The 72,089-nt window shown below is 47.0% G+C and overlaps 1 protein-coding gene across 1 annotated transcript; it reads right to left on the minus strand.

The window, feature by feature from the left end:
• Positions 1-13,382: 13,382 nt before the first annotated feature.
• On the minus strand, positions 13,383-47,016 carry LOC144175933 (uncharacterized). Its single transcript, XM_077705006.1, has 3 exons — positions 46,830-47,016; positions 30,266-30,391; positions 13,383-13,622 (listed from the first exon to the last, which is right to left on the minus strand). Exons 1-3 carry the CDS (start codon positions 46,971-46,973, stop codon positions 13,416-13,418), a joined length of 477 nt encoding a protein of 158 aa, XP_077561132.1. The 5' UTR covers positions 46,974-47,016; the 3' UTR covers positions 13,383-13,415.
• Positions 47,017-72,089: the final 25,073 nt, after the last annotated feature.

A 72,089-nucleotide genomic window follows, 5' to 3' on the forward strand; every position in this document is an offset into this window, starting at 1 on the left:
AGGCTAAAGGTGGTGTGAAGGCAGCTTTCGCAAAAGCACGGCGACATGCAGCGCAAATAAATGCGTGAGCAGCACAAAATGAACTTCTCTGTTTTTATTTTGCTAAAAGGCCTACATGCTTGCCAAACTTGTAAACCAGTTCCACACCTCACAGCATGTGTCCTAAGTCAATCTCGTCATCGGACCTATAGCTTCACCAACAAACTGCATTCAGACCAACAGACTGCCATCAGACCAACAGACTGCCATCAGACCAACAGACTTCCAACAGACCAACAGACTGCCATCAGACCAACAGACTGCGATGAGACCAACAGACTGCCATCAGACCGGCAGACTGTTATCAGACCGACAGACTGCCAACAGACCAACAGACCGATATACCGAATTTCCGGATTGTCTGTCGGTCCAACAGCCTGAATGTCTGTTGGGATTTCTCTTGGGGTACTTGCGCAAAGGCACAAATTGCTTCTACCACTTCTGGTTACGAGAAAGACAGACCGGCTTGCACGTGGCACCACAGCTCGTGAACGTATCCTAATAGATTTCGAGTGCAAGAAGGATTGGCGTGCGACCGAGGTTGGGCAATGCAGCGTTGCGGTCGAGACGCAGGCCATGACTGCGGGCTTCTTGCAGCCAGGAGACACTCGCACCACAGCCACCATCCCACACGGAAATAGGCAAGGCCTGTGGCTGTTTTCTGCGACCAACACTCTCCGTCCGCAACGACGTTCGTGCCAAATCAAATCTTCACGAGGTGAAGTCGATAGCTCATTTTTAATTTATTAGGGGTTCTCAACTCGGCGGGTTGGGATTTTGCTGTTATCAAGAACAGCGTTGAAGGAGTGCCACTAAAAGCTCTCAATGGGCGTGCAAAAGTATCTCAATAGCTGTCCGTGTGACGCAAAACCGGTCAGTGCCGCCATACCACAAAAAATATAGTTTATCCCACAACCACACAAACCCTCCGCAGGTAGCATTTCGCCCAGTACTCCCTGACGTCCGGCGGGGTAACGCTTTGAACAAGGGACTTATCCGCCTCCTCCTAGCGAGATCTACAGGCAAGGCAATGTCATCTACCGACGGACAAAGAAAACTACACTTACGTGGCGCAATACCACCCCCATTTAGGCGACTGCATATGTAAAACCTTGTAAATTCCGCCTTGAGGTGTGCCCTCCGTACTACGTGGTACAGGAACCCTTTTCCTAAGTTTCATCCCTTGTTTGTTCTCTTTGCTCCGCTTTCTAGTATGGCTTTCTATGGGGTGCGGACGTCCCTTTTAACGTTTGCGGGACACTGGAGGTGGTTGCAGCGTTCGTTCTTTTGGGTGCGTCCGGCAGGATACTAAACGCGGGCGGGAGACCTTGCAGTCCGCGGTTGGCTCTACGTAGACTGGCTTGGTGGTTTCCAGAGGTTGTTGGGAGCATAAAGGGTGCATACCGAGCACCTCTACCAGATGTCACGAAGACAAAGATGAGGCAGTTGGCTTGAAGGAAAAACAAGTTTATTGGAGCGTACTTGTTCTCCCCTAACAACTCAAAGAATACACAGGGGGCGAAGCAGCAGTAAAAAGTGGCGTCTGCAGGTGAGTGTCGGAGAACCTGGTGCAACAGCCACTTCCTGCACGCATCAGCAGGGATGCCCGCTGCCTGCTTCTCCGCATGCGGCTCGACTGCTACAATGTGGCGGCGTGCCAGCACTGACACGGGCGCAAGGACTCTTCCACATATGTGGACTGCCCGGAACCAGAGACAGTGGAGCACCTACTCTGCTTCTGCTCCCGCCACGCGGGCCTGAGATCAGAGATCCACCGAGCGCTACAGTGTCGAGGCCTTCCTAGCGCTGGCATGGAGGACCTTATTTTTCCAAAGGGGCCTGCGGCAATCCAACGGGAAGTCTTCGCCCATATGCTCCATTACCTGGAGACGACCGCCCTAACGCAGCAGCTGCAGCCCGCAGTGCACTACACGAACTGATGTGCCCGGACTGACAGCTTTCTAGGACTTACTCTTTCTAGAACTGACGTGTGACATAAAGAATAGAACATGCGCTTAACTTGGCCCGCGAATAACAAACACATAGCCAGGTGCAACCGGTGGGGACAAACAAAACATAAACATGATCAACATAAATATGATCAACATAAATATGATCATAAATTTGATCAAACTCTTCCTGAGCTCATCGCATCAACGCGCGCGGCCGATGCGACTCCGCTTTCGACAAATGTTTCTCGAATTCCGTGATGTGGCCCAACTGCCTCGCAGCATGCTTCCGACATGCGCCAGGCTCAGAAAGAAGACCGAGCAAACGCGACGTTTTAACAGTAGGCCCAAACATCATCCGCGTGCACGGATCTAACCTCTTGACCCAGAGCCATGACCACTTTGTGTTTACAAGCTCAAGCCCGGCTCACTAGCACTTTAATTGCGACAGCCTACTCACTATAGGCAGTATCGGGCATCGCCCTATTCAATTTCCGAGTACCTGGACTGTAAAGAACGTCTAGAACCTCCTGCAGAATCTCCATCCCACAATTTTCCACAAAACACCTACTGCAACACCCTCCCCAAAACCTAAGAGGAATTATTTGGGCTGAAGCCCGTGCCGCTGTTCCCGGCAACGAAGACATGTGCCCACCAGCATGCCCAAGAGCCGACGTTCGGGGCTGCGTGGCTGCCACTCCTGACCGCCTGGCGTACCCCCCCCCCTACCCCTATCTACTGGATCGCTTGAAACAACATTCGTATTATTCTGGGTCACTGATATACTGGCTTCCCTGTTCGGCAAACTTAACGTCGAATGAAGAGCTTCCATGCGCTTCCGCTCCTTTCGAATCAGAGCATGAAGTGTGCGTTAACCACGAGAAAGGGTTATTTACTGGGTGCAGGCTCTTTATGAAAAACCACCTTCAGTGTAGTGTACTTATCCACTCATCGGGAGAGGCGCCTCATTCTAAGTGACATGATGATCGCCGGCCATTCATGGAGGATTCTTGCTTATGCACGATCCCGGCCTCGTGAAGGAGAAGAATACTTTATACCATTACAGAATAACTTGTGCACTGAAAGCAACCTAATGTTCTTATGGGACATTAACTGTATGTTTACCCGTGTAACGGGTCAGGTGACCACCAATGATCTTACTTTGATACAATAACACTGTCTAACTTTGTTCGTTACATTCAATATTGAGACATTGAAGAAAATGTCTAACCACAAAATAGTTAAGACCTTTGTAGGAGGTCTCAAGTTCACTGCTGCTTTTCCTTTCACGCAAGAATAGATCGTATTTATGTTGCTTTATGTACGTTAGTGTGTGTCCAAAGCTATTCTGTGCATCTGGTATTTTGCAGTGATAATTGTCCTGTATGTGACTTGCATATAGCCAACAGTATTGTATTCACAGCCTGCACTGAGTATGGTGGAAGTCTAATAATAATTTACTATCCCGAGAGCCTTATTGAAATTCCGTGCCAGAAATTATGCAACATGCAAGAAGCCGTTATGATGTGCTCATACTCTCACTGTGGGACGAGGTGAAAGTCGCTGCCAGACCCACTGTAGTCGCTCAGAGGCTAAGCCGTTGTGGTGCTGAGCACGAGGACGCGGGTTCTATTCCCGGCCCTGGCGGCCAGGAATGGAACCCGCGGCGAAAAGCAATGCCGGCCGCAGCATTGCTGATGCCGGCAAAAAGCAAAAACGCCCCTGTGTGCGACAGCTTGCCGCACTTTAAAGATGCTCAAGTGCTCAAATTTACTCCGGAGGTCCTTCGTGCGGCGCACCTCATCGCCTGTGTTGTGCCTGGGCATTACACCCTTCAACGGATCAATCAAATAAGGCTGGCAGTGGCCATGAACGGGCTACAGTTACGGCGTTTAGAACGAAAAGGCACACATCACTTAAAAATAGTTGAAAGAACTTCATGAACTTAAAATCCAGTATTCTGGTCAACATATCTGTGGCATCCGGAACTTGAAGGTGCAGTTGCAGGCGTTTGATGCTCGCAAATACGTCGAGATCACAGCGCTTTGTTAAAGGGCAAGCGTGTCGTCGATGTCTAGGCAGCTGTCAGCGTTGTCATGCCCTGTCTAAAGAAGCACTTGTAGTTCCATACAAAGGCAAAAAACTGATGACTCTAATGTGATAATGATGGCCTTTGTGGAACAGTATAGAACCCAAAAGCACGCTCCAAAAAAAATCCTTGAGTGAGGAGCCTATTCACAAATGCATTTATTTGCTGCCGAAATAAAAACCAGGAAAGGTGTGCTTTCGATTAGGAATGAGGTTGGCACGTGAGGACTGCCATCTAGCATTCAGTCATTGATTAAAGCAAAAGCCCAGGACCTCATGGTCTCAGTGCACTAAGCATTAAATATGAGACAAAATAACAAAATAATTCTACAAAGCGCGCTGAAAATCGTCGATATAAACAGTTAATGCAATCATACGTGGAAGATAATTACACTGCAGTATTGATGGAAAATAAAATCAATCGCGCAAGGCGTCACCTTTAAAGGAAAGTTATTAATTTGCTTTAAGCTAGCAGTCCCACTTTGCGATATGTAGAATGGCGCTTGGACATACTTGTCCCCTTCTACTCCAGTTTTCGAATGATAGATATTACGAAAAAAGTTCAACCTGTGGTTTCGTCTGTGATCTTTCACGTCCTGCCATTTCAGTTTACTTTTACTTTCTCTCATGCTAAGTTGAGCGTGCCAATTACCTAATACGAAACGCACTGACACATTCTGTATGCTTTCCAGCGTATCAACCAGCTCTTTCGTGTAGGGATCCACGAAAACACATGCGTACTCCAAGATTGGACGCACATGAGTGAAATACGGTTGTTCTTTTCAGTTAGATGGAGGTTCAGTGAAATTTCTCTCAGAAAGCCAAAAACATATGCAGCCGTAACTTTTATGGTGTGAACCTGCCTATTTAACCTCTAACTACTCCCTAAATAAACTCCTAGGTATTTATATATCTCGGCCGTTGTCACAGCAGCATAATTTACGGTATACGTATTCAATTGGAATGAAGGTTGTCTTGTAAAGGTGCCGTTAGCGCACTGTTTAACATCCAAAAACTGTTCTGAATCAGCACACCAGGATGTTATTAAATTCGAATAAAGCTGCAGGTATACGGAATCACGTTCATTCGCTATAGTCCGGTAAACTACACAGTACTTTTGAACAAAGCTATAGGGCCAATAGTAATAACAATGCAAAAACCTATTCATTCAGTTCATAGGATGAAATGTACTATGCAGAAGGTGACATGGAACACCATCATTTGCTTTTTTGCAGTCCAAGAATATACAGTCAACCACTTTAAGCTTATCTATTGCAAGAGCCAAATCGTGCGTGAACTCAACAATGTGCGCTGAGCAAGAAAATCCTGACAAAATCCGTGTTTGCTAGGATGCTGACAAATATGTTTAACCAAATGAGTCATATCCCAAGAGTAGCTAAGCTCACCTTCAAACATCGGAACTAAATTAACAGCTAGGCTTCGTCAGTGACAAGGCTCTGTTGTTATCGCAAATTTAAAATAATTTTTTTCTAAATAGGCAGTCGTAAAATCCCATGAAGTAGCATAGAGCAGGGCATAAAGTTGATCCTACCAATGCACGAGCGAGTCTCTTCTACGTTTATCACCAACAACATAGTGCAACATTGCTTGTCGCAGTTTAATTGTAATCAGAATAACTTGCGCTTTTACTCGCACTTGCCTTTCTTTGGCGGGGAGTCCTTTACATGGTGGCGGTTTAGCTCCTGCGTGGTAGCCGCTTGCTCCACGCCCTTGAAGGCCAGTTATTCTGGTGAACCATCTCCACCTCGGATTGGACATCTCTGCCGGGTCGATGTCTCCAATGCTCTCCATTTACTGAGGGGTCGAATAGCCTCGAGCTGATGCGTCGACGAAGCCGGCGGACGAGGCGTGGTAGCGGCGATGACTGGCGAGGCTTAGCTCACCCGTCGGTGTGGCACAGTCTTCTTGTGGCAATAAATGACATTTCGATGGCCTAAAAGGTTCCCTGCTAAGTGAGTCCTTGCACCTTGCCCGTTCACCGAGAACACTCATTACTGTTTGACAAACGACGTTCGTTCATTTAAAACGTAGAAACACGGAGCGGATGAAAAACGCGTCCCCGTCGTTCGGCTCCCTAACGGCTTTTTCTCCCCGCAGGAAAAAATCGGTCGGTCTCCTTCCAAACACGTCTGTGCATGAATTCTCGGCGCACAGGCGCGTGCCGTTGTTCGGCTGTATGCCGTTTGCCGAAACAATGACGTATAACCAGATACCTTATGTAGGCCGGTCTCCTCTTGAACACCGGTTGCCAAATATTCTGTGGCCATTGGCTTGCCGTAATTCGGCCGAGGACAGCTAACCGAATGAAAAACGTATATTCTGGGGCCGTACGTCGGCCGGTATCCTTCATAACACTGGTTGCCCGAAGAAAACGAATATATACCGCCGGACGCGCGGTTCACCGTTGAAACAACGAATGCACGGCAGCCGCGCTCCGGCCGGTCTCGTTTCGAACACCAACTGCCGCAAGAATACGCATATTCTGTGGCCGGTAGCTTGCCGTGCTTCGGCCGATTACCGCTTCCCGAAGAAAATACGGATGCCCTAAGGCCGTACTTCGGCCGTTCTCCTTCTAAACATCGGCAGCCGTAAAAGAACGGAATATCTGGCAGCCGGTTAGCTGCCGTTGTGCGGCCGTACACGGGCGGACGGAAAAATACCGAAGCACTGGTTGCCGAATGTTGGCCGTTCAACGCATGATCAGTGGCTGCCAAAACCTGGATGCTGGCCGGACATGCCAGAAAGCGGCCATAGACGGGCCGGTCTTGGGGCACACTTTCTGTGCCGCCTGGGATGTCAGTTGTTCTGTCAAAAATGGCATCTTGTACCGCCATTACCGGAATGCAAAAGGTCCAGATTGTAGTGCCGGCTAAGTATTGGCATGACATTGTTGATCTTTGTCACGAAAGTGGTTGGTCGGGGCATTTAGGAGCTCGGAAGACCAAAGATAGGCTCCTAACGGAGTTCATTGGCCAGGATGCTTCCAAGAAGTTAAGGACCACGTAAGAGCGTGTGACACCTGTCAGAGAATGGGAAAACCGCACGAGAAGGGAAAGGCACCACTTAAGCTTGTTCCGCTCATTTCGGAGCCCTTTCGCCAGTTGGTAATAGACGTTGTTGGACCACTATCAGCGACAAAGTCAGGCTACCGGTATTTGCTTACCGCCGTTTGTCCAGCCACCAAATTTCCAGAGGCGATCCCAATGAAGGAGCAAAGCTCAGTAGAAGTAGCAAATGCACTACTGTCTATTTTTTCGAAAGTGGGCTTTCCTCAGGAGATACAGTGCGACCAGGGTTCAGTCTTTACCAGCGTTCTGACTACGGGCTTCCTCGAGAAGTGTGGGATGAAAATAATCCACAGCTCAGTTTACCACCCGCAGTCCAACAGTGTAGAGCGGTGTCATTCCGCGATGAAGCGAATCCGGCGAGCCCTTATCTATGAAAAGAAGTGTCAGTGGGATGCCTGTCGCCCAGCAATGCTGTTTGCGCTGAGATCGGTCACTCATGAAGCGACGGGTTTCAGCCCCGCGGAGCTGGTTTACGGAAGGACGCTCAGGTCTCCACTGCGACTCTTGCGCGAAACCTGGGAGTCGAAAGGTAGCGACCCTACCGTGGTCGAGTACATTCTCTAATTCTTGGAAAGGTTGCGTTGCGCTTGCGACATTGCTGAGGCGAACATGAGAGAAGCGCAAAGTAGAGCCAAGAGCTACTGCGATCGAAACGCGAAACTGAGAGCTTATCAGAAAGGGGATCAGGTGATGGTCTTGCGCCCCTCGCGAGCAAATAGGCTGGTTAGGGCCCTTTCGGGTTTTGAAAAAGCTCTCGGACACAAATTATGCCCTGGAACGAAAAGGAAGGCGCCGAGAAGTTGTCACGTATCACCACAATCTAATGAAGCGCTATTTGGTAGATGTGCAGAAGGTGAACTTGGCTCTTAATAGCCCGGAGGAGCTAACGCGTGAAATTCCAGGCTTGGTTGAGGTTGGAAGATCAATGGAGGTTACCGACGTCATGAAAGCCGCGGCACCTACTGAGGGCTTAACTGAGACGCAGCTAGTCGACTTACGTAACTTGTTGTCAGAACACATCACAGTTTTCTCGGAAAGGCCAAGGCGAACTACGGTTATCACTCATGACATTGAACTAACTTCTGACACCATCGTAAAGTCCAGGCCCTACAGGTTAGCCCCGCGGCAGCAGGAGATCTTGAAAAAAAGAAGTGGATCGAATGCTGGAGCTTAAGCTTATTGAACCATGCGAAAGCACCTGCACGTCCCCCATAATACTAGTAGAGGTTCCTTGCAAGGATCCACGACCTTGCGTGGATTACCGCAAACTTAACGCGATAACGAAGGACCAGACCTATCCTATACCCAACGTGGAGGAGCTGGTCGAAAAAGTGAGTGCCGCAAAATACGTCTCCACTTTGGACTTATTAAGAGGCTATTGGCAAGTTCCAATGTCGGAACGCGCTAGTGAGTATGCAGCCTTTGTGGCACCGACGGGCACATTCAGGCCCCTAGTTTTGAGTTTTGGTCTTAAGAACGCCCCATTTTGCTTTTCAAGGCTAATGAACCGAGTTCTGCAGGGGGCTGAAGGGTACGCTGTTCCCTACTTAGACGACATTGCTTTTTACTCCAATACATGGGAAGATCACCTATACCACCTTAGCGATGTCGTTAGTCGTTTGACGCACGCTGGACTGACAGCGAAGCCGGCTAAGTGCCAGCTAGCTCGCGCCGAAGTACGGTACCTAGGGCACGTGGTAGGGCTGGGCAGGAGGCGACCTGACGAGTTGAAATTAGAGGCGGTTAGCGAATTCCCGCAGCCAGAAACCAAGACTGCTATCCGCTCCTTTTTGGGACTGACGGGGTATTATCAGCGCTACATTCCTCAGTACTCGGAAGTAGCCACTCCGTTAACGGATGCACTGCGCAAGAAGGCCCCAGAAAAGGTAGTTTGGAGCCCGAAAATGGAGGGCGCCTTCCAAGGACTCAAAGCGGCTCTTGTTAGCTCACCCGTACTGCATGCACCGAACTATAATCGTCCCTTTATTGGGAGCAACAGAGGCTTGGGAGTAATACTCTGCCAGGAGGATGAGAACGGGAACGAGCACCCTGTGCTGTACGCCAGCAGGAAACTCTCGGTTAGCGGGGAGGCCTACAGTGCGTCAGAAAACGAATGTGCCTGCATTGTGTGGGCCACCCAAAAATTAGCCTACTACCTTTACGGAAATTCTTTTCTCTTCGTCACTGACCACTGCCCGCTGACATGGCTATCGCAAATGTCGGGAAAGAATCCGCGACTACTACGCTGGAGCCTTGCGCTTCAGGAACTTAACTGTGAAGTATAAGAAGGGTTCTGCCAACACCAATGTTAACACATTAAGCAGAGCCTTCTAGCTTTTCTTTAGCTTTCTTTTGTTTTCAGTTGAGGAATGTTTTCAGTAATGGTTTTGAGTAGTGTTTTGAGTAACTCAGTCTAAGCTTTTAGCTGTGAGCAAGAGTATTAGTGTGGTTGCCACATGAAAAAACTTGAAAAGCGTAGGTGCATTGTAGCACTTTTGAAAGAGCAGCCTGGTTGCCGAAAACTCATTACCGGCGCTTGCTGGTTCGGGAGGTTGGTCTTTGTGGTTTCAATGGTGCTGAAAGAATGCTGCTACTGTGATCTCTCCCGTCGAGCAGCTGATACTACACGACCTCCGAGATCTTCCCGTCGGCGGAGGAGCTGTTATGACTCACTGGCGCCATGTTTGCGCGGGTCAGTCGCCCGCCGGTCGACCACCCCTCCGCTTGTCGACGGAAACGAAAGGAGACCGGCCAGATGCGGCGGCGGCCACTGATTGACAGCGGCTTTTGAGCGGTGTTGGGTGTTGTTGCCCTAAAGGGATTAAGGAGCCGCCGCTCTTCCCCCTGCCTAAGCAACTGAACGCGTGTGCGCGTGAAAGCCCAGACGGCGACGACCGGACAATGGGACCCCAGTGGCGGCGGGAGCACCGCGAAGAAGGCAGTGGCAATGGTCAAGCCATTAACTCTTCTCGGAGTCATTCCACGAACCTTGTTAATCTGTGCTGTTAGGCTCCCTGGGAACGCAGCGCGCGTCGGACACCAAAAGGATACGCGGCGCCCGCGTGTCTTCCGTTCTTCCCCTCTACTACAGGCTTCTGACGAGTGGCAAGGGTGTGTGTGTGTGCGTGGCGCTGTGCATCGGCTGACATACCTGAAAGGCGTGTCCCTACCCGTGGGCGGTGCTTCACAGCAAGGAACTTACACATCACCATTGGTCCGCATTGTTTTGTACGGGGCTCCCTAACCTAGAGAACTAGGGATCGGGGGTAAACAAAAAGGGCGTGCTGCGGCCCGCCAAGATCTGTCTTCATCTCGACAACTCACTGTAAAAATGTAAATAAACCCCTTGAGTTTGCTCTAGGCTCTCCCCTAGTCCTGGCTCGACGGAACGACGACGACCGGCCCCGCTACCAGCAGACTGCGGTCGCTACAAATCGCAACAACCCGCTACAACAGGCAGCTCTTTTTGCGGGAAATAGGGCCAGTCTGCCTGTGAAACCGATTCACGCGGAAGAGGAAAAATACATCTGAAGACATCTATGCTTATGCTTTCAAATGTACAACGTGATTCTGTTCCTTGTACATCGTGGGGGCGTTGTGGAAGTGAGTTTACGTTACCTGCATTTATTTTTATATTTCCCTGCAATGAAAGTGAGCCAAGAGAGTGGTGCGGCCGCAAAATGTTTTTAGTTACCGCGAAGTGGGACAGACGGAGGCTATCATCTACGCTTGTGGGGCAGAGGTGAAGCTATTATGACTACTACGACGACGACCACGTGGCGGGGCATGTACACGCAGTACTCGTGGCGCGAACGCGGGCTACGGGAATTCCCTTAGTGTAATTGCGGTGAAGGTAAAGAAGCGGCAAGCCAGACAGGGGATGACGTGGGCCAATAGAAAGTAACCACAAGCAAGGAGCTGGAGAGGCGTGGATAAAACGAAGGAACGCTACGGGGAAGTGGCCAGCGCAGGTTCGAGGATTATGACTTCCACGTGGAAGACTTGAAGTTCGCCAGGTTTTCGGGACCCGAGTTCGAAAGGGGTCTGCCTTGCGCCTTGGCATCCTGGGAACGAGGCACGGCGCCTGAATCGTGGAGGCGCGCAACATTGGTGCGCTCCTCTCTTTTGTGCCTGCGAGAGAGTTTGCTATCTGCATCGGCTCATGCATAGCACCCAATTTCAGTGATTTGTATTAGCTAAACTGAATACGAACATAGCAAACTCTTTCGCATGCGCGAAAATAAAGTTATTCAGGCATGTCGATGATTACCTGTTCCTCCTAGAGTCCTCCACTTCAACCTGATTCAACCTGATTCAACCTGATGCCAACCAAATTCTAGCTGTGGTGAAGACAAAAATAGCACCCCTCGAAATTACGTTTGAGCTACCTGTCGAGAATAAAATCCGCTCCCTTGACCAATGTTTTTCTTTTCACGACAATCACATTTGCTGGAGGTATGCACCTAGAGCCAAGTAGGCTTTGCTTCCCTATCATTCTGCCCATTCAAAACTTGGCAAAAGAGGTATCGTCAACCTGTGCTTTGCCAATGCCTTGAAGAAGCCTTGCGAGCACGTAATGGGCCTCAGCTTCGCAAATCCTACGGTCCGCCTGGCGGAAGCAGGGTACCCATCTCACGTTATTGTATCATTGCTGAGTGCATACTCAGGAAGTCACGCAGGTAAGAACGTGATGATGCGCAAACGCCAACGGAGAAAAGGAAGGTGGCGGTGAACCCGTACCTGCATCGCTTGTCCCGTAATCTCAAGAAAATAGCCTCTCGCTCCAACATAAAAGTAGTTTTATCTGCTCCCGAGAAGCTAGAAAATCTGAGGTGGTTGTCAAAGCCTAAAAGCTCGGCAAAGCCCTCATGGAAGACAAAGCACAAGAATTAATTTGTTGAGTGCACTGAGCGTATCGTGTACCAGATTCCGCTACGGTGCGGCAAGGTGTATGTGGGCCAATAGGGAAGATGCCTGAATGAACACGTAAAGGAGCATAGCTACAATTGCTACAATGTTCGCGATCAGAATACGGGCTTTCTGAATTTGCACTTCAAAAAGTGTGGCTGTTCTCTTCCACTCTTTGAGAAGTGTGTTGTTGTGGCCAAGCAGAACACCCCCTTACACAGGAAATTTTGGAAGCGAAAACCATCGCTGCTTGGGGATGATCGTTGCGTTTCAAAGCCGTCGGTAGCTCTAGGACAGAAGTGTTAGATTTTTTAAGGTCAAACCCGTGAATTGTTGTCCGGAGCGTGGGTCTCTTGCGGATGCGTGAATTGCTTGCTACTGTGAATTTGGCTACTTCCTATTTGAAAGAGGTTTTTTTAGTCGTTCTTTTTTTATCGGTGTACTTGTATTGTGATACTTTTGCCATTTTTTGGCAATGTAAACATCTGCGCACTTCTATGTTTTTCTTGTTGTTGTTGTGATATTGACTACATCCTGGTTGGTTGAAATGAGGCATGCTGGCTGAGAAGAGCACTATATAAGTAGTGGTTGTGTTTTTGTGACATAAAAGTTGGAAGTTAGCGCTCTGTGTGTCGTCTTCTGTGTTCCTGTCTGCGTCGTTGCTGCGCTTCGACACGTCACTATTCTGGGCTAGTGGCGTCGGGGCGAAACGTTCTCCCTATTAAATAAGATAATTGCTGTGGCAAGAGAAAGAATGGAATATCCGCTTCACTCAGGACACAGACTACACAGCCGGGTGCAGCCGGGCAAATAAAGCAAAAACTCAAATAAACAAATTCAATGCATGATCCGTGTGAGTGCTATGCTCACGTGAAATGTTTATGCGATACTTTGCATGCTAGTAACGTATGGTGATTACAAGCAGAATAAGTTTCCATTTTCTGGTCTAAGCCCCAAAACAAGACTCAAAATCCTATGTAATTACTGTGAGCCAAAAAGCGCTTACCTGTCATCGTACTTTAAGCGCCCTGTATAAGGCTGCTAAAAGTTATCCCGTATATATGAGGGCGTGTTTTGGACAGTGGTCGCAAACACATTAATGACGCCGCATTTGGGGTGTGCAAAACGGAAACCCTCAACGCATTGCTGGTAGATCAGTAAATTTTTAAGGCGAACATTTAACTTGATGTTTTATTTAGTCACCCAAAACGACCATTCCGGGGGTGATTTATTGGAGAAATAAATGAGAAGATACACAACGTTTTTGAAGTATTTTTCGAAAAACGTGATATTTAGAACGTTGCCAAGGTGGAGATGTTCTGAAGAAGCCAGCGCCGTACTGTCACCTGAGTCTCAGGCAGCCTGCTTCCTTGGAGGCGTCTTTAAATTCGTCCCGAAAATAGTTTAAGAGTTTTTTCATTGTTCCCATGCGTTCACCACCATGCTTGATCACGTGGGGTTGACATCTTGTGGTCTCGTTGTCGTAGTTTACGTCGAATACGGCGAGCCCAAATTCGACATTTGTCAAGCTCTTTTTGGCCTCACACACCTGAAAAAAAGAGGTGAGAAAACATGCAATTCAGTCTAAATGCCAAGAAGCCGATCCGTATAAAATGACTAAAGCCTAAAGCCTAAAGCTGTTTAACAAAAGTCCAAACTCGACAGTTGTCGGCGGCGGCATCAAATTGGCATGTGAGACAAAAAATATGGCAAAACGCTTAGTGTGCTGCCTTTATTGCATGGTGGGCTACTTGGCTGCAAAGTTTGGAAGCTCGGCAACTGGAGGACGTTCGCAGGGTCTAGTGCTCTAAAGGGCATATTGCCACATTATATTTCGGCTGTTTAACCGGTCGAATCTACTGCTGAGACAGGAGGTGCGGTGTAGTGTAGGCCTACGGAATAAGTTTGACAACCTGAGGATGCTTAAAGTGCAGCGAACTCCTGAAACGGGGGAAGTTTCACGTTTGGTCTGTCTCTGAACAGCAGCTGCCGCGGCCGTGATAAAACCCTTCGCGGTCAGCACCACAAAGGGCCGCAGTGGTTGCAGCAGAGCGAGTTGGTGGATTGAACAGCGCTAACATTGGACACCATAAAGACGAACAGACTGGGCATCTATTAAGCCGTTTGAGCAAAAAAACTGAGTGCTCGCTGGAACGACCTATTGTGTAGTGCCCTTAAACCTTTTACCCTCATTCAGCAAATTGCAGCCTGGAAAAAAAGAATCGCCCGTATTCTTCTCCTCCGTCCATTCCTATTGAACAAACGTGCAACGCAATGCAGACGATGAGTTGCGAGTAGTGCAGGGCTCCAGAATAATTTTGAGCGGCTGCGGATCTTTAAAATGCGTCAAAATCTCGTGCAAACGGCTGTGTTTACTTTTTCCCTCCGTCAGAAAAGTGGCCGCCGTTGCTGGGAATGGAACCCACGACCTCGTGCTCAGCATCAAAACGCCTTATCCGCTTAGCCAGCGCGGAGGGTATAAACGTGCACTAATATGGGAGCAAGCGTGCATGGCTGCTACCGATAACGCAAATATTTGCTGCTTATAAAGTTGTCTCGGTTTTAAAACATTCATTTTTCCTTCCTTTCAAGTCGTAGCGTAGCTGAATTCTAGAGGTGTTTTGACTAGACCACTGCACAGAAAGGAACACCCTGCCCTAACTTTTGCACCTCCAAAACATGTGTGTTTTGCCTTTAGCCAATCAAGGCTCGCTGGAGACAAACACTTTGAAACAAACATAAAATGTATAAAACAGAAAGTTCGCCAGAGTCAACCCTGGCACCGTGTGCTTGCAGCGCTGGTAAGACTGCAAACTGAGAACCACAGGTTTCTGGCTTCGCCTAACGTGGAAACTTGTTCTCGAAACTCGCTGACGGTCCACCTGAGATATCATCCAAGCTCTCTTCATGACCCCGCAGGCTCAACGCCGGGTCCGAGAGCAGTTCGGCAACGGCTGCCCGAATTGTGCTCAGAGTTCGCACGCACCGTTGCCCTCCTAGTATATCGCTATCGCGCTAGGGGCTCCGTGATGCTCGGTAGCGCGACCTGATGTCCTCGGCCTATCCTCCAAAAATCCCGAAACGGCGCATGCACCTACATTGCTCTTCGCTTGCTGCACGGAGAAGAACATTCATCCCCACCCACCTGGTGCCACCTATCACGTTGCAACCCTTCATTCCTTTGTTTATAACCACGAGGTTAAAGCGGCAGCAGCAGGGCAACCATATCATTGGGTAAATATTGCTCCCTTGTGCGCTGCGGATTAATTTTACCGCTTGTCGGAATCCTGGTCAGCGCTTTTGCGCCAGCCCACCGAACGTCACACAGAATGTTTTGGCGCGGCTTGCGTACCAGATCCGTCATCAGCAGCAACTCAGATAAGCACGAGACACAATACTAAGTCGAGGGCCTCCAGGGGCCGTAGTCGAAAATTCGTGAATTGTCCCCAAATTCACTGGGTGTTTTGCGAGGGGTCAAACCTAGGCAATCATTGACGTCTACCCGTATATGTGTGATGACATGCACTGTTTTTGGCGCTCAGCGTACGAAGATCACCACCAAGCTATCAGATAGTTAGGATAAAAGATGTATAAATACTTGTTGCGTATTCTGAAAAAAATATACGACAGCTCAAAAGGGCAAAAGCAACACGTTTGTTCAGTTGAAATTTGTCGTCAATACCGCGAGGCTCTCAAGTAACGTTTATCTGTTTCTTTATGTATAAAATGATGATTTATTAACAGCAGGCCTTTTTCGGGCTGAGGTTGGTATGGTGTTGTTAGGAACAAAATGCAACAAAATCCTACGGGTCGAGGCGCCCCACACTCCCTTGGAGCATCTTGCCAGGCGGAGCCAAGCCTCGCCCAGCTATGGCGTCTTCGAGCGCACCAACCCCACTACACCTCCAAGAACACTGCCCAACATTCATGGCGTGATCTCTCGCTTGCTCCTCCCTCCGCCAGTTCACTTGCATTTACAACTCAAATGGAAAGAACTGAGAAGCTCACGCTACAGACGCCGAGTTCGCGATACCGGTTGCCCCCAGTTCTAGAGCGAGCTAACGCGGTCCACATTGCGAGAGATGCGAAAACCTGGGGGTAAGGTGTTCCGGGCCTGCCAGTCAAGCAGAACTTTCAGCGGCGCATTCGGCATATATGAGGTGCAACAGCTGAGCCTCCGATGAAGGGAGAGCCGAGGTGAGAGAAAAAGTGTGCCCCTCCCGATGACGAGGAAGGCCGGCTAGAAAGCCCCCGCGCCGCTACTCTACAGAACGAATACGAGGAGCTCAGTGGAATTCCGAATATGCGCTGGTGAAGGGGCGGCGAAACTTCAGCAAGCTGCGACGATGCCGAGTGAGGAGGTCGCGTACATTACACACACTTTAATGACGGAGTGGAATTTCTCTGCGGAGGCTGACGAAGGCACCATTCAAAAATATAACCACGCCGAAAACTTGTCCGAGTGTAGAAGTTTAACGACTCTTAAACTTAGCCAAAGCAAGAATAGGCTGGCTGGCGCCGCCAGCTCAGCTGTTTCTCGAGCCTTGCACCACTTGTTCAAGCCACGCGAGCATTTACCGCATTTTATTTATATTTATTCATTTATTTCTAACACCCCTAAAAGCCCTCTCCCAGTAGGCTAATACTTTGCTTAGATAAAGTAAGATTTATAATACGGATAACCGATACAGATACAACACGAAAAAGCCCTAAATATATAAAACAAAACAACAGCCGTAATATTTTTCCCGTGTACTTGTATACGCACTTGAAATATACAAGGTGAATGATTATTCCCCAAAACCCAAAAAAGATAGTAACCGGGTTGCACAAAGTAATCACGCAGCTCCTGCTTATAATGCAACTGCACTCAGCAGAAACCTTTGAACAATTGGCAGAGTAAACACAGCCAAAGTTAGCAACAGGAAACAAAAAAACATGCATCTTACAGGGAAGTGAAACTTCAGTTTGTGTCCACATTTGTATAATAAAAGGAAAACAAAACATGCAGACGTGGCGTCAACAGCTTCCGCGCCCTCTCATGTACATTCAGTAACGTATGAAACTCATTTATATCGATGATTGCTGAGATATAAACAGCGCAGTGCTTATACAACCCGTCAGTTCCCGGCGTAGGAAAAATACAATGAAAATGGCGAGTGCTATAATGAGCGCGTGCCGCACGCCGACCACCCAGCATTCCCGCAATGCGCCGTGGCTTTGCGAAAAAAATGGCTACAGCGCTGTCGTCAAGCGCTACCGCGAATGTAAAAAGTCCAGCGTTAATGTTGAATATGAAAAGAAACCGTGCTCGAAAGAAGTCACCACGGCGGCAGCATTACCTAGACGTCATTATGGATAATTCGAGACATGGCTACGAGTGTGCGAATCCTTGCAGATCTTGTCACCGCAGAGTTACGGAGACGGATGACGGAGAGCTGGTCTGCAATGCTGAGGATGACGGTGCATGCACCACTCGCCGCGAAGATGACGGCCCCTTCGATGCATATTACAACAATTACGCAGCGAAACTATGCAAATGCACAATGAACTCAAACTTGTTAGTCGAGAATTCTCATTTACAACAGCTCCGCAATTCTCGTCTTCCGAGGGAGTGAAAGCTTCCGTGAATTATTTTGATGGCAGGTTATTCCATTTGGTTATTGTGCATGGTATGAATGACATAGCCGGAGCGTCACGGGAAGAATTTGATGATAAAAAAAACGATGATGGTGCGGAAATACGGCAGGCGTGGCCTGAAGAAGAACCTGCCAAGGTATGCGTAATGATCGATGCTGACAAATAAAAACTGGCACAGGCCTAGGATGTTTAAAATCCCAAGTATGTTTGGCTCCCGTACGCATGCCTTGTTCACAATAATCCTTCCGTCACAAGCTTCCGTCACCAGCTTCTCGTGCAACCTTGATTTCATGAATGATAGACTGTGAAGTACGATTTACGGGAGGTTTATCGACGAAATGATAGCTCTTGCAGATTCGCACGATTATTCAACAAAGTAACACTGGTGTTACGTGCGTAATCGAAAACAAATGGATCGCATAGCACGGTTTTTCATTGCTTCGATTTTTCTAAACAAGTGCATTTGATTCCGATCTATATGTATTACGCGTAATCTATTGTCTTAACAAAACTTGTTGCTGAGCTAGTTGGTACATAGTTCAAACAAAGTTAAAAACGTGGCGCAAACTAGATGGGACAAGAGAGACAAGAAACACAGATACAGGCGCCTGTACCTGTGTTTCTTGTCTCTCTTGTCCCGTCTAGTTTGCGCCACGTTTTTCACTTTGTTTGAAATCTATTGTCGAAATAACTGGAGGGAGAAAATCATTTTTATTTAGGGTGATAGGTGATGTTTTAGTAACTACAGTGATCGACTGTCTGACAAGGGAGTTACGTCAGTAGGGCAATTACATGACAGGCCACACTGAACCAAGATATTTTTATAGTCGTAAGTTCTCATTGATTATTTAGCAAGCAAGACGCTGGAAAGCGAGAAGGCTTTTCAGTAAAAGATATTGCCTTAGTTTTGGAAGTATTTAGGGTGAATAGCCAAGATCAGCACCACGAATTCAAGGAGTTAAGATCTCAATGCACAGATTGACGATCATTACAAGAAATAGTGCGGTAAGCAACACAATCAACAGTGAACAGCCTAATTATACATTCGACTGAACAGGGTAAGACCAATAAGACGATGGATTTCTGTTCCCGAGAGGTAGTAGAAGCTTTATAGCGGCGAACTGGCCGTACTGCTAAGAACAGAGCCTGCACGCTGAGTCCGAGCAAACCCTTCGTCGTCTTCCATCCGTGAGGCTACGGTGATCATACATCTTGTGATGACGATGAGGATAAACAGAGCTAAGCTGCGATGTAGTTAATAGCGGGAGCTGATGGTGCAGTGACAAACGACGGTGTTTTTAGTAAGCTTGAAAGAAAACTTGCGTCATTAACCCCTGTGCGCGAACGCATCGTCTCGATTCGTTTGAACATCGAAAATATTTGCTGTACTGCATCTGCAATGTGATGGACACAACCTAGCCTTGAAAATAATTTTTTAAATGCACAACATATACTACTTCCGCGCGCAGAGTTCGGCGTGACGATCGATGCACTTTGCCCGGAAGGACCCCTTAAATAGGGTATCCAGAACGACGCTGTATTGTGTACGGCTCTAACTCCAACCGAATTTCTCTCGGAAATACTTTCTCTCTTTTCCTCTCAGCTCTTTCGGCCTCTTCTCGTGCTGCCTGTTTTGCTCTCTTAACATTCTAGTTTTCTTGTTTTTTTTTTCTGAGCGACCCAGTTTCGCAGCTCGGCTTCTGTCATGCCCAACTGGCAGCCCAACGCTACAATATTCTCTAAACCCATGATTGCGAATTCACCGCAACCTAGACACAATATCCTCAACTACAGCTAGGTATTCAGCAAACGTTAACGAGACCACCAACGCACAAATGCAGTATCAATCTATGCCGCAAAAGAACCAGGCTCTTTCTCTTCCTTAAAGCTCATATCAGAGGTCCTATCGCGGACGCCAGAGATTGTCACCGTTTCCCTAATTGGGGGCACTGTTAGAAGTTATGGGGGGTCGATTCAAGAGAGCCAACAACCCCACCGAATCTACAGGGAACAGGTGACGAAGGGGGTGGCCGTCCGATGTGCGGCTTTAGGCCGCCAGAGCGGCAAGAATGAGTCAGACCCTTGAACGAATCAACAAAAGAAAGACCTATATTTGGACAAGCGAAACACTGTACAAGCACGAGGACATGTAAAGTTAACGAGAGACAACATAGATCGAATACAAAATGATACAATCAGGAGCGTCAACAAATAGATAGTACGAAGTTGAGTAGTTAACAAACAAACAAAAAAACGAACAGTTGGATGCATATGAGAGACAGAGCCCCACAATATTCACCGACCGGGCCGGACGACGCGCCGCTGTCGGATGTGATTCGGCTACATGTGAAGCGTGGCTTCGTCGTTTTCCAGGCCGCCCGAAACGATAACGGTGATTCGAGGCCCGGGAGTACGCTGGAGTCCTCCAGGGCGCGGGTCGCCGATGGTGGTGTGGTGCACAAACTGGCAGAAGCTGTCCTGACAGCACGACGTCCAAACGTAGCTAATTTGCTTTGGCGCGGATGCTCTTTTTACAACTGCGCTGGCGCGGAGAGAGAGGGCACAAAACACAATGCGCTAGCCGCCGTTCAGCAGACAACTTCCCTCTTTCTCTCTTCTGAAATCATCGGCGCGCCTTAGCACTTCCAAAGCCACGCTCGCCCCCTCGAAAAAACTCGAAGCTTTGGTGAAAGCTGAACGGCAGAGCTTTTATTTAGGTATTTTCTTGGCTGCGTTACCGCCGCTTCGTTTGAGGGAGTTCCAGTCTTTTCTCGGGGCGAATAGAACCAAACTGAATGAATCGTACGATTGTAACAAGAATTAGGCGCTGTACATTATTATAAAATGCTATACGGTACTTTTGGACATTGTTCGCTCAATTTTTTGACACAGTGTCATCACATGTTTATTTTTGTAAGTGTATCTGCGAAATGTTATGTTTTTCAAAGATTCGTGTAAAGCCATACTTTGTTTTGCTGTACCATTGTATCGGTCTCGTAGTTTGGACTTTTGTGCGGCAAACGGAGGTTAAATGCGTGCGTTGCGTCGATTACCTCGTACGGCAGTTGAAGCGAAGTGGCTTTGACAAATGTTCCTGTGCAAAAAGGGGAACGCCTATGAGTTTCTGTTAGCTTCTTCGCTCGTTTGCGTCATCTGCCTCATAGAGCTCCTATGGCACAGTCATGATTATTTTGCTCTGCTGTGTTTGTTTTAACAACTCCCTAAATTGAGGTCTGATTTTGAACTTCTGCCACAATATGAGCGCTTTGAATCTTTTCGAGGGCTGTAATATTTTGAGGGGTCAGTACCTGTTTTGTTATCATGTTCTGGAATCCCGAGGGGTGTTCAGAAGGCGCTTTCCGCATCGAGTGTGGTTCGACAATGGTTGTCCGGCCGAGTTCGTCATTTCTGTAGGAGCTTTGTGTTCGTGCCTTCTGCGGTTCACGGCAGAGACCAGAGAAAGAAAGCAGCACCTCGGAGAAATCCGCCTCCAGACCTGGATAGACCTGCTGACTGCCCGCATCATTCAAGCAGAGCCGCGATGGGCCGCTCTTCATTCTGATGCATTGCCTGGCGGTGGGGTGCGGTTGCGATGCTGTTACGCAACCCACCTTCTGCGTTTAGGTGAACCACCAAAAACCTGCTGTCGGTCTTCCCTAATCGACTTTCCACGGCACGGCGTGCCCACAGTAGCGAACTATGCTGCTACTTGACAATAGCCCTTTCAGCAACCTCGTGGCCCATCAAACGCCAACCTGACAGCGGCGGTGCAGACAATAGCATTGCTTCGCGCCCCGCAGTGCACGTTTCGGTGGCGTCCCTGCACATCATTGTCATGCACTTTTTCTGACATGTTTGGCGTCGCTGGAGACGTCTTTAAAGAGCCACTCCTTGAATATTACGACAGAGGAATGGTGGTACAACATCGCCATGACAAAAGTGCTTCGACTCAGGGCGGATTGCCACGGCGGAAGCAACCTAACGCTCACCTGAGCAGGAGGGGAGCGGGTCTCTCGTGTGTGTGTGTGTGTGTGTGTGTGTGTGTGTGTGTGTGTGTGTGTGTGTGTGTGTGTGTGTGTGTGTGTGTGTGTGTGTGTGTGTGTGTGTGTGTGTGTGTGTGTGTGTGTGTGTGTGTGTGTGTGTGTGTGTGTGTGTGTGTGTGTGTGTGTGTGTGTGCGTGCGTGTTTGCACGACGTGGCGCTACTATCAGTGCCATAAATTTTGTGATTGGTGCGTCCTGACGTCACCCGAGAAAAAGGGTGAAGGGGAACGAACCCAACGCACCTATTTAATCTCTCGCGCGCAGCAGCGCACTGCCTTCTCTCTAATACCAAGATCTAAAAACTTGTTGATAAAGTTTTCTTCACCTTCAACTTCGTTATCATGACTGCCCCAGCAAAACACTAACCACAGTCCACTTCGAACACGCTACCCTGGTTCGCAAGAGCCTTCTTCTACTTGCTGTCATTAGGTCAATACAGCGGTGTAACGGCTATCCTTCCTTCAGCTGCAGCAATGAACGCATTCGACAGCCACTTTTAAAAATGGCTGATGATTGCGACAGTCCCTAATGCAAAATTCTCGGTTAAAGTTCCGACCTGCTGTGTCTGAGTTAGTGATCGCGTGATAAGTGATGACGACGCCGACGCTCACCCGCAGCCGCTGAGCCGGCCGGCCGCGTGTATCGACGCGGACGCTGCCGAGACGGTCTCGAGCGGATGCATCAACCCCTAGATTAGGGTACTTTGCAAGCGCTGCAAGGAAACCGCCGACAACCGAACCAAGCCGCCCTCCGGCGTCCGCCCATACTCGCCGCCTGCAAGACCGACAACCAAACCCGCCGTCCGAGAACCACCCGTCCGCCTACATCCCAACAAACTTCACGATTGTCTACCGCCCGCGTGAAGGCCTCCACATAGCCACACTCACCACCCAAACCCTTGCGTCGGCCCTCGCAAGAAAATGTGGCCTCTCTCTCACGGATTTTTGAGGCAAGTGACTATACTCCTGCAACACACGCCCCATGTTATAGTTGCCAGCACCGCTGACGCGGAGCTCGCGATCAGCCTCAGCGAAATTGAAACCCTTCAGTACGCCAACCGTCAGCTAGAATTCTGTACTTACATGAAGGCACCTCCCGACACCAGTCGCGGAGTTGTACATGGACTAGACCCTGCCATGACAAGCACTAACCTCATGAAATACCTGCAATCAAAGGGCCCGACAGTTCTGCACGCTCGCTTCATGGGGCACACCAGGTCCACCCTGCTCATCTTCCAAACGAAGTACGTGCCTTTCTACGGGAAGGTGGGCAGCGTAATGCACCGTTGCCGCACATTCCGACGAACTGTTCCAGTGTGCCATGTGTGTAGTGACGTAGGGCCCCGGACGGACGTTTCCCAACCCCAGAACGTTCAAAGTGCGTACACTGTGATGCCGTTGACCCACCCACAGACCACTCGTGTGCACCGAAATGTCAGCTCTGTTTTCTCCCACATGCCACGGCGAGCAAGGCTGGCCCGCGCCGCCATCTCGGACAACCACCTACCCGCAAGACCAACACGCGTACATCCCAATAGGTAACCTGGTACGCTGTTGCCGCGCGCTCCCCTGCTGCTCAACCCTACACTACCACCACCAAACCTACCGATCATTTGCCCCCTTACCATCGACCACGCCTCTACTACCTCCCCAACTAACCCAAACGCACAAACCCCTCGACCTAAATATAAAGATGTCCACTGTCAAGGAGCAGGTTGCAATTCTCCTCTCCCGTGTGGGAGCACTTGAATTTGAACGCACCCAACCACCCCCTCTCCTCCCTCACCCACTGCAGAAGGAGGTTACAAACGTCCAAATTGATGCAATTGTCGACGCACGCTTGAACACAATCACTGACTGCCGTTTTCAGAGTGTTCTCATCCCGCAAGTAGAACAGCAGCAAGAGCAACTCACGGCTAACCTCACCACATCCATAACCGGCGCCATGGGCCTTCTCCGTTTCCTAAAAGAACGCATCGGACATATAGAGAGTATAATGCAGTCAGATATTCCACCATTATTAAAAGAACAACGAACTCAAGATGGCCAAAAGACCCCCTGCCCGCCCACCCTTGACGGTATACCAGTGGAACGGCCGCTCCTTCAGAAACAAACAGACCGCCCTCGACTCTTTATCTCGCCTCACATCCAGCCGTGAGTGCAATGTAAGAAGCCGACCCCCCCACCCTTCGAAAATTCGATACATATACCAATCCCCCCAACACCCATACGGCTATATTGGTATACCAAACTCTTACCGCCAAAGTGATACCCTCCACGCTTCATATCGACCACGTGCTCATTGAACTCATTCCCCAGCAACCCCCACCACCCCCAACATCCAGATACTAAACGTCTATATCCCCCCAAAGCAACACCCCATCGACATTTATGCTTTCCTGAACGTCACAAGCAACCATGCCAAAACAGACACATGCGTCGTAATAGGCGACTTCAACGCCACCCGAATCGCATAGGGGTACCTACAAGCCGCACGGAAAGGCAGGGCACTGCTCAACGCCATTCAGCACCACCAGTTAACATTACAGAAAGACCTTACTCAACCCACCTGCATCGGCACCAGCGTCACCCGAGACACAATTCCCGGCCTCACCTTTACTCGCAACGTCGCAAATCAAACCTGGCTACGAAGTTAGACACCGTGGGTAGCGACCACCTAATCATAAAAATTTCCATACCCTCTCCCCATCACAAACACGGCACAGGTGTGGCCAAGCTAACAGATTGGGAGGCCTTCCGCGTGGGCCAACTCTCACACACCACTCCAGCATAAGACCTGGACCACTGGACACAAGGCATAATCGACACCCGGGCTCCACACACCAGAACCACCCAACAGAGGATCTCCCAGCCGCTGACAGCCATGTCAACCACATCTTGGAAGCACGACGAAGCCTCCTGAATAGCTGAATCGCTGGCGCCGCAATCGACACAACCGCAGCCTAAAACGCTGCATCGCTCGATTAACAGAATCGGCGCTGCAATATGCCAGTGAACTTCAACAGCAGAACTGGCGCTCATTCTGTGATCAACCAGCGGATGCTCTAACGGCTAAGCGGGTTTGGAACATTCTCTGTAAACTCATGGGCACATCCCCCTCCAAAACGGCCACCAACCAAGACATCGCACGTCTGATACACAACCAAAGCAAACCCTCAGCGCAGCTTCTCACCACGCTCTGCCAACGACTCTTCCCAACACTCGTCAAGCCACCCCATTACCCGATTACCAAGGGGCCCAAAACCCGAACCTCGACGCACCTTTTACCAGCACGGGACTCCTTCAGGCCCTCGCTGAACGCACCCGCAATACCGCACCCGGACATGACCAAGTCACCTAAAAACTTCAGCGAAATCTCGACGACGAACATCTCGAAGCCCTCTTCAAATACTACAACGACAATTGGAACCGCGGCACGTTGCCACCACAATGGCGCCATACAGATATCAGCCTTCTCCCAAACCCCAACAAGCCCATCCACTTAGACAATCTTCCGCCCATCGCCCTGACATCAAGTATTGGCAAGCTACTGGAATGCCTGGTCACCCATCGGCTCACAGACCACCTCGAAAGCACTGCCCAGCTCCCCCACACAATATTCGGGTTCCGCGCCAACCTCTCCGCCTAGGACATACACCTCCAAATTAAAGAAGTCTTCGACCAACTGAGCAAGACCCACCCAAGCTCCATTGTAGCTCTAGACATAAAGTGGGCCTTTGATAATCTAACTGACTCAGCGATTTTCTCAGCTCCAACACACTGGATGCGGCGCCGCAACATACAACTATGCGCGAGCGTTCCTTTCGAACCGCACTGCTACTTTGAGCATCGGCCCCCACAGGAGTGACTGCCTTCACAGGTCAGCGCAGGGCACACCACAAGGCTCTGTGATATCGCCTCTACTCTTTAATATTGCCCTGGCAGGTCTCCAACTAGTGCTATCCTTCATACCAGATGTCTCTCATGCAGTTTATGCAGATGACTTTACTCTGGATTTGCAAAAGCTCTCCTGGCTACCGCAAGACCGGCTTCAAGAGGCCACGCACTACTTACGAAACTGTGGGCTTTGCTTTTCCACCAGGAAATGCGCTCTTCTAATACTGCGTGACAGAACTCGCGGGCGCCGCCCACAGCCCAGCCCCTACCCGACGGTTACCATCGACGCCCAGCCCATACCAACGGTCAGAACTCTAGGGATCATCAGCGTGCAATACCATCACACTGGCTCGGGGGCAGCGTTTCTCCCGAAAATCCGCACAACAGTATCCCAACTGACTTACCTTACCTAACGGGTATGCTCCCGTCGAAACGGACTCCGAGAGGTAGACACCTGCCGGATCGTGCAATCCATGATCACGACCCGCATTGCCTATGCCGCCTCATACCTCGCTCTAAAATCTTAAGAAATCGCCAAATTCGACACACTAATGCGAAAGTCATATAAGGCATCCCTTGGGCTTCCCAACTTTACTTCTACGGAACGCCTCCTTCGGCTGGACATCTCTAATACCATTCCAGAGCTTATTAAAGCGCACCTTACAAGACAACGCCAGCGGCTACGAGCTAACCCCAGTGGCCGCCACCTCCCAACCCGCCTCGCCTGCCCCTCCAACCCCACTCCCGAAACCTTCTGCACCACCCCACAACCCACGCTGCCATCCAAGTGCTCCCAATACCAAAGCACATGCACCTCCTCGACAACAAGGGGCGCCGGTCACACCGCACAGGACTACTACTTAAACGTTATTGCACAGACCCCACCACCTACTGCACAGACGCCGCCCCGTATAGCACACACCCTGCACACGCCATCGATATCATACACTCAACAAGCAACACCACCACTACAGCCACCATACGCACATCTATTGACACTGCAGAGGAGGCGGCCATTCCATTCACCATTGCACACACGCCTGCCACGCACATCACCATCCTGACTGATTCCCAATCCGCCTGGTGTCGCTACGCCATGGGTCGCATCACCAACATCTCCCTTTCCATCCTCACCCAGCGACCCACACTACCGGAAATCCGTCTCGTATGAATCCCAGGGCATTCGTCTCTTCCCGGGATTGAGGTGGCTCACGCTACTGCCCGCGCCGTAATTCACCGAGCATTGCCGGAAGGAATGAACCACCCACCACCCCCAGACCCTCCTATCCTCCAGCCTTTACCCCCCCCCCCCACGTACGCCGATATACTCTCCCGCTACCGTTCGTCCAGCCGCTAGTACCCACCACCCCACCCCTTCCTGGCGGCGCCTACAGACCAACACTTTCCTTAACCACCAACATCTACACCACATATCTCCTACCCCCTACTGCCTAAACTGCACACACTGCAACTCTCCATTGACAACACTCCACTTGGTGCGGCAGTGCCCTACTATCTCTTAACCCCACCCCATACAAGCTACGAGCAGTGGGAGAGCGTGGTGTGCAGCGGCCAGCTCAAGTTGCACTGGTTGAACGGGCTAGGTCAGCGGCCGTGGCACATGGCCTACCGGACCAGGATGGCTGACCTACCCCGTCTCTTTTACCACCCTCTTTACCCTCATCCAATTTTCAGAAATCAATGTTTACTCTATCACTCTCTCTCACTGCTTAGACGCCCGCACCGCGGTAGTCAGTCCGCCCTTTCACCACATCTCCTCAGGTTTACGAATGCACGGTGGCTTTGGAACTTTTCATAGTGCTGGCATTGCGAGACTACCGAGTATCATTATTATATTCTTGCTTTTATACAAAAATCATCATAGTATATAAATAATATAAAGAATATAATAAATATTTTTGTTATATAGGTAGTATTTCCTAAGCAAGAGCCAACATTTTGCTTTATTCTCATTTTTCCGCTATCCTAACTTTGTGCTTGGCAAAATTTCACATTTTCGTTTTGCACTTCGAGGTACTAACAAACCAGTGCGCACTTTCTTCTAATATGTAACCTGTTTTTCCACCTGGGTAGAATTGAGATTTAAAACTGGATCGTTAATTCAATTTGTGTCTCCCATTTCCATGTCGAGTTTTTTAATAACTGCCCCTATTTTGTTCCTTTGTTGAGTCTCATGCTACCTTGTATCAACAATCGACCTGTGTTGCTACACCACACTTTGTAGCTGCTTTTGCAGCGTTCATTTTTGCGCAGGACATGGGGATTTAAAACGTGCTGATACTTTTCTTGTTTGGCGTGCATCGAGTCGTGTCTCCCTTTTAAACATATAATGTGCACACGAGGTGTCATTCCAGGGGTATCTAAAAGCGATTGTTTAATTTTTAATATTTGCGTACGTCCTGCGCAAGATGGGCTGCCTTACATCATGTTGTGCAGGCGCCACACGTTGGAGCGCAGCTCTGTCAAGTTGTCTTTTGGGAAATCATTTTCAGCTGCCTACCGGCATCGCTTATGTAGATGGTGAAATAAATTTCGTTCTTCATTGTTCAAGCAAATACCATATATTTTAGGCAACCGATTGTCATGGACATTCATCACAATAAAATAATGATGGCTATATGTATTAGTTTACGAAGAAGCAATCCACCATCTGGCGAAACGCTCGAAATGCACATGCAAGCACTTCCTCGCGTGATACAATCGACGTCACGATTAAATCCTTTACTATTAAACTATTTTCTCTCCTTTAGAGAGGGAGGGAATTTTTCAAAGCAGAAATGTTACCGCAACCGCCTATATGACGAAAAGAAACAAGGTGAATGTGGGAAGAAATCAGGATTAGCCAGGCAGAGTAACGATATCTTTTAGCAATGGCAAAATGACTCCGCCTTGTCAAGCCTCTCCGAGGTAATTGGAGTGCTCCAGACAGGTTTTTTTGTTTTCTAGAGCCATAAGTTTTTCAATCCGAGAAATATCAGGAAATGGGGATATGCCCCTTTTTTTTGGCCGCATGGAGGATCTATCTCCTATTGCGGAGCCACTGCGCACGAACGCGCGAATTTTCGTGGTTTCCTCTCGTCTGGGTTGCCGCCGAGTTCGGAGGCGGGGACAATGCCTTGTCAAATTTCCTGGATGGCATTCCGTGGTTCCTGTGGAAGCTTCAGGTCATAGCACGGCTAATTACCGGCACTAAGAAACGATCGAAAATTTGCCAACAGCGCACCAAAAGAGCGACGTTCTCCCGCGAAGGAACCTCCGCGCTGCTACTGCTTACCGCTCCCGGTTATGCGCAAAGGCATAGCGGCAAGTCACGTGGTACATCACCGCGTGAATAACAATAAAGGCTCACCGATGAGGAAAATATGATAAGGGCCACGCGGAAAAAAATGGGGTTTGGATGGCGGCAAACCGTGGCAGCATCGTACGATTGTCAAACCTCTCCTCCTAGATGTAGACCCTCTCGCGCCATCTACCCGATCTCTTGCAACACTCCTATTCTCTTGAAGAACTGCACAAAAAAATTCACTCTTGAGCCTACCTTGCCCAGGAGGTAGAGATAGCATTATATATGCTACGTTTTTAGGTATTCTACACTAACCATTCCAGTGGTAGGGGTTTTACCCTTGTCCGTGTCGATTTTTGATGTCCGAAGCAAGCAATAAACAAAACATTGTTGTTTGCTAGGGGCAGAGTGATGGTATTTCATGTTAGCGGCATGGGTTCGAGCCCCTGTCGCTTTTGTTTTCTCTGCCGTGATAAGAAGTACGGCAGAACAAATTTTACTTTAACATGTTCTGTTAGGAGAATGATACGAATTCTTGTCGAAATCAGAATATCATGTAGGTCACTTTAGCCGACTGAAACATTTACTTGTTCCTGGAGTCTTGTAGTGCGATGCGACGAAGTGGCGCACATAGGATGCGTCTCGGCTGCAAGTTTGTAAAATACGCATCTGGGTCGCCGACGCTGATTTGGAGCATTTGATTATGATGAATGCGATGCGCGCTACTTTGGTTTTCGTGCATTCACCATTATTAGTAGATGAAGTTTTTTATTCTGCAGTGATCCAGTTTTTTGCTTCATCTGGTTCGACGATATTTGAAATGTTTATCTGTGTGCTCAGAAGATATTTTCTTCCCGCCGCTCCAACCTCTCATTTATTACCCTAATCTACCACATTCTCCCTTTTGCATTCCTAATTCATACGCGTAGCTTGCGGACAACATCAGTCTTTGCTCCTCTAAAGAAAATTATTTCTCGTACTTTGGTTTTGTCAATGGTTAGCTACTTAATTCTTTTTTCCCTTTTTAAGTGATACCCTTAATGTGTACACTGGTCAAGGAACTGCTTCATTAATTACGCAAAAAAGGGCGCTTTTTCTTGTCTGCATCGTGTATTTTGACCCCTTTTATCTGTACTATAGCTCGCCCTGCCTTCAATAAGCAATTCATAATGCCCTCTCCACGTTATTATTGCAAATCCATTGACGGGTCCTTCGAGAACATACTGCGAGGCTTGTGGACTACACAGTGGACAGAATTTCACCTTGGACTTCAGCACGTGTACGCGAGCATTGTCACATAGATTTCTCACCTTTCTGAGCAAGGTGATGCTATTGTCGAAAACAAGCGTGTAGCCGGTCACCTTGCTAAACGCCACGACCGCTTGGTACGTATTGTTTATTATGAAGCTCGCCGTGTACGTGGCGTTGCGACAAATCTGCAAAAAAAGAGAGGATTGCAGGTATTGGTCCCACCTTTTGATCATATGAATCGTTTGAATTCCATTGAGCTTAAACGTTACAATATTTTGGGTTTAAAGCAATTCAGAAAGAATTCTGCAGTGTTACGTGCTATGTTATCTCTCTCACAGAAAAGGCTAGCTTGCATGTGACTTCGCGCCAGCCCTCTCCCGAGCAGCGCTCAGCTTTCCCAGTGCGTCTCTAGGTAAGAGCGGCAGAGCAGATAAGATCACAGCGTTAAGCCATGCAACCAGTTTGGGAACATGGTCGCGAATATGACGGCAGAACAAGCTATGCATACAACAGCGTATGTATACCTGGGCTGCTACTTGGGCGGGTGCAGGGCCTTATTGACCAATTTCTGACAAAAGAACTCCAGAAAGTTCTGATGAGGATAGGAACGCTTGAAGATAGAAAATAAATGTCATGGCTTAGTGAAATAACTTCTGCAGAAAGCATCGTAACCAAAATGAAAAAAAAACGAGAGATTTGACGTCAGAAAAAGCATTTGTACCGCAGTTGGCAGCGATTGGCTGATGACAAACTACGATTATAACAATTCTCTGTGTGTGTCTTCCGGCGCAAATGTCGCAAATATTAAAAAATCCATGTGTGTGTTAGGTCAATGCTGACGAAAGGGCATTGAGATACACATAGGCTGATTGATGTTTCTAGATTACAAGTGTTTCATTGTTGCATACGGCCCCTAACTAAAGTGGAAGTTGTCCAAGAGGACGATAATTATTGTACAAATAGCTTCAAAACCAGCAAGGTACATCAATAGGATGCGGATAAAATTGAATAATAGTCTTGTTTTATAAAGGTTTGATAAAGGTGACAATACGAAAACCTTAAAAGATGCTTAGGCAATATGACAGAGGCTGTAAAAACCCACTATGGTATGTATAAGTAGTCAATACCGCTTGATATAAAGAAAAGTGGCTTCTTCATAAAAAAAATGTTTGAAGTACACAATACGCGGTGAGTGTACGCCTGAGGAAAATGTCTGCCTCTGATTGCCTCGAGTTCTGTGAATTTAACCACGGCATGATGTACGGTAAGACTACATAAACACTGGTACACAAGTAACATAACTTCGCCTTTTAAATGGAGATGATATGTTCCATATGTGTGTCCAATCCTTCAGCTCCAAAGTGCAACTTGTGAGCCTGTCATTGCTTGCCGTTGTGTTCTTCCGTATTCTAGGTTTAATGCTACTTATGCCATCAGAACGTTATAACCAGGTTGTTGAAATGTGCAGCAACAGCCGTATTCTTACTATCTCGTTGCCAGTAATGTGACAATTGCCAGGCACCCAGGAGATGGTCATCTTACATTTACCTGCGTATGCTAAGACGACAATTCGATGCAAGGATTCGAAAGTTGATTCTCCTGAAGGTTGCTTGAACCCAATGATCACAACTCCCTGAGGAAATGTTTGTTTATGACTGATTCACGTGTTTTTGTTTCTATTACATATTCAAAACCCAAAATATTGCCATGGGCTTCGCATGTGGAAATAGTGGCCTTGTGTTCAACGTTTTTGAAGTTCATAAACTGTGCTCATTAGCGGCACGTAATGCCTCAGATTATGTTTTGTACCTCCTGTATTAAATTTTGCGGAGTTAAAGTTCTGTCGGAAGATTAAAAAATGTTGCTGTAAAAAGGCTGTCAGAGCTTTGATTTTACCCGTTTGCACGAACTACGTGACACACAATACAGGCAAGAGTTTTAGTAGAATGTGGTCATTGAGCACTTTTTAAGTGTTACTAAAGATGTCGTTGGAGATGCCGTATTTGCAGATAGTGAGCCAGTAGGTCATGCCTGAGGAACAGGTCTATTGTACACTCGTAATGTATTAGTGTGTTTAAAGAATGTTGTGATTGTGATGATCAAGTAAGGGCATATAACATGGTTCCGTCGGTTTTTTACCAGCCACACGGACTACACAAAAGCTTACTGTACTACAGAGGCCCGACGGCACTCATGTTCTACTGGTAAATCGTGCTACCATATTCCAGCTCTCGCATAATTTTATTAAACATGCTTGACTTACAAACCCTAAAGGTTTCAAGAACAGCGGTGAGAGGGTTTAGAAAATATTTATTTCTTTCGTAGAATTCAGTTTTTAAGTTTAATGTGTGGTATCAAGCTTCAAATTTCCTCGCGTAACCCAGCAAATATTGTGTTCTTTTTTATGCGTGATAGCTCTTCCAATAAGTGAGACAGACGGATTAGGCCTTCGTTTTTTAGAAAACATGACATATGTAGTTTTTCTCGAGTCAATAGTTGAAATTGTTTTTTTCTGTAAATTTTGAATCGAGGCACATGCCTCTCCAAACGTTACAAATTGTGATTTAAAACTTCGGTATTTATTGTCTACGTAAGCATAGTGAGAGAGAGAAATAGATGAAATCATTTGAAAAGAAATCGTAACCCTAAAGGTGTTCAACTTAAAACCCTCCCCAGGGGTTGTCAGTTTTTGTGAGCATGTCTTCAATAAAACGTTTCCCAGTTGCAGATTCAATCTCCTGTGGGTGAGATGCTTCTGAATTGTACCTAACATACTGCCGCTGGTAGCGAACTAATTAGGATCAAGCAGAATACCAGGGCGTCTTGCCGTGTCGCATGCTTTTTGGCATCCAGGGATTGCTCTCAAAAAATGTCATTTGGCATCCGGGCATTGCTCAAGGCACGACCGTTCTTTCCAACCAAGGCTTTGTTATCACTTTACTTCGTTTTCATGCACAGTCATATCAACTATGGAATCACTGGTTGGGGTAACACATATCACAACCCACTTATATTCCATTCAGCACATTCAAAATCAAGCTATTCGTATCATTACTAGCAGCCCTCGCCATTCATGTGCATCACCTCTACTTCGTGAAAATTCAGTTTTATCGGTCACAGCGTTGTTCGAATATAACTTAGGTATTTTTTTTTCAAACTACTCAACAAACAATTATGTTTTGAACTTCTTGACGTAGGTACTTTAGTGAATCATAACACTACTAGATTTGCCTTGAATAATAACTGGTTACCCAAGGTAAAAATAATTATGGCCAGCAAACATTTCATTGTGCCGCCGTTAATCTGTGGAACCGCCTACCACTTAATGTTAAGTCTTCACATTCTATCACAGCTTTTAAAAAATCGCTAAAAAATATTCTGCTAACCTGATATGTTTCCTAATCTCTTGGTTTTGCTGGTTTGACTTTCGCCATTTGTTTACGCAGTAGTTTTTTGTGAACTTTTGTAAACTGTTAGTTTTTAATTGTGTATAATGATAATTTCCTATTTGATAGCTGTTTTTATGTACATAGCTTAATATTTTAGTAAATTCTGTATCAGAACCTTGCAGTACATGTTTTTGCTTATTTGTTTCCTTCACTAAGGTTTTATTTTACTTGTTTTCGCTTCACACTGCTGCTTCTGTAACGTTTTTCGTGTACTTTATCATCGAGTGTCCCAGTGCAGTCGCTGACTTCGGGTCCGTTGTCTGTAAACTTCCTTTGTAACCGTTTACTTTTAATAAAGAAACTTCAACTTCAAAAAAAAAAGACGGACTTGCAGTCTTGCCAATACACGAATGCAAATATCGCCAATATTGCTCTCATTCACGGATAGTCGATTCTAAAACCTGCATGGCACTTTAAAAATACGTAAGCCGTCTAACGTTTTTTTTCAGCAGAAGCTCTCGCTACCAGACGTTGACCACGACTGGCGCATAGCTGGACAGAAGCGTCTGGACAGAAGCGTGTCTTTCCTCGTTGTCAAAATTAGCGCCATACATTTACGTAACCTCAAATACCCAAACGAAAGTTTTGTCTCGACTAAATTACCATTAGGACTATCAAAATAAACATATTGCAAATATTTCTAAGCAGTTAGTAAAGGAGAGAGCTTGTAGCAATCATAAAACCTGCGGTGAAATGTTTGCTTCAATGATAGATGATTTGCATTGCGATTGAGCATGCTGTTCGGCCTTAGCGAGGACTGTTAGGCATGTCATTTATAATGCACGTGTTTACATGCCTGGGACTCGGTTCTGACCTCCTTTTGTGCGATTTCTTTAGTACTAACGAGATGGGTAAGCGCTGAGGCTACAGTAACACTCGGGAATCATGAGCCCATGAAAATATAAAGGAATACCCCTTTTGAGATTCATGCAGGGATAATGAAAAGTATTCTTCACTGAGTTTTCAAATCACGCCAATTTCAGGAATTTGTTGCTTCGCAACGGTAATGCTCAACCGGGTGTATGAGGTATGCCTGTGGAATCACAAGATGTAGGTAGAAGTGTTTATTCACGTGCTCCTCGAAACATACGCACTAAGGTATGCCTATGGAGTTTGAGACCACCACACATAGACCTACACATACAGCCCTCTTCGCGCATGTCTAATATGTACGAAAGGAGGTTACCCGAGCAGGAAAGCAGGCAACTGAACACAGGAAAGCAGGGGCCCGCCGGGGGGCCCACAGGGATGCACGCACCTCCCGACAGCTCCGCCCCATGACAGCCGCACTGTATAAATTCGACCCCAAATCCCACAGCGTAGTTCAACATCGAAAGACCTCGTTACACGGGATTCGCCGACACCTCCATCAACTGGGTTAGGCCACTTTTTGCAATTTCTGAGGCATCGAAAGTTTTCTGCGTCGGAGCTAGCGCAAGATGGGGGCCGGCAAAAGTACCTGTGTCGTCTTCTCTCGAAAATTCACAATCAAGCAGCAGTTCATTCGGTGTACGCCTCGAGGCAAACGAGCCCACTCTAAACGGATTGCGTGACCCGAAGAAGAGCTAAAACTTATGGTGTCCGGCCAGATTCAGTTCGAATGTTGCTTGCGAAACACAACACAACCCCGACGAAGGCAACGTTCATGCCCACGGGGCATTTCGGCTGTCTCGCCTCCGCCGTCTCGTGACGACGAAACGCTCGCTCCCCAGCCGGCAAACCCTGAGGACTGGCTTGGCGGGTTACGCGAGATTCTTTTGAACGCCCTGCAGGGGATTTCTCTCCTGAAAGACAAGGTGAACGCACTGTGTCAAGGAAATGCCTGCCTGCACAAGGAGACCGGGAAGAAATTCAATCTGCTGTCGGCGGCTATTTCCGCTCTTCAAGACGAGGTGCGTGCGCTGCGTTCGGAGCTGGGGTAGAGAAGGCCACAATACCCCCCCCCCCCAACCCTGATGCGCCCGCCAAGCTAGACAATGTCGCAGCAGCTATTTCGACCAAGGCCCTCACTCCCACACAACAACACAAGCACAACGGCGCGTATCAAAGTCCTCAACCCTTGCTTCTCTGCTTCCGTCCACTACGAACTGGCCTCGAGTAAAGAGCTCTGACATGCACCGACTTTTTCGTGAGGTAGCCGTCGGAGCGAACAACACCTCGGCAATCCTCACTGTCCCCCGGCGACCCGGCAAGAAACCATTATTCTTGTCGCGCTTGACACTGACAATTTTGAACCCGGCGTTCTGAAGCTTGTGAACCCCGTTGTTAGTGACAATAGTACTGAGTGCACGCAGCTAATAAGAAAGTATTCAACCTATGCATCATTTCACATTAGCGTCAGTGCCGATTCCTTCGCTGCAGTGAACGACGCTACTGTCTGGCAACGGATGCTTGTTCCGCCCTTTTCAAGGGCTTCTCCGCGAGCACCAAGTGTTGTGCTTTATACCACCCATTCCGAATGAGTAACACAATCTACTATCAAAATGTTCGAGAGTTACGCACAAAATCTAAGCCCTTTTATGACAACGTCGTCTTGAATAAATACGATGCATACTGCATCACGGAGACCTGGTTGCCTTACCGCATTGCTTCTGCCGACTGTTTCACGGATGAATACACAGTTTTTCGAAATAGCCGAAATTATGTTGCACCAGGCCCAACGTATGGCAGCGGAATCCTTATTTCTTTGAAGAAATGTTTCTGTGGGGTTGGAGGATCCGATCTTGAGCTGTATAGTCAATGGCTATATGGTTCAAAGCTGGGAAAAATATTCTTCTTTGCATGTACTATTTACAGCTGTCTCTTCAAAATTCTCTCTTTGCATCAGCCCTACAGAGTATATATTAGAAGAAAAACAGAAAACCTAAAAAGAATTTCAAATTGGCGACTTTAACGTGCCTGGCTCTTGTTGGGACCCCGCAGAAATGTCAGTGGAAAGTACAAAGCAGCTCCCTTGTTTAATTCCCTTTCTTTCAACGACTGCCAGCCTGCTGTCCTGCATCTAAATCCGGCTGCAAATGTTCTAGACACTGTACTTACAAACTTCAGCTCAGTCAATGTTGATCAGTACCCCGACCCCATTGTGGCAGTTTATGTGTGGCATCCAACTTATGCAGTTACGGCTTACGTAACGGTGGCGCGTGACACGAGCGGTACCATTCCTAGAAACTTCTTTGCTCGCGGTGATTACACGTCTCTGGCAATCTCTCGACAAAGCTGACTGGTCCTCTGTACACAATGCGCCCTGTGTCGACGCGGCCGTCCATGAGTTAGCCAAAATTGGGCAAACCCCACATCCCAAAGCAGCAAAGTCGCCCCACTAAGTTTACCTTTCGGTTCAGTCACGAGCTGCGAGGCGCACTTCGGAAAAAACGTCATTTCCACCACTTTTTAGGGCTCGCAATGACCCCTCTTCTCTCGCAAGCTTCATGGAATGGCGGTCCTTATCGAAAAAGCTTTTTGCCCGGGACAAATGACGTTTATCAACTACACTGAATCATCTCTTACCCACTCCCCTCGTGAGTTCTACTGGTATTATAAGTTCCGCACACGTCAGGCACATGATAGCATAACTATTCAGGATGGTGACAAGTATGTGTCTGACCCGGAAGGCACAGGTGAACTTTTCGCACGTCATTTTTCTTCGACCTAACGATGTCTTCCACCAGCGGCAAGGAACTGTGCTTTCAGTTCCATGGGCCAGGTATTGCAAATCCCGAAAATTACCCACAAAGATATGGTGTTCGCTATTCGCAAACTCCCATCGAAACAGTCAGCTGGCTGCGGCAGCCTTTCCTGCTTCATCGTGAAAGGCTGTTCCTGTTGCACAATATTCCTTTTTCAAAGACTCCAAGAAAGTCATGCATAGCTATTATTTAGCAGCAATGCGTCCAATTATCTATTCCAACAAGCACGCCTTCATGCCCTGAAGGTCCGTAGAATCAAATCTCGCATGTTTTCTAAAAAACACAGGCCCTTGAGTGCTCTCTCATCAACAGGTAGATACAGTATATTTCGACTGCATTAAGGCGTTTGATGCTGTTAATCATGGCTTACTGCTTCGCAAATTCTCCGCATACGGTCTATCCAGTGAGTTGTGTCATTGGTTCGGCAGTTATTTAAAATGCAGGTTCAATTTTGTCTGTTATGAAGGCGTTACCACCTGTCTTTTCGCGATTATATCAAGGGTACCTCGAGATTCTCTACTGCGCCCCCTAAAATTTTTGGTAATGAAATACACACTGTTATTAGGCACTGTTCGCCCTCTCAGTATGCCGATGTAATGAAAATCTATCGCATGGTCTCTTCACCGGACGACCACGTAAGACTCCTAGTTTGAAGCTCCATCTCTCCAAAATGATCATGATAACATACTGGCAGGACCGCCCCGCTAATTTTCTCACTCTCTGCTTGGTGTACACGTAAAACGCGCTATTGTAGTGCGTAAATTGGGTGTAATGATGGACGTAATACTACTTTTGACCTCACACGTGAACCACCTGACCAACTCCTGTTTCCCAACGTTTGACGTGATTTCCGGGTCCACCAGTGAATTCACCGACCGATCATGCTTTTTAGCGCGCTACCGCGCCCTAATTTTACCGAAGCTCGTCTTCGCCAGTGATATTTCGAATTGTGCAAACCTTTCGTTGTCTCTGCGCCTAGAAAGCATTCAGAAGAGCTCCACTAAAACCGCATTTTATACTTACTCACTCGAGAGCCATTATCTGCCCAATGGGCTTCTCAAGCTCCCGAATCTTGAGCTATATATTAGGCTTTTCGGGCATGACCTACTCTTTCTGTTGACAGCATTCGTTCCAGTCTTGACTGCCCTTGCCTTGTAAGCTCTTTTCACCTGCGAGTGCCAAGCAGACCACTGCGGCTGCATGGCTGCTTTCATGTTGACAGAACACTGAGCCTGACACCAGCTAACCCATTGGAACAAGCCTATAACAGTCTGTTTCTATGTCGTCGTTCTTTTTAAACGCTCCTTGAAAAGCTTGACATTTTGAATGCACATATTGTAGATAGGTTGCACATGCTGCAATTCTCCCTCTTTTCTTTTGCTTCTGCGCTAAATGCTCCACCTTGCTATGCTGGTTTGTGTTGGTCAGGGCATTCTTTTCACACGACTTCCGGGCTTTTATTGTTTAGAAAACGTTTTCGTTTCTTTTGATAACTATCCTTCCTTGTGGATATCTACACACTTATGTTTATCCATTTTTGAAATACGTCCCTTCCTTTATGTTGTCATTTTTATGCCTTGTATTCATGCACCGAGTGCTTCACCCTAAAGGGTCATTGCGCTATTGGTGAGCACTTGAAATAAATAAATAAATAAATAAATAAATAAATAAATAAATAAATAGATAGATAAATGAATAAATAAATAAATAAATAATAAATAAATAAATAAATAAATAAATAAATAAATAAATAAATAAATAAATAAATAAATAAATAAGTAAATATTTGGAGCAAGTGAATATGATGCTTCTAGCGACGTTTTCCTGTGCAGAAAATTTAAAAAACATTGCAACAGCGAAACGTAAAATGTGATGCACGGGTTCAAATCAAATCAAGTCAGTTTATTTCCAACAACAGTGTCGGGGGTCCCTCAGGCGAAAAGCGGCTGGCTACCGCTTGAAGGTGCCGGAGTGCCCGCATACATGACAGCATCACGTGACGAAGGATAATATAAAATAAATGAATGCTTGGAAGACTTAAAAATGCTCCACGAAGTAAACATGTCCCCTCATAATCATGTCAATAAATAAATAAATATATGAGTACATGGTGACCTTTATCTGACGCACACAAACACAGAAACACTACACGACGTGCCCATACCACTGCACGCCATTCCGGAGATTACAGACGAAGGAGAAAAGAAAAATAGCAAATGAGCAATATCAAAAGTCGCTAAAGTGTTTTTATACAAGGAATATAAAGTTATATTTTAAATAGCTTGCTGGTCGACAGATAATACACACACAAGGAAACGCAGGCATAACGAAATAAACACGCACAGCCGTGAGCTGAAGTAAACGGACCACGGGAGCGGTGGCCAAAACTAACTTGCTCCGCCGTCTGGTTGCGCGGCGCCTGCTGTCGAGAAGGCGCACAGCGCCGGCGCGGCCTAGCAGCACAGCACATATGCCGCTGTCACTCGCTTCTTCGCAACTGCTTCTTGCTTCGATAAATCAGCGCCAGGGGAATTACGCGCTGCACTTAGACGAACACTGCCGGGCATCGCCCTATCATTGAAAGCGATGCCACTCGCCTAATCTGCGGCAATAGTACTACGCTGCCACACATAGCGTGCTGTGGCTGCGTTGGTCTCGTAGCCTAATTAGGTATTCGGTAACGCAAGGTCGCAGCGGGAAAGCATTGCAGTCAATACATTCGGAAAAAAATGGCCAACCAACGTGGGTGCTTTCTCTTAGCTCAAGATGGTGTGCGGCCTATTTTGCTTGTTTTGATATAGTTGAGCTTGATGCAGGGAAAACGTGTCCCCGAAACAGGCTCCCGACCACATTACAGTGAATTCTATCTTATTTAGCTTCCACAACCCCTTACGCCCCGTCACCAAATCCCGCAATTGTTCCCATCACACCTTCTTATAGCACTTAGGTTTTTGCCAAGGACACCCACCGAATCGAGCATAGCAGCTTTTTTGTGACCAATGTGTCGGCGCGTGTGCGTGCTTGGGGCAGTTCGTATGTTTCCCATACATGCAACGGCTCAAAAAGAAATACCACATGGGTGATTGTTTAGGTGAAACACAGTATATCTTGCTTTTGAAGCATATATTAACTGCTTCGAAGTTACCAAAAGGCAAAAATAGGGGCCCACTAATTCATGGATAACATGAATGCATCCAGCGGAGCTTACGTTTCCACGTTGCTTTGTTTCGCAGTTTATTAAAGGGAAGTTATTAGGATGTAGGATATATAAAAAAGCGGCTTACAATTTTTTTTCAATTTTTACAAAGGTATTACCAAATTAGCCGAAGAAACTAAAGGGAATCATTTATAGTCGGCCATTAACCTACTTTTGTGTGATCGATGAAACTTGTAATTATCCTAGCAGCCAGAAATGTGAACGCTGTAAGGCGATTTTCACAGTGGTTTCGGCGAACCTGGTCGACCTGATCGGCCGTCGACCATAACCTAGTATCTTTTTATCTTCAATCACCTACTGAACGACCCCTCTTAGGATGAAATCCTGCAATTTCAACTCGTGTCACAGAAGTGCGCAAGAACTGTCAATGATGTTTTCAAGTGCAAATAAATCTAATCGAAAAATGTAGTTTGCATGCGCTTCGATAGTCGCTGTACATTCAAGGTGTGGTTCAATCGTATCTCATATCGCGATATAGTTTTTTTATCATTAAATGTATGTTTTGGTGCCTCGAACTTGAAAAACTTGTGAAGCTAGATTTTCCGAAGCAATTGCGAAATGTCACATATGCCGAATACGGCAAACGAAGTTTCATAAAGCAATGCAGGACATACCTAAATACAGCAGTATTTGTCGTATCCGTAGCATGTATGCTCAGCATCAAAAATTTTTTGAATTCGCTGATATTCTCGAGAGGCTATAATTTCGCATCTATCCTCAAAACCGACAAACACGGTGTTTTGTCTTATTTTCTTTGACTACACACTGATCTTTTTCTGCTTAATTTTCTGCTGCAATATATAAAGCGGAGATTGGGGGGGGGGTGCAAATAAAAGCTACAAGCGCGAGATAATCGCCAGCGCACCAACTCTGCCAGCGGAGCCGCGTTACCGCCGATTGCGCCAGCGGCGCCCCGTTTCTACAGGTGCGTTGACCAACAGACAGCAAAAGGGCAGCGCGGTTCCGCTGGCGTCAACTTATCGAAGCAAGGAGCAGTCGCGAAGAAGGGAGCGATAGCGGCATGTGTGCTGCGCTGCTGGGCCGCGCCTGCGCTGTGCGCGGTCTCGACAGCAGGCGCCGCGCAACCAGACGAAGTAGCGATTACTTTTGGCCACCGCTCCCGTGGTCCGTTTACTTCAGCTCACGGCTGTACATACAAGTCACAAAGCCAATAAAACCGGCAATTATGACGTAATGATAACTGTAAAAAGAAAGAAAATAACCATGCTCTAGCATGCCTTTACAAAATATCCACGCATTTCTTTCCGCGTACACGCATCAGAGTTCAGTGCATTCTCATATCTGTTAGCCTAATAAGGCACGTTATGTTTAAGGGTCTGCAGCATGTAGCCCGTGCGCCGGCGTGGTACCAGCCACCTATCGCTTCCACGTGTACGATAATCACTTTTATAAATTTTTAAATCTCAGGACGCTTTAAGAAATGTTTTAAACTTTTTATATCAGAAGAAAAATGCAACAAGTAGACGATAGTTACAAGTGTGTATTGCGCTATTATCTGATGGCGAGAGAATAACAGCTGTGTTGAGTGCATGTACCACACATTCTCAGTACACCGCAGTGCTCTTTTCTGGACCATCAAAACGGTGTTAATATTTTAATTGTTGTTGTGCCCCAGACAAGCGCGCAGTAGGTAATACGTGAAGAAAACAAGGCATGATAGATCTGCAACTTCACCCTTACAGGAAGGAAATGTCGACATCGTGATAGCACACCTGCCACTAATGATAATGATTTTGCTAATGACTCGACATGACACGTCCATGTCATATCAGCAGTAAAAGTCACGCCTAAAATCTTATGCTGGTTTACAATGCTAATTGGCATGCCCAATTGGCAATGCTAATTCCGTAATAATTTAAGCTTCTTTGTTCTTTGCCTTAAATAAGATTGCTTTCGACTGACTGGAATTAATTTTACGCCGTTTGATTTTGACCAAGTGTAAAGCTTTTGAAGTTCCAATTGATCTTTCGTATACACGCCTTCTGAATTACTACCAGAAACGAATAAGTTAGTATCATCTGCAGAAAGAACGAATGAGGCATCATTACTAATTTCAACAATGTCATTTACATATACGTTAAAGGGGAGAGGCGCCAGCACACTACCCTTGGGAACAAAGTGTAAAACAGATTTGTACTCGGGAACACAATTGTCAATAGTGACTAGCTGTTTTCTATCCGAGAGGTAGGATAGAAAGAGCGCATGAGCGACCCCTCGTATGCCATAATCACTCAATTTGCTTAATAATATATTATCATCTAAGAAGTCAAATGCGTTGGTATAGTCGATGAATATTCCAAGCGGTATTTTTTTCCTTCTGTGTTCCTAATTATGAGTTCTTTCTGCGTTGAAAGTGCAGTCCCTGTATATTTCCTCTGTCGAAAACCATGTTGCTGGTCAACAGTAAATTGGGCTTTGAAAAGAAAGAGTTCACACGAAAAAAATGATTTTTTTTCTAGTCCCTTAGAAAATACTTCAAGGGCGGAGATAGGCCTATAGTTATAGGGGTTATTCTTTTCCCCACCTTCAAATATAAGGGTAACCTTTGCCAACTTCATGGAAGATGGGAAACAACCACACTCAAGCACCAGGTTGAAATTATACACAACGGGTGATAACGTCAAATACATATTTTACCGGCTTTGCTTCAATGCCGTGGTCGTCACTACCACGGCTATTTTATAAACACATGAATGTGCGATAAACTTCGGCTTCATCTGTTGGTTGGAGAAATATTGTGTTGGCATGATAGTTAATTGGTGTATGAATCGAATTACCTGTGGATTCACTGTGGGCATTGTTGATTCATGTTGCCCGACGAAAATCATGAGATAGTAAAAGATGAAGACGTAGAGGTTCTTGTTTTTCCAGTTTACAAAAATCTTTCGGACTGCTTTAAACTGTCGCAAATGTTCTTAATAGCGGGAAAACATCATCCATCAGGAACCATGCCTTCCACCTGGGTTTTAGAACTAACGTTCCCTTTATTAGCATTCCTCGCAAACCTCGCATACCTAGCATACTTAGTAGGTTTGACGCAACACATGCTACGTGAAAGAAGCAGGGTTCAGGTGCCCTAACTGCTGCGAAGGGGTGACTGAAAAATATTACGCCCACCTCCCCTCGCGGGAACCCTGTTGTGATGCGACGCTGAAGGGGGTTCCACTGTGCGTTTCCGTTGGGTGGATTCCGTCGGGTAATGCGAGAGAGAGAGAGAGAGAGAGAGAGAGAGAGAGAGAGAGAGAGAGAGAGAGAGCAAGCGTATCGCGGACGACCGTCGACTGAGAGACCGACCGGAGCGCAGCACTCCGCTTATATGCGCAGCGCGCCCCGAGGAGAGAAGACCGCGGATAGAGAGGGCACTGCACATGCGCACAGCGCGCTTGCGCCACGCGCAGCGCCGCCCACCGGCGGAATGAGACAGCGCGCCGCACTGCACGCGCCACAGTATTTGGGGGAGAGGTCGCGCTATCACGGCGAGAGGAGGAGGGGCGCAGCGGTGCGGACAACAACAACAACGACGGACGCACGCAGGAAGGATAGGGCCGCCGACAGGAGATGCTCTCAGCGTCGCATCTAAAAGTTCTAGCACTGCGCTTTACCAAATATTTGCGCTTTTCTCGAACCTTAAATTTCACCTTCCTAGCCTTAAGGGCTTCTCCGGCTGCTTTTAAAATTTGTGTTGGGTTTTCACTTCAAACAAAGAAATGCCTGGTCACAACCGAATGGGTCGTTTGACCAGGGTTGACTGCACGAGTTCAAGGGTGCGTCTGTTCGTTCGATTTCACTCTTTGTCATGGTAATATTTGGTGCACTGTAAACAATCCATGCCGTCTCCAATGCGCGTAATTGGATACACATCTTTTCGTGTGATTGCGTTCAGGGCACGATAATTAACACAAAATCACACAGAACGTCCTGTTGCCGCGCCAGAAAAAACAGGGACGACCATGTGCTCGTTGAAAGCCGAATAATTTTCCAATCAAGCATGTCGGCGACATCGTCACTTACGACTTTCCGTTGACAAGAGAATACGCTAGAAGGGCGACGGTTAGGGTCTCCTATCAGGAGACCATTCGGTTTCAATACGATACGTTCCCACCAATGTCCAACCGAGCGTGGTGCAGTGTGCATCAAAAAAAGATTCGTGTTTCCCGAGGAGCTCGAGTAACGAGTCAGCCTCATTAGGGGAGAGCTCAGAGGTATTGGGGCGGTGAGAACAGAGTCGAACTGTTCAGGACTCGGAACATATTTAGAAGAAAACACGGGGCAAAGGCGAAAACACATCTGGCTTCAGTGTCAGGAGCTGTTGTCTGTTGACAAAAGAGAATTGGCTTCGCAGCGTTGTTAGTACCGACGCGGACAGGAGTGCCACGCGAAACTCGCAACGGGCCTGTAGCAATGGCGAGAGCAGTATTAAAGACGTCACCGTCCCTTAACTCCTCGGAACACAGCTGATTTTCTCGCACCCAGATTCGACAACGCAATCTAAGCTTGTCGCCAAGCGCAGATGCGGGGCGTCAGCAATACCCAAATGATTTATTTCTCTTAGTTCTATATCAGAAGGTGACAGGGTATAATGGCCGATGCCGGTGAGGGAAAGTCTCACCCCAAAATGAGCTGATGAGAATACCGTGATAATACTCCGCACTGCTTGTCCTGCCGCTTGAATCCATAAGAACATGCGCTGCGTAGCACCCGGCAAGTTTAATGGCACTTTGGATAGCACTGCACAAGGGGGGACCAGTTTACGGGGTTTTTACTTGGTGCGGCTGTGAACACAGGTTTCCATTACCTACTGATATTTTAGCTCCTGTTTCAACAAGGACACCTGCCATGATTCCTTCTACTTCGACTTTTAAAATGTTCTAAAGCCTATGGGGAGTAGCAGTTGGTTATTCGGGCAGTGCAGTTTTCCCTCAAAAAGTGTAGCAGCTAGTTGTCCGGATGGTTGTCGGGAGGATGGAATAACCATGTTTTTTGGTACGAGCCATTTAATTAGCGAGCCGTTGGAATAAACGACAGAAATATTTCGCATGTGTGGAATATTTCAACTGTGCTATTTGGTCCGGCAAAGTTTCCACATTAGAAAATGTGTTCAAACGCTGTTGATTTGACTGCGGGGGGCGTCCGGCACGTTTAATTCGAACTACGGGCCACCGCGCCGTCAGCTTGGCGCCTGGCGCGCGGGCTGTGAAACGGATCCCCACTGCCTACACACTAGACCATGTCGCCTTCCGAAAAGAGCGAAAAACGGCGAGAGAATCAATCGCGGGAAGTTTGCTTGCAGAATACGGCGATGTGGGCCCGAGTTCAGGGTGCAGGGCGTGCTGACATCATTTCTGATGTCACAAGCGTACAACCTGTCGCTGCCAGTGAACACGAGGAGGTGGCGGACGAAGCCACAGTGCAGCCATCGCTCGCAAATAATGGCCGATGGAATACTACCAGTGAATTCTTCAGTTTTAGAACGAGAAAATGAGACATCTTGCTTCATGCCTTCGTTAAAAAGTTCTAGCATTTGCCTTCATCCATAAATGCGGGTTTTAATGCCGACATTTCTCAATCATATAATGATTGACATGCTTTACTACCCCACAATTGAATTGACGTCTTTTGTGCTTCACTTTCATTAGTTCAAAGTGAGGTGGTATCTTCTCGGAGTTTTAATTAGGCGCTCTTAATGTCATACTGTCGAGACGTGATACGTGAGATGTTCACGCAATATGCGAATTTGCGACATTTGTGAAACAATACGGTTACTGAAAAAAGTGACTATTCCTAATAGCGCAAAAACAACACAAGAGGCCATTGTATCAGTTAGGGCGCTGAAATAGGTTGTGTCCTATAGAAAGGTAAGTTGCGGTGCACTCCTAGCTCATTTCGCTTCCTTATAACTGTTTCATCTTCTCATTCTGTCATCCCTAACAACGGATCATAAACTTATGAACTTGGACTTCCTCTGGAAGATATTTGAGGAAACTTTTGACAGTCGGGTTGTGTTATTACGTCTGTAGTGGGCGGTCAACTTGTTCTAAAGTAAAATGGTGCAATTACGGTCATTCTGCTTAAAGTATTGAACTGCAAAAGTTACAGCATATGCATTTGCATTAGTAGCTGAGAAACAGGGATCTTTTGAACAGTGGATGTAGTTACAGTCTCGTTTGTCCGATTTTCCCTTTCAAGAAAGGAAGACTCTCCCGAAAAGAACATGTCCGTTTTTACCATATTTAAACATGAAGACTCTTACCGTAGTAGGTTTTATTTCCTGGACGTAGTTCCCTTGTGCACACTCGCTGAAGAGGCCATAGTTTCCAATGTCGGACACAGCAGGGTCGGGTGTCTTGGGCTTGTAAATACGGCCCTTCATTGTCACGGACACGCTGATCGGCATCGTGTTTCCAAATTGCCCTATTAAGCACTGCGCGACTTGACAGGTGCTGGCCTGCAAGCCCATAAAAAAAACGAGTGCCCTTCCGCTCGGTAAAGAAGAATGACCTGCGAAGCTGTACGTAGTACACGAAATGCACGAAAGAAAACGCGTTTGTTTGTCATTTGCGATCGAGCAATTAGCACTTGGCCCAAATAAACTTTGCAAGGACCGAGATTTATTCTATCGCACAAACGTCGAGCTGTATGTTTCGCTGCCGCATCGTAGGCATCTTACTCTCAACGTAACACCCCAACCCAATCCCCTCAACTACTCAAAACACCCGACAGCTAACGTTGAGGCGTAGGACGTGCATGTATTAACCTGACGCGAGCACTAATAACATGTTTTCAGTGAGGGCATAAAAAGTGTATCTGCGCGTGCGCGCCCCGCCCACTTTCTTTTCACTCCCAGACCATGCCTGATGAACCGGCAACCAGTTATGTGCGAGCGCTTAGAAGTGAAAGGCACCGCTAAAATTGTCGCTCTCAAAGCTCTTCAAGCTAAGCAGAAATATTGGCTCACGTCAAAGTTGCTGTTCATGCGGGAAAGATTCCCAGCTCCTTGATCAGCAGGAACTTGCGGCGGCAGCGACTTTGTCGTTTTTGCACCCATTCGCGCTTCTGTTCCGGCACGTGCTCTTCCGGTTCCCTTTGTTCTTCCTCCTAGCGAATAAGCTTCTGACCCATGTAGTGTTAGAACCTGGATGGCGTTCACCTTTATTTCAGTAGACAAACACGTGGCTCTCCGTTTCCCTCCCGCGTAGTGTCCATCTCACTGTCTGTATAACACACAAAGCCAAACCCAAACCGCGAGACCATTGAGGGCAACTGACAGGTGGCATTTAGCTGTGAGACATCCACGCTTAAATTTTTTGCCAGCACAAGCCGTATCGCGTCAGTAGCGGCATGAAGCCTAGCTGTGCATGCATGCCTCCCCTGCTTCCATTTCCAACCAGTGCACGCACAAACCGGCAACCGGTGATGGGCGCGTGTTAAGGCATGAAATACACATGGAAAATGTCGCTCGGAAAGCCTTTTATGTTGAGCAATTATGGGCTCACGTCGGCATTAAAAGTTGGCAAGTTTCTCTCGTAACACCTGATAAAGGCGCGACCGTCATTATCAGCCGACTCCGCAACATGTGCTGGGGTGTTGAGAGGAATAACCATTGTGAAAGCGGGGTCGGCGGCGGCGAGGAGGAGCGCTGGAGCGACACCGAGTATATCGGCTTCAACTGAATGAACACAGGGGGGAAAGGGGGGGGGGCGGAGGACTGGCGGTTAGACATGTACACTTTCGCAGTGAAAGGCCTTATAAGCTGTTTGTACTGTTTTTAGTGTTCCTAGTGTGGGAAGCTGTTATAAGGCACAGCGAGCTTATGAACATAACGCTGGCGTGATACTTGGCGGAGACAAATTTCAAGAAAAAGTGTACGGTTTACATAGAGCAATATCTAGACTATTTGGAAGAAGACGTAGGAAGTGCTTTTACAGTAATATGTATGCACGTCTGCGTTTTTTTTTTGTATTGAGATAGAGCTTGTACCGTGACGTAAGAAGTGCTTTTACAGTAATATGTATGCACGTCTGCGTTTTTTTTGTATTGAGATAGAGCTTGTACCGTGGCTTTCTAGAGTAGCATTTTCTGTGATGCAAACGTTCTGATCCTAGGCAACTAATTGTAGCCTAAATTGAGCGATACAACGTTTAAATTTTCTTTTGCAGGCTGTGCTTAAGAACTTCTCCTTTCTTGCGTTGTCCTCTGAAAGTGTCGCGAAAGCTGTATATGCTGCGAGTGTAGATTGATGCCAGATCTTTGTAATAATGCAGCACACATGTTATATCATATATACTTCGAATTCAGGGAATTTATTGACAGATGCTGTCGATGGGCCAATACTGCTCGGACATGAAAGCGAGCATCTCTATAACGGACGCAAACAGCTGTTGCTACTGCTGCTCATTATGTAATATGACGGTGATGAAGGGTCAACATTAACTGCTCCACAACAGAGAGCTGGGCGAGTTGGTTGGTTCTTCTATTCCAAAACCGCAAAAAAAAAACATACAAAAGTTAAGGTATGAACAAACGGCAACATTGTGGAAGGCGCTATCGTTCATCCCGAACCTCGGTCCATGTCTTTCGTAGCTTTTGAAAGGTTGGTATGTACGCTCTAGGTTGCAGTTTCAAGGCGGAAGTCCCCAAATGTTCCGTCGCTCCAGGAAAATGATGAACAAAAAGAATAAAAAGATTGCTATTTTCTCTGGAGAGTTTATTCTTCTCGTAATGAATAAGATGAACAAATGGCATTTGACTGCACAACGGAACGTCTTTTTTTCCGATTATCTGTAGGTTGGGGGTCTTTTGTGCCAAATTGTCCGGGCGAGTAGGATTTTTTGGTCAGGGTTAAGTGGCGATTTCGCACTGCTGAAATTTATTAAACAGAAAAAGAAATACAATGTTTTCGTTAATGGAAACGTCTTTTTTGAGGTACGGAGGATGCTTGAAAGTAAGAGCGCCAAGACGAGGCAAAAAAGGAACACAAGAGAGCACTTTATCATTTTACTCAGTGAAGTCTTTATAGATTTTATTTACAAACCAGGCATATGCTAGTTCACCACTGCAATTCACCCATGGCGAGTCTCTCAAAGCAGCCTATTTTTAATGCGATCTAATTACAATCGAAATGATGGGGCACCCGTATATCTACTACAACAGGGTCCGATACAACATATATTTATGGACCAATGCCTCTAAAAAATCTCAAAAGTGTATGAAAACAGTCTTCTGCAATTCACACAATAGTCTACAAATGCGCATATTTCTTATGCTCCTTGTCTAGAAGGCATACTCTTGCTGCCTCATTTGGATATATGGAGCCAATCACGTCGGGTTAGTTTATTGTGATTCCGCTTTTCTTTCTGTTTTGCAAAGGATCTCAAATTATACGTCTGTAGCAATCAAGTGTCTTCACTTTTCTGGGTGTGCATTGTCCGGTAGACGCAAGGAGCAATACCTACTTTGTCGGATCAAGCTGTTTTTATCCGTATTTGCAACGTTCTTTTGCGCTATTGTTGTGGTAAGTCTTCGGTTGTAGGAGGTGCACAAGATGTACATTTTTGATTTATTCAGTTCATGTTTGTGAAACTCTTGCTTTTCCAAGGTTTCTTAAAACTTTTAAAAACATTATTCAACTCATTGCGTCCATTTACGCGTCTGCTACGATGAAATGTGTTGCTTCCGTATGTTCTGCATGTTTGTGGTAGCATTCAGCGTTACATTGTTTGCCAATTTTTACTACTGTTTAATCGTATTTCGAAAGTTAATTTGCAGGATTGTATTTCTTATGTTCAGTTTTTGGTGAAGATGCACGATTATCGAACTTTTTCAGTGGGATAATTTCGGGAAAATTGATGTTTAAGGTTTCCTACTTTTTTCAACATTATGACGATTCTAATATAACGATACTTGTGTTAGTTGCACTGGTTATGCATTTTTGACTAAATTAAGGGTGCTACATTGTTTGGTCAGTTTCTCCATTTTTCGCCGGTGTTTTGAACTTTCTTCTGCGACTTTTTTCCTTGGGTTTTCGCTTTTTTAAGATGCAAAGATGACTATTATCTATTTCGTCAATTTCCCTGTGTGGCAGCACTATTTTTTTTAATTTATTTGTTTTTTTCGTGATATGATCAACGTTATGCTTTATTTGAGCGATTCTAACGATTAAAAGAGTTACTTTTACTAGTTATGCATTTTTAAGAAATTCAATTCGGTATGCGCATTCTTATTGGCTATTTTAAATTCGTACCTCCAATGTTTCTTTTCTTGGGAAGGGGGGGGGGGGGGGGGCATGTGCAGCCTTCGTAATTTCGAGACATTTTAAGGGCATATTTTCGACTTCGTCGTGAAGCTTTTGAAAACTGTTGCTTTCTACTATCTTTTTCTATTGCCACTGTTTTTCTTGGTTAGCGGAAAATTAATATTTGCGTCATTAAAAATTTGCGAAATCCAGAGAGATTTCAGAGGTCACCAATCTTCCCAGGACCGTTGCACGCATAAGTCATCCTTTGGTCACCTAAACCGGCAAGTCACAAATGCTTTTTCGTAGCTACGTTTACCGCCACTTAGCTATGATCGTGGCACTCGTCAGGGGCTTCAGCACAGATGGACGTGGACAGGATAACTTGTTTTGTGTATTCAAATTTTAGCGAATTGGCCGGGTGAAATGAATATATTTTTATTCCTAGTTATTAACAACGTAGTTGTAGTTGTCACTTTTGTAGTCCATTTCTTTCTCCCAAAGGTTTCTTGTTGCACAGCCTTTTCCGGTGACCTCGGGTTTATTTGTGCCGGGGGATATGAATTAGACTAGGCTTAATTTTCTTTAGGTATAGAAGGCAGTGTGGTGCCAAAGAAAGAAGTTGTGCCAACATATTACACAAGCTACTTACGAAGGGGTGGGCGTAAGTTATGGAGCTCTGTAGGTTTGCCGGGATGGTGTAAACATTGGGTGGGAGAATCCTGCACCCCTGGATGTTGTTGTCCCGGTCCGGGAGGTGGCCACGGAGGACAATGGCATGAGGCTTAAAAGAATAACTCCTGCGGATAGAGTTTGCGCCTTGGCCGTTACAGGTAGCATAGCGGGGGTACGTGGAAAACGATGATGCAACACACGTGTGTAATATCGTACGGACGAGAGCAACTCGGCAGATGGCACATCTAAAACTATCTCAAAAAAAAACTGCGCTCAAATTAACCTGAAAAAAAACAAACCTAGACAGCACAATTGCAGTCTTCATGTGCTGCGCTTGTGTGGTCTGCGTTTGCGCAGTCTGCACTGTTGGTTTCTTCATGTGTTCTTTTCCCGGTTAATTTGCGCGCAGCTTGTTTTTAAAGCAAAGCTTTTTACTTCTACCCTCAAGGGCTCTTTTGCGGCCGTTGGTGTCAACATAAAACTCCCGCGAACAAAGAAAAAAATTTACTGGCACGACAAGGAATCGAACCTGGAACTAATAGCGTAACAAAGTCAGATTCCGTTGTCTTACCGATTTAGCTACGAGACCAGGCGGAGACGGGGAAGACAGGTGTTGGACTAACCAAGCACATCTACGGGTTTACCCTTTGCATAATCTGTGAATACCGCGTGATAGCGTCACGCGACCTGACGCGCCGCTGTGCGCTCCGCCCCCGGCATGTCTAGCAGCCATGTGCGCGACTTATGCATGTGTTAGGAGTTGCAAAATTAAAGAAAGCTCAAACCAAAGCGTCACATCTCACTTCTAGTACGACAATGTGCTAAAGCCTGTGGCCTCCAGTGTTCACGTAAAAAATCACAGCTCATTGTCGTCCGCCCTCACGTCAAGCGACACATCAAAGAATACATTCAAACACTCCTTGATGGCCAGGCCATCACTCCAGGCCCCTGCATCAAGGTCCTGGGCCTACATCTCCAGGCCAACACCTACAGTGACGTATCCCTGCAGCGGCTCAAACACAGCATCCATAAAATCACACACATGACCACGCGAGTTGCCACCCAGAAGCAACTCCTCAATGAATCCGATACCTTTCGATTATTTCAAGCTTTTGTCCTCTCGAGAGTCCCTTATGTCACCCCCGTTTTCTCGACAAGGAGGAGATAAAGATGCTTTATATAATGATTAGAAAGGCGGTTGAACAGGCCATAGGTATTCCACTGAGTGAGCCCACAGAGAAGCTGCTTCGCACGGGGCTCCACAACCCTGTGGAAGAGCTGATAAAGGGCCATCTTCCTAACCAGAAGCTCCAAACGAGCAGAACTACGGTGGGTCGCCGCATCCTCCACCAGATTTACTGGGCAGCACAGAGTGTCACTGCCCTTGATGTACACCTGCACTCTTGGCGACAAGAACTAAAGATGCTCTCTTTGCTTAGAAATCTGAACCCTTCACAGGAGGAGGTTCGCCGACAAGCACGGCTTCAAGCGCTCAACACCACCCTCGGTGGGGATTATGCAGTTTTCTACACTGATGCCTGCCAACATCGAGGGCAGTAGTACCCCATCATCGTGGTTACCTCCAGAACCAACGACCTTGCGTGCGCCTCACTCACGACCCATGACACAATAGCAGCAGAAGAGGCAGCCATCGCCTTGGCTCTCACTCAACCATGGGTTCGGAAGGTAGTAACCGATTTCCACCAAGCCTACCGGAATTACCAATCGGGTTGTGTGTTCCGACGTGCACTGCGTGTTCTAAAAGCCCACTCCCCAAACGGTTCCATTCAGTTCATCTGGACACCCGCTCACGCTTCCATGGAGGGCAACGAATACGCCCACCAACAAGCCTGCGCTTTTACCCCCCCCCCCCTCGTGCTGCGGTGCTGCACGCGGACAATCACCCGCATCGCTCGTTCAAGGACCTAACCCAGCATTATCGCCTTCAGAGATAGACCGTACCTTCGCCTTACCGTGATCTTTCCAGAGAAAAACAAACTAACATACTTCACATACAATTCGACTCCTTTTCACAACCGAAGCGTCTTCACTTAATGCACTCGATTCGCTATGACACTGAATGTAAATATTGCTCAGAAGTAGTAACCAACACCACTACAACTCAGCCAAACACCGTTCACGCATCATCATTGATTTAACCTTACCAAAAATATCTCTTTCAACTTATAAAGGGTGTGGTTAAGGGCATTTCGCTTCTCTCGGGTTTCACTATTTGTAGAGCGACGTGACGTAATTTAAAGGACGTCGCATAGATAATCGTTGTGGGTGCCGTTTACAGCTTTGCTTTCCGACCAAATTCATAGGGTGGATTGGCGCGAGTTTTCGTTGAGATATATCATTACCAAATCGCGCGAATTTCATTCCTTTTACATATTTAACGCTATCTTAAAACAAACCACAACCATTGCGCGAATATTGGCTTGCTTCATTGGAAATGTGGTCGAAAGATGACGGTCCTTTGTCACTCTGCAGCGTAAAGTTAGCACAGTTAAACCTGGATGTTACGAAGCTAACAAAAGTTAGCAATTTGTTTGTAACACAAAGGTTTTCGCTACATGCAGATTTATCGTTAAATTTTGCGGCAATGAAGCAGAATCGAAGCTAAAATCTCAGATATCAGTGAAGGTAAAAAACTGCGCAAGTTGCACCTCCTGCTTTCGGACGAGCTAGGCACTACACGGCACGCCAAAGAAGCAAGGTCACCTACTACCGTATTAACAAACGTAACTTGAGTATCACTTTTGCCTTTTGACCCTTTTACGTTCCTCAACGCGTTTCAAGAACCAAACGTATGATTCATCTTGAAAACAGGCGCGGAAAGACGTTGACTAAGAACAGAAATACACAGGACGACACAGGGAGCGCGTCGTCCTGTGTATTTCTCTTCTTAGTCAACGTCTTTCCGCGCCTGTTTTCAAGGTGAATCAACACCAACTCGCCCAACTTGCCATTCTGTCAAACTTACGCTGAAAGAAATCCTTTTTGCGAAATTGTACCAGTTTATCACTCAACACTGTTGTGAGGGTGCTAGCTGGGTTATTGTACCAGGTGGCACCCTACTTCTTTCTCGCCAGCCTAGACGACGTTTAACATTGAGCTTTTTATCTTGAAAATGCACAACTTTTCGTTTTCTAGATGAAGCAGTCATCACCTACGAACCGGCAACACAGATATAAATGAATACCTGCGTCTACAAGACGGGAGGACGGCCGAGCACCTCAAAACTTAGGCCTGGAACCGAAACCGCACTCACACATGGAAAGTCACTGTAGTTGGTGGTGCGGGCAAAAAAAGAACGTGAGCAGTAGTTACTCTTGCTAGCTGGAATTATTTCAAGCTTCACAATTAAAACCAAAAGTCCTTAGCCACGCGATGGTGGTAGCCCTTTTGTTCATCACATCTCATCATCACCATCATCATGGTGATGAAAATTTCGTGTTTAGGCGATTCACATGTTTTCATTGCTGCTGGCTAGTGCTCGTGCTAGTATTCGTTTAATTCCATGGTTGTTTGCTCCGGTCGATGTCTGGGTAAAAGTGCAAATAAAAAGTGACTGATCACCTCGCCGACTTTATTATATCAAGGTTAAAAACCCCTACGTTTCTTTAGATAGAGATCGCGAACACATTGGCTTCAATAAGGGATTGGCAATAGGGCATTGAAAAACTTCGTTAAATACAGGAATTCGTTACATACACGTTCGTTAAATTTAGGTTTAACTGTTCATCCTCCCTGGCTAAAAACCGGAGGGGTTGAAATTGCGTTCTGAACTCTGAAGGCCACAGCAGTGCAGTTCTGTGGACGCGGAGGGGGCCGGAAACCCGAGAATTCTCGCCCTTTCTCGGGATGTCACGGGAGCACGGAATGATTCCGGCGTGCGTGAGTTGTTCTGAGTTCCTGAGTGCGGGCCAGTGCATCTGGCTTGCACTCGGTCGAAGGTTCCGTGCTTTTTGTCTTCCCAAAATAATACGTGTTGAGGATTCTTAAACACGTTGATCCTAGTAATGCTGGCGTGGTCGCTAGTATTTCTAAGGGCAGAAAAAACAGCGAAACGACGCGCGAGCGTCCACCCATGTTGGCGCTACTGATATTTGGTTAAACGAGAAGCGGGTAGTGTTGAACTGCATCTTTCAAGTTCAGGGTTGAACTTATCGTACAAGAACGAATGCGATCAACCTCTCTGGACGAAAGGTTTCATTACATCGGCAAGGCTCATGGGGCAATTGCGCAGCCGATGACCGCCGTGGGAAGAGCGTCTGACCGTTCAGCGGAGAGCAGAATTGATTATGACGTTTACCGTGCCGACGTTATCCGGGTGATGAGGTGCGCCGTATCGAAGGGATACCGAATAATTTTCACCACCTGGGGATTTTCAGAACGCGCTGAAATCTAGAACAGACTGGGCTGTTTTATTTTCGCCTCCATCAGAAAAGTTGCGTCCGCGCTAAACCCGTGGGTTTGATACGGAGAGCAGAATTCACCTCAGCGAACACTTGATGAGTGATGCCTCTGACTTGCTAATCCTCGCGACCAGCGTTGTATAGAAAAAAAAATTAATTCGAGACCCATCCGTGGGCGCCAAACAAAACTCTGCCGCAAAAGGGTATGTTTCTGGTTTTCAAGCGCTCCGAGTTGCGCGCCAATTTTAGGGCAAGTGAGGACATGCCTTGCCACGCTCCCCTCAAAATCCTGCTACGCCTGAAACTCTTGCTCTCTCCTCTTGCTGTTATGACGGTTTCCTCAATGCTGATATACACTATTCAATTCAATTTTTTCCCATCTGATTGAATGGCTGATTTACTCACCCATCAAATGATTCGTTTATTGACTGATCGACCATCGATTGATCGGTTGATTGATTTAGAATTGATTGAATAAGTGAACATTTCATTTATATAATAGTATTGGTATCGTATTTATGCCGGGGTGATCACGGGGCCTCGCACCAAGGAAGCTCGTGCACCTAATTTAAACGACAGTAAACATTTGCTCTACTCCTACCAGCAGGCTTACATTAAATGTTGTCTATCACAAGTGGTAGCTTTCCTGCGTACCACATCTTTGTCTCTACAAGTGATAGCACTGAAATGCGGTCCTGTTAAAGTATATTTGTGACGTTTACTTTCTGCTCACAAAACAAGGGCAACACGAAAAAATTGTTTCGCACACGGAAAATAGACGTTGCAAATGTGTACCAGCATTTATCACTTTTGGTTATTTCCTGCTGCAAGGCAATTGTTTTCTACCTATCTAATTTGATGTATATAATCACTTTTCAGGGATGTGCCCTGGATCATTTTCATTTTCTCTAGACGGGGTCCTTTACGCCTGCTTGGTTCTACTTCCCAACATGTTTCCGCATTCTAAACCACCCTGCTTTGCGTCAAAAAGCAAAGCACTTTCTTGAGATTTTGGTTATCCCGAAAATTTTTCGTACTAATGGTACATTTTGGTGCCTCCAAAATCTCCAACGACGATCTCGCTTACGTTTTTCCCTCTATTCGTCTCTGTCCCTTCGCCTGTCCGGATGTCCTGGCCATCTTTGCGTCTCTCGGGACCTCTACATTATTCATCGTTAACCTACTAGTCTTGATATTTGCATGTCTCTTTTTCCCGTAGAAACATATGAACACTTCAGTAGTCCACTTGCCTGGCTCCATTGTTCTTAAACTCTAATCAAACGCTATGTTACGCTGCGCTTCTCAAATTTCAAATCATGTGGAACCCATTTCTTGCTACACTTATTCGCTGTTAGTCTTTCTGCCACTAATGCGAATGAAAGAATCGTCTGCTGAGTCGCCCCCGCTTGAGTACCAAGGCCGCAGTAACACGACCAGCTCGACTCAGGTCGGGAATGTATTTTATGTCTAGTAAACCGTACATTCATTGCGTGAACAAATAACCAGCACATGCCGAGACGTGCGCGTGCTATACTCAAAAACAAAGCAAAGTTGTTCACTCACGTGGCTTGGGAAATATATATTGAGTGGGCACAACTCCAGCCGGACTTGGCATGCACCTCAACTATTGCGAACCCGCTGCGGTGGCTCAGTGGCTAAGGCGTTGCGCTGCTGAGCACGAGATCGCGGGTTCGATTCCCGGCCGCGGCGGTCGCTTTTCTGATGGAGGCGAAAAGCAAAAACGCCCGTGCGTACGAGATTTCGGCGCACGATAAAGATCCCCAGGTGGTCAAAATTAATCCGGAGCCCTCCACTACGGCGCGCCTCATCGCCTGCGTTGCGTCGGCGCGTTAAACCTTACAATCAATCAATCAACTATTGCGAAACATTTCATGTGATCTTAAAGAACTGGGGTTTTAGTTCCATGGACATAGTATGCTTTGCGCGTTTTAATAAAGTGGCTGCACTTACAATACCGCTGAGTATCGTTTCATGTTGCTTTCTTCGAATATACAAGGAAACACTCGGCATTTCAGAATTACACTTGGGCGATATGCCTGAAGAATAAAAAACCTCCTGCCAAGTTTCATGCGAATAAAAGTCTCGCTTTGGGAACATCTTCGTACGTAAATACACCACAAAAGCGGAGTACCCGTTAGCTATTGCTCCAACAAACCTCGTACACAGTGGAACAGCACCGCATGCCCTCATGCTGAATATCGTTGATCTAAGCGCACGTGTTTGAAGATCAATTCTGTGAAACGACCAAATTGCCGATAACTTTGAGAAAAAAACACTTAGCACGTATCAGAAACGGTTAATTATAAAGCTAACAAAACCCGCGTTACCACTACGTCCAGAAAGTTTTTGCACTTCTGGCGACTTTTTCTCGTCGGTAGTTAACGCGTGAAGGTTTCAGTGAAGTTTGCGCGGAAAGTGTCACTATTGAAACGAAATATTGTACAGTTTGTGCCAATGCCAGGCACAATGTCGGATTGTGCTTGAAAATGCAGTTTCTTGTACGGAAGTGTACAAAAGCGGAGGGTACATGTTCACGCTTTGTATGCGCCTTGCCGATGTAAGGCAAAAACACGCCCCGCTTTCGTGTCATTCACGCCTAAACTACAAGGATGCCTTCCACAAAACACAGCTGCTTGTTATGTACTCACTACCAAATATGCCTTGATTATATCATAACCGTTAAAACAGCCAACAGCGATTGAGTTCTCTGCAGCTGCATCTCTACAAGTGCAGCAAAAATCATTAGAAATGCCCAAGGAAAAAAGTCGGCTTACCTTATCTGGGTTGCGAGTTGGCCACAGTCTTTTTGTTGTAAACCATAAAATCCCAGAACGACATACGGCTCTCTGTTTACATTGATGTGTTTCTTTTTGTAAACGACGATTTTCTGCAATTAACGTGTGGATGAAAAGACGGCGTTAGAATTTCCCTCCACCCTTTCCTTCGCTGCTGCCCAAATACGCTACCCGGTAACCGCACAATTGACTGGATATCAGAGACAAATTTCACTAAAATATTGCCGCGAACCATACATTGGGTTTGTTTATTTGTGTTTTGCTTTTACAGCCCGGCTGCGCCGGTCTGTGTTATCTCTGCGCCAGGGGAAGCGCGTGTTCCATTCTTTCTTTCTGTGCCGCATGTGTTATCTGTTGTGATAGGGAGAGCATTCCGACCTAACGTGAACAGCCCAGAATAATCTTCTTGGATCTACTATGTTCTCGATGTGAATCGACGTTTCGATAACCACGTGCGCCGAAAGATAAAAAGCCTGCAGTGCGGACGCCGGAGGATTCGATTCGACGACACTCGCCGGCGAAAGTCACTTTGTTGACCGCTGCTTCGCCGCCTCTGTATTCTTTTGAGTTGTTAGGGGAGCACAAGTTCGCTCCAATAAACTTGTTTCTCCTTCATAACAACTGCGTCGTCCTTGGCTTCGTGACAATATTATGAACCTATAAGGCATGATACGTATCCTGCGGAAGATGAGTTCTCTTTTCTCTTTCCTGTATCATCATTTAGCGCCCAAATATGTGTGCGTGTGCGTGTGCGTGTGCGTGTGCGTGTGTGTGTGTGTGTGTGTGTGTGTGTGTGTGTGTGTGTGTGTGTGTGTGTGTGTGTGTGTGTGTGTGTGTGTGTGTAATATATTGAAGAACATATTCAGAGGTAACCGCTCGCTGCTCCAGCACTTTACGTGTGTTGGGTGCCACAGTAGATGCCACCAGACTGACTATACTCCCTTCTGTACGCACACGCCGCACAGGAATTACTTATCTAAAAAAATGAACTCCTGTACCCGAGGAACTCGTTCAACTTCACGAAGGCCGAAATACAGCCGACAGCGTTATAATTAGGCAGCGAGGTGAAATGAGTTCGAAGACAAACCTGCGAAATTGTTGCATACACGTTACAGAATAACATGAATGTTGACACACGGTGAGTTCTGTAATGGAGGCATAAGTGCAAAACTTCGCGCTGACAAGCATTTTTAATTAGACGTTCCCCTTTTAGAGCACTTCCGAAACCATGAGCATCGGGTGTATGTGTAATCGTTGAAATGTGCTACGCGGGAAAACAAAGAACATGCTTGCACGTTTGGTGGCCTCCATAGCAGGCTGTGTGCAAACCACATCGCCACAGAAAAAAAAATGTTTCAAACGAGTGAGTCAAGCTCCCATCCTTTCGACGGGCCACCCAAAATAACAGGCTCTCCCAATGGAGCTCCTGAGGCCTTGTGAAGCACCCTTCGATTAACGCTTAGAGCAGCATTTTTTTTTTGGCGGTAAGTTTATTGCGCCTTTGCTCGATTGGTTGATTAAGGGCTTTAACTCGGCGATACTACGCGTTATGAGGCACGGCATAGTGGAGGGCTCCGGAATAATGTTGCCCACCTGGGGTCTTTAACGTGCGGCAAAGTCTGGAATAGACCGTCGTGTTCTGGTCCTAAATACTAGGCCCTTGCTTGCAACTGAGCGTTTTGTAGCGTTTAAACAGAATCTTTTGTTCTTAAGGCGTGGTGCGAATTACTGCGGGCACGATTGTTGGTTATCAAAAGATGAACCAAACCGAACTCCTGGGATTAAAGTGCGCTATTTATTAATTCAATATAGAAAACAACTGTGTCAGTTCTACTAATCAACATCACGGGTGCTATTCTGGAAGGCTAGGCTTTGAGAGCAGCGCGGCGTGAACGGATCTCTGGCAAGTACCCATAACGCAATGGCGACATTTGTAATCGGAGATGAAGTGTTTTAAAATTCAATTTGCTGGCTGTAGAGCTGACACAACCGATACACGCCACCATACTTCAAGAAGGCTCGGCTAGGGCGGGCGGCATTAATCACTGAATTCTCTCGCTACCTTATCGCGCCGGTGGCTGATGGCGGCTAGGAGATCCTACTAAATTTTTTAGTGTAGTTTTACTATATTGATCCGTATTTTTACAACAGAGGTCAGCATTTTTTATCTCCTGTGTTATTATACCTCCCTTAGATAAAAAAACTAGGACACTATTCTATGAAATTTTTATGGCGCCTTTTGTGTTAATCTGCCTATTACAAAAAAATTCGTTGTATCGTTGCTCGGGCGTTAATGTACCTGCCTGATGTAAAACAAACAATCGCTTTTATTGGCAATTTCTTGCCATACGAGGCACTTCTGTCAGCTGGGCCAGACAATGCAATTTTGGGAGTATTCGCGACGAGTAAAAAAAAGCGCACGATGGAAGGGGGCCCCATTGAAAGTATTTGTTTCGCGGGAATACGTCATCAAAACACTCCTAAAAACAGAGGAAGACGTCAACGGCGACTGAGCGGATCTGCCAAGAGTCACGCGACAAACAACAGAACGAAATCCGCGCACAGAAGTGCTCAAAGAAACACAGATTATTTTGTTGCACGTTTACTTCCGTAAGTCATTTATAATTATAAACGTGCACGGATAATTCAAGCAGTGCCGACATTCGAAAGCTTACATGCCGTGGCCTTGGCGGTTGCGATGGTTATTGCAGCATCGGCAAAGTCTCATTTCTTTTATCTACTTGTAGCGTGTCAGTTTTTCATGGTTGCACTCTTATGTGGACAGTAAATTGCGTCTAATAGAACAAGGGTTTTGCTTCCGCACATAGCGCTCTCTGCCTGACCGAAGTTTTGACCAAGGCTGGTTGCGCCGAAGCTATGTGGGTGTTGTGGTCGCTTTCGCTTCGCGATGTAACTCGACGGTGTGCTCCTGCGGCTGGAACAATGCTTACTACGTTGAAAGTATCGCTAGCGACGATTCAGCCACGCAACCGATACGTAGACTGCGTGCGAATTTTTAAAAAAAACCTTCTTGGTTGTGGACTGAGTGACATGACTTGTTTGCCCCCGTAAATCGCAAGAATCGAGTGCTACCCTTGAGACGGACAAGATCAAAGCGACCACCTGTTAATTTCACGCTTCAGCCTAAAAGTGCGTGCTGTGAAGATTTCTTGGTTCGAAACCATTTCTTGATTGCGTTGAAGTTGAATAAAACGTGTAAGTCAAACCGGGTCATTCGATTGAGACCGTAGTGTCCTTCGAAGCTTCCACTACATTGCGTACTCAGGTAAAATGTTTTTCTATCATGTTACGAAAGTTTTTCATTCCACACTGGCGTAAACGCGCGCATTAGTAGTGGTTTGAGCACTGGTTAAAACTCTAGGCACATTGCTGGCAGATGGGCTAATAGGCAGTTCACTTCGCTAAACATTCAACAGGTTGCGCAATAAGCGCTACAATATCGAGATGAAAAATGTTTTGCGTAATTCGCTGTTATAAGTTAAACCGAGTGCCCCACGTCGTTAAGCGGAGTGAATCGAAGAGACTGAAACCTGACTATCTAAAGGAGAATGCAAATCAAAAGAGTGTCTCTGTCGCCGATCTCGCGGCGGTTGCGCTGTCCGCTAGGCGTGCTGTGGGAAACGTAAGACGCCGTGCGGCATATCCAGATTATTTAACCACCATTGCACGTCTCCAGCGGCACCAAGTCTGATACACAGAGTGTGGCCGCAATAGCCAGTGGCTTCTGGCCGTTACAAGGCTCCTGCGCGAACACTGGCTCCTGCGGCTAGATTGCAATAAAAGTTTTAGAGTAGCCTGACCAGCCACCTGAATGGTCGGGCTACTCCTTTCGCGCAGAAAATAGCGGCGGCGCTGTAGTCAACGACCACTGAAAGCAGCGGCTGGCCGCGTGCATAGTTGTGCAGCCCGCCGAGACGGGAAACGGTGCTGCTTTACGCGCAGAGCGCTCGAAATATCTTCTGCGGGATGTCCGATCGACTGCTTACATATACTGTAGGTACAGTGGAATGTGGGTGACGAACTGAAAAAAAAACGCTGCAGTGCATTATGCGTTACTTTTGCCTTTTCCGCTCCACAACAACGAAAACATTAGGGATTTTTCTTTGGGACAGCATTCGTAGTGGATTGTAAATAAAGTAATTGCAGTGCCATGTTCGCTATCAACTTCCCAGCAGAAAGTAGTTTGCGTAAAATCGCCTGATACTAAAGATTTCATGATTGTTTCGTTATAGGGTTCTTACATTGCTGCTTGATGTACGCAATCTGCAGAGACAAATGACAAAAAAATACAAGGACTGGGATGATGGCTTCTCATAAGAATTTTTGATTAATTGTTTTTCAATTTAGGCCGGACTGCAGTTATGTGAGTTAATATCATATGTTTCTTTTGCTTTTGAGCGCGTGAGATGTTATTTAGCAGTAAGCAGTGGCCAGATTGTGATAATTAGGGATAAGAGAGGTATTACTGCTGTCGCCTGGCCGAGCAGAAAATAACAGGGGCAAGCGAGATATTTTTTCACTAAAAAGGGGTTGCTCCATCGGTTAGCTCAGTTGTCACAATGACAGTCTTTCATAGAAATATACCCTCAGCATTCTATGAATCACACCACCTTTCACCTGATTCGGTCAAGAAAGCAGTTGAATCAAATTAACACGAATTTCATACATAATTATGCTGAGAGTACAATTACACGCACAGAAAACCAAAGCAAATCATAGATTACAAAATATATAGTGACCGCGGTAAAAAGGAAATGTAACACGGGAAATCGTACAAAAATTCTACTATAGAGATAAACATTGAAGAACACTAACATGGAGGTTTAAATAAACCGAACTGCAAGAAAACACATATTTTACTTTCATTTTAGATAGCCCAGCAAATGAAATTTAACACGGGAAATCATGCACAAAGTCTACACAGATAAAGGTTTAGGAACGCTGACATGTATATTTAAATTGATATTTTCGGCCAATGCGTTTTTCGAACTCGTCCTTGATCATTAGCGACGGCCCAGATTGAGATGTTGCTCCCGCCTTCATATGTAATCACGAAACTTGTTTAAACCTTTTTTTGTATAAAGGAATCCGTGTAACGACGCATACATTACCCAACCAAATTTGCAGTCAAGGTCTCACTGTACTGGTATTACCCAAAGCCTGTAAAAGTGTTTGTTGTGAATAATGGCCAGCACATCCATAAAGCTGCCATGGTAGAGCTTCATGTCACTGCATCAACCGGTAAAACAGTCCTATTGATTGCTAATAAACTTCAAAATCTTCACGAAAGTGTTCAGAAGTCCGCGAAATTGTATGATGTAGTCAGCGCCATCTCCCCTGGCATGCAGGAAGGAACAGCTGGTCCTGCAGACTTGACACTTCGTTTTAAGCACACACTTCCATTCCAAGTGCCTGTGACATAGTAGCTAAATAAATGAAGAAAGCGCACTAACGACAGTACAAGCATCAATGGTAGGGTATGCGAGAAGAAAGCTTTTTTTTTATTCCACGTAGTAACGTACAATAACGGTAAACATTTTCAAGCCTATAGAATGTGCGCCCTGCCGGTTTTGCTTCATACGCATAGTCAAGAAGCGCAAGGGAAAAATAGTCCTGGTGCCTGTACTTCAGATTAACCCCTCCATCACTCTAACTCTGCTATCTCAAAACATCTCAAGTGGAAACTTTCCCTGACCGGGTATTTACCTCTTATATTCGCTGCGCATTTTCCAACTTTATCTCGAAACGTTTTTTTTTTCTTTTTTCGACGACCACGGATATCTCGAAATACTGGCAGAGAGGACACAAACAAAGTCCGCTACAGGCAGCTGATAAGGTCCCTGATCGAACGCTTAGCTCCCACTGTGCGCAAAACGCGGTCGTCAATCGCAATTTTACGCACACTATGCGTCCCCGTTACCGGAATGCTGTCTGGCGCGTACATCGTCGAGATAGCTGTGTACGGCACAGCTGGTCATGCGGCCGACGAGCCCCCAGAAGTGCCTACAACGGCAGAAACAACTTACATGCTGCGTCTGATTTGTGACAAGGTAGAATGTGGCGGTGGCGACCAACGATTGCTGCGATTCATTGAGAAGCTCGAGTACGCTTTTCTAGGATGCAGATGCGAACGCAAAATAGGCCAGCAAAAGACAGTTCTTTCTTCTGCAATAATAAAAGTTTCGCTTTCCTGCGAATTGCTTTGCCTTTATTACGAAAGCTCGCCTGTGCAATAGTGCTTTTGTTAGCAGCACAAGCTGCTATTTTAGGGACCTGGCCACAAATTTTCGGCATTTGACTTAACTCGAAACTCCGCGCTTATCTCGAAATTGTCAGCTATTCTTACGACTTTGAATTACGGTAGAATAATGTATATCAACAATGTTTCCAGAATACACATAGAAAAATAAGGAAGTACGTTTGGGGGGGATGGGTGAATGGCGGTGCGATAATTTTATGTCGGGTCGTACTAGTTTAATGTTTCCTCAAGTGGTGTCATAACGTTCTGCGTCTACTTGTTAAATTAGCTGACCAACCGCGTGGGTTTCATTCCGGGCCGGGGCGGCCGCTTTTGTGATGGAGGAGAAAAGCGAAAAACGCCCGTGTGTTCGGCGCACCAGAAAGGTCCCTATGTGGTCAATTAATCTGGACACTCCACTACCGCTTCCCTCCTAGCCTGTGAAACGCCGGCGCGTTAAACCACATAATCCAAAATCTGCTCAAACTCAAAACACCGCAGAGAGCAACGGGAATCTTTCCCCGCACAGGCCGGGAGCTGGTGGTGGGTAGCGCGCTGTTCAGTGGTGGACGACAGCAGCACCGCCGCTATACCGGTTTTATTTTCTGCGCAAAAGTAGACCCTGCGCAATAATGGGAGAGGCCGCTGCGCGGGCCTCTCTAAAACTTTTAGTACACTCTACTGCGGCCGCGATGGTTCGCTGCATAGGTTTTAGTGTTCCTGCTAGACAACACCGCTGTCTCACTCACTTCCGGCACCCGTTGACGTCACGCACCACGTCATGAAATGGCACGAGGAATGAAACGCGTTTTTCAATTGCTAATTTTATGGCAATTGAAGCATCCTTCGCAGCCGAAAAAACGCTGACAGGGATTTCAACTCTACTCTTCCCTTCTTTACATGATCTGTTTTATGTCATATGACAGTTACACTGAACAATACCCGTTTACCGTTTATTAATGAACATATCGCCTTCGGATAACTGATTAGCGCCGTTGATCGTAAAATCATAAGCTATGCTTCCAGAAATGTTTCCACGAGAGAGGTGCCACCCCCAACGTCTCAACCGAATGTGTCTTCCGTACACACAAAAAATGCAATGCACGGTGATGCAACACCACTTCAATACTGCTTATTGAAACGACTATAAGTAAACTGCACGTTGCGTGAGGGTACCTGCTAAAGCCATGTCCGACGAATTAGACTGCCTGTATAACCTTCGCTGGTCTTCCGCCTCTGATTTCCGCAAGCCAACCCGCCTGCGGCTGATGATGACGACGATGATGGTTGTGCTTTAATTGCGCAAGGCCAAAGAGAGCAAATAGCGGCAGAGAAGCTAGACATGCTCAGCGACGACATTATACAGCCATCGAAAAGCCCCTGGGCTGTGGCGGTTGTACTGGTGAAGAAAAAAGACGGCACATTAGGCCTTTCCTTTGACGACCGGCGACTGAACAATATCATGAAAAAGGACGTGCACCCCCGGTCCGAATCGATGACGACCTCGATCACCTCCACAACAAGAAGTACTTCTCATCGATGGATCTAGAGACAGGCTACTGGCAAATAGAAGTAAACGAGAGAGGCTGAGACTGCAATAATAACCCCGGACGGCCTTTACGAGCTCAAGGTGATGCCGTTCGGGATGTGCGCGGCACCAGCAACATTTCAAAAAGTCATTGACACCGTGCTAGCTGGCCTCATGTGGCACACCTGTCTCGTATACCTTGACCACATTGTCGTATTCGCCCGAAATATCGACGAACACCCTGCAAGATTGGAGTCAGTACTCGAAGCTATTCGCAGGTCGGGTTCAACGCTGAAGGCTGAAAAGTTCCGCTTTGCGTACGAGAAAATCAAGTTTTTGGGAGTACTGCCTGGGGAGTCCTACCTGACCAAGCGAAGACTTCACCCATAGCAAACTTCCCAAGACCAACAAACAAGAAGAGCGTGCGAAGTTTTCTCGGACTGTGCGCATACTACCGGCGTAAATATCGCACGCATTGCAGAGCCACTACCGCAACTGACGAAATATATCACGCCTTTTAGCTGGGAAAACGGCCGAAAAAAGCACTCTGAGAACTACAACAACGTCCGCAGAACCTTCCCGCGCTCGCGCATTTTGACGCAAACGCCAAAACGGAGATGCACACGAACGAAAGTGATGTAGGGTTGGTTGCCGTCGCCGTCCAGAAACAAAGCGGTTCCGAAAAAGTAATCGCCTTTGGCAGCCATGGTTTGTCGAAGGGGAGGGGGGAAGACTACTCAGCCTCCGAGAAAGCGTACATCTCAATTATATGGGCCATTTCAAAATTTCGCCCATACGTATAATGCAGACCGCTCAAGGTTGTGACAGACCACCATGCGCTCTCGTGGCTTCCCAATTTGAAGGACCCCTCTGGCCGTGTTGGCGGGGGAGTTTGCGGCTTCATGAGTTTTACGTTACAATCGTCTATGAAGCCGGCAGTAAACACTACGACGCTGATTGCCTGTCCCGCGACCCGTCGACCCACCACCATAAGTCTTCGATGAAGACAGCGCGTTCTTCGGAGTCGTTACGGAGACTGACCTTGCCGTTCAGCAGTATGCCGACCCCTACTTACGGGTCATGATCGATTACCTCGAAGGACGCAACGTCGCCGTGCCTAAAGCGTCCAAATCCAACTTACCAGCATTCAGCCTGAAACATTCCGTCATCGTGAACATTTCAGCCCCAGAACGAGAACGAAATACTTACCTACTTGTCATTTCAGACCCTAGCGGATTCTACAACGTGTTAGCCAACTTACCGCCGATGGTGATTCCGAACATCACGACGAAGCACGCGGCCCGAAGTCGCCAACGTGGTTCGCCTCAAAGTTTACTCCGCAAGATGAGGGACTTTTTTTAGGTGCGGTTCACCTTAGGAACTAACAATATCCGTCCGCGTCTGTGCGCATAGCACTTAGAATAGCAAAACATCACACAGGCACCGGCAGGATTCGAGCCTGTGTCTGGTAGACCAGACAGAGTTAGTGTCAGCCGTCTTACCTACTGGTCTACTACCGTGATTTAGTACCCCAGAGTCAAACGGCTTACTCCCTCGCCCATAACTGTGCGCAGTACATTAGGACCTCCCAATGTCCTTGCGCGTCCATCCTTGGGCACACCACGATCAAGCGAAAATCTGTGTGGAAACCACCGTACAGGGTACAAGTACGCTCGAAAACACTCGAATACAGGCACAACCATGACCTAGCAACGAGAAAACGCGCAAAAACTCCGATGTAGTCAGGTTGTGATAAAGTTGTAATACACAGTGACTGTACCGAACTACGCTAGATGGCGCTACTTCTAAGCACGAGATGGCAGCGCGGTGCACCACGCATACAAGGGGTTCCGGAAATCACACACCCTCTTCCTGCCATGGAGGGAAGCTGTTAGGCTAGGATTGAGGTGCTAGACGATCTATGCGACGTGGAGGTGAGCTGACTCCGCCCCCCAAGCGCAGCGACATGTCCACCATCATGTTTCTTTTACCAAGCTCTGTTACCCGCTTTTTCTTCATCTTACCTGGATCAACTGCTTACGCTGATTTTTCGGTTTATATCTCCTTTTAAAACGGCGGAGAACTGCCACATCCGAAAGTCCACCATCGATCACAGCATCGACATCAATGGTCATGCACCTTCACGGCAACAACCGTATCGCGTCTCGTCCTATGAACGCCATATGATTGACGAGCAGTCAGAAGATATGCTCAACCGCGGTGTTAAGGCTCCTCTTTACAGTCCATGACGCGTAACCGGAGGTGCTTGTGAGGAAATAGGGCGGATCTATTCAATTTTGCATTGACTACCAGCAGTTAAACAAGAGAACTCCAAGGAACATGCCCCCTTTTCAGCGTATAGACAATCAAAGCGATCGGAGGGGCTAGTTGGTGTATTGACATGATGTAATAAAAATGCGGAAGTAAAGACGGGACACGTGCACGTGCGGGTGAAGAGTTCATTAGCATTGCATCAATATCTTTATCTTCTAAAGGAATCGCATTTCTGGATGACAATTGACCGGTCTGTGGCTCCCTGCGTGTAAAGTGAATATGTGTTTTATTTGTTTTAGCTACTTGGTTGTCTGTTTTTGTTTTTCTGTTTGTTCCCGCGTGCCGATAGATGGAGCATATTTGCGCGCTGAACTTAACCCAGTTTGTTTCGTATGCGCTGTGTGTTGTCTTCCTTCGCTTGTCCCGTCGTTACTTGCGCATTTCTATTACATCCTCCAGCGACAATACCCTGGACTGCCTGGAAGGAGCAGAGTATTTCTTCTCCCTCGCCTTGCAATGGGAATATTTGCTAGTCCCCATGGGTAAGGCTGGCTTCGAAAAAAAACGGCTTTGGTTACTCCGGATGGACTCTACACGTTAACATCATGCCGTGTGGATATGCGCTATGCCCGCCACGTTCGAAGAAATGAGGGGTACTACTTTCCGGGGTTTGAAGTGAGTAACGTGCCCATGCTACCTAGTTGACATCGTAATATTAGATGCAGAGCATCTGATTCACTCGGCTTGCCCCTCCGGCATCGTCGTCGGCGTTGTCCGTCCCTCCCCCATTCTCCTCGCCGCGCCAGCTGCGCTGTCCGCCGCTCACCCTCTCTCCTCTCCGATAGTGAACACTCTCTCGCGAGGGGCATTTGATTGGATTCAATTGGATTGGCTTGGCTTGGATTGCATTTGATTGGATTAAAGTGGATTGTGTTGGATTGTGTTGCGCCATAGCCGCGGCACGCTGCGTTATACCCGCGGCAGACGCGCTGGCGCCGGCGCATGTGCAGTACTCTCTCTTCAGCGGTTTCCCCTCCTTCGGGCGCGCTCCGCATATAACCGGTGTGCCGTTCTCCGGCGAAGCAACATCCACGCTTGGCTCAAACACCTAGAGTCCACGCCGCTTTACCAGTACGCCAACGTCGTCATCGACTGGGACCGGCTTACGCAGTCCCCTCAACGTTATGCGCGCTATAAAACGCGGTCCCTTCGCCGCTCCGCCTATGCGTCGCATCTACACAGGGGTTCCCGCGAGGGGAGGTGGGAGTTTTTTCCTGCAATTTTTCGACTCATCTAGCGCTACTTGAAGAAATTTTGACACGCGTAAGTGCCGTGGGTCTCCAGTTGAACCTCAGGAAATGCCATTCGGCTGCCGGTCGACTGAATAACCTCAATAACGTACTCTCAAAAGACGCTGTCTTTCCCGACCAGGCCAAGTCGCGCGCTGTGGAAAAATTCCCAAATCCAAACCATAGAGGCTCCACGAAGCTTCGTGGGAGGTTGCTCCGATTTTCGCCGCTTCGTGCGCAACATTGCATCAGTCATCGCGCCTCTGACTATGCTTTTTCGAACCGAAAACGCAATCTTGGCGTGATCACCTGCACGGGACGATGCGTTTGCAAGATTACGTCATCTCACATCCCCGCGTATTCTGCGCCATTTCGACTCCGCCGCACCAACGTAAATGTATACCGATACAAGCGGCGTTGGTTTTTGGGCCGTTAAAGCTCAATGGGCGCAACAACTTTGACAAGTAGGAAGTTGGCTATACCAGCCGCACAATAGCGAAAGCTGGCTCAAATCAAATACCTAGTAGAAGTGAAGGAATGCTAAGACATCTTTTGGGAATTTGCTAAGTTGCGCCCGTACTCCTAAGGCTACCCTGTTGACGTGGTCACGGACCATCATGCACCTTGTTGGTTGTCTTCCCTCAAAGATCCATCGGATCGTCTAGCGCGATGGACTTTATGCCTCAAAAATTACGATATTCGTGCCGCCTATCGCTCAGTAAGCACCACGACGCTGGCATCCTTGCCTGTTCCAATCTGCCTCCCGATGGCCAAATCATCGTGAGCGCCAACTGATATCAATTGCCGATGAATGTCGGCTCGATGACATAAGGACAAAGGAAATATCGGTGCATTTCACCCCTCTTTGACCTCCTGCCACGCTTCTCGATAAATTGTGCGCCACGAGCACTCCACCCGCAAGCGTCCCACTTTGTTATTCGCGACCAAATGCTGTACCGGAAAACTATCATTGGCCACAAGTGGCTACTTGCAATTCCTCGCCCTATACGCCATGAAACATCTGCGTATTTTTATGGTAAGCCACGTGGCGATTACCGTTGTGAGCCTAAAACCTATCGATGCCTCCGAATGCGGTACTACTGCCGTGAATTTTATGATTTCGTAGACCGGAGTTAGTGATATTGGGCAATCCAAATGCCGCCAATCCCCGTCAAACCTTGACCTGGCTCTTTGTAGTTATTGCCATGCTCTGTACACCACTTTGACCACCTCGGCATAGACCTTTATGAGCATTATTCCGTGCGCCACGTCTGGCAGCCGATGAGTCATCGCCGCCGTAGGATACTTGACTTGGTAGGCAGAGACCGCCGTGCTTCCGGCTAGAACCGTACGTGAAGTCCCGTTGCTCCTTTTACACCACTTCTTTCTGCTAAAGAGGGCACCACGCGAATTTCTCAGTGATTGAATAAAAGTTTTTCCTTCTGAGGTTACCGAGGCCTTTTTCAAGGTATGCCATACCGTCGTTCATTGTACGACCACTGCGTACCACCCGCAGATGGACGGTTTAACCGAATGTTTTAACAGCCGTCTGGGCAATTTACGCCCTCACCAACCATTCCAACCGGGACACAGCTTTTTCGTTCCTAGCCTTAGCCTGCAACACTACCACGCAGAGCAGCACAGGATAATAGGCGTTCATCCTGTTGTAAGATCGCGAGCACTCATGCGCACTCTGCACGATATTCCCTTTCAACCCTGAAGCGTCGGATCGGCGTACCCATTTTAGAAGTTTCCAGGCACGCGGAGGATTTGCGGCAACTTGCACGCTCACTTACCAAAGAAGATCAAGCGCCACAGACGTTTCACAGCGAAGATAACGCAGCCACCCGTAACTTTTCACTCTGCTCCCTGGTCGGTCTGCGGGTGCCAGAAACTTCCGCTGGGTTGATCACAAAACTTTCAAAATATCAGAGGGCCTACCGGGTCGTTAAACACACGTCGCCTGTAAGCTACGTCGTTGAGCCGATGACTCCTTCCCCTGACCTGCGTTGTCGTA

The sequence above is a fragment of the Haemaphysalis longicornis genome, unplaced genomic scaffold (genome assembly GCF_048455015.1).
Source record: "Haemaphysalis longicornis isolate Haplotype H1 unplaced genomic scaffold, Haemaphysalis longicornis Haplotype H1 scaffold_3, whole genome shotgun sequence".
NCBI lineage: Eukaryota > Metazoa > Arthropoda > Arachnida > Ixodida > Ixodidae > Haemaphysalis > Haemaphysalis longicornis.

Excerpts from the sequence above, each read along its gene's own strand:
- LOC144175933 (XM_077705006.1), bottom strand. The coding sequence starts at position 46,973 with ATGCCGATCAGCGTGTCCGTGACAATGAAGGGCCGTATTTACAAGCCC. Across the intron at positions 30,392-46,829 it reads AGGAAATAAAACCTACTACG|ATTTGTCGCAACGCCACGTA; the intron begins GTAAGAGTCTTC and ends CTTTTTTTGCAG. Across the intron at positions 13,623-30,265 it reads GCATCACCTTGCTCAGAAAG|GTGTGTGAGGCCAAAAAGAG; the intron begins GTGAGAAATCTA and ends TCTTTTTTTCAG.